At 34.3% G+C, this 72,089-nt stretch overlaps 2 protein-coding genes across 5 annotated transcripts; one reads left to right on the top strand and one right to left on the bottom strand.

The window, feature by feature from the left end:
* The first annotated feature begins 30,480 nt into the window (after positions 1–30,480).
* On the top strand, positions 30,481–39,287 carry LOC145000500 (uncharacterized). 2 transcript variants are annotated; one of them, XM_078959731.1, is made up of 23 exons: positions 30,481–30,611; positions 30,695–30,930; positions 34,530–34,747; positions 34,875–34,980; positions 35,069–35,170; positions 35,345–35,404; positions 35,508–35,586; positions 35,698–35,845; positions 35,944–36,067; positions 36,159–36,339; positions 36,427–36,604; positions 36,714–36,816; positions 36,915–37,010; positions 37,082–37,134; positions 37,213–37,336; positions 37,427–37,489; positions 37,551–37,772; positions 37,846–37,919; positions 38,056–38,149; positions 38,236–38,372; positions 38,696–38,776; positions 38,853–38,958; positions 39,067–39,287. In XM_078959731.1, exons 2-23 carry the CDS (start codon positions 30,748–30,750, stop codon positions 39,145–39,147), a joined length of 2,613 nt encoding a protein of 870 aa, XP_078815857.1. In that variant the 5' UTR covers positions 30,481–30,611; positions 30,695–30,747; the 3' UTR covers positions 39,148–39,287. The 2 variants fall into 2 exon arrangements, with proteins under 2 accessions (XP_078815857.1, XP_078815858.1); XM_078959732.1 differs by lacking the exons at positions 30,481–30,611; positions 30,695–30,930 and adding an exon at positions 31,442–31,582.
* Positions 39,288–39,941: 654 nt separating this feature from the next.
* LOC145000029 (heterogeneous nuclear ribonucleoprotein 1-like) lies at positions 39,942–43,101 on the bottom strand. 3 transcript variants are annotated; one of them, XR_013661091.1, is made up of 3 exons: positions 42,643–43,101; positions 40,726–42,021; positions 39,942–40,315 (listed from the first exon to the last, which is right to left on the bottom strand). XR_013661091.1 is itself a non-coding variant. In XM_078959175.1 (2 exons), exons 1-2 carry the CDS (start codon positions 42,862–42,864, stop codon positions 40,855–40,857), a joined length of 1,389 nt encoding a protein of 462 aa, XP_078815301.1. In that variant the 5' UTR covers positions 42,865–43,101; the 3' UTR covers positions 40,541–40,854. The 3 variants fall into 3 exon arrangements, 1 of the variants encoding a protein (XP_078815301.1); XR_013661092.1 differs by having other exon boundaries at positions 40,746–42,021; XM_078959175.1 differs by lacking the exon at positions 39,942–40,315 and having other exon boundaries at positions 40,541–42,021.
* Between the last annotated feature and the right edge of the window lie 28,988 nt (positions 43,102–72,089).

Genomic DNA, 72,089 nt, shown 5'->3' with positions numbered 1-72,089 from the left:
TATATATATATATATATATATATATATGTTTTGGCGCACTTATTTTTACGATTTACGGACGATTCGGTTGATTTTTTTTCCTATTTTATTATATTACAATAATCATGAAACACATAATATGCATATAATTGTTCTTTATTACGTCAAATATGTTACAATTGTTGACCCTAACTATTACATCATCATATTAATGTTTAGCCTAGAAACACGACGTTACAATGTATGCATGTTTATATGTGTTTTTTGTTATTACGTATACATGAGTGGAACAAGTTAAGAAGTTTCTTTAGATTAACTTGATATAATCCATCAGAGTTAAGTGTAGAGGATTCATAACGGATCATTGTAATCTGCAATGGATTTAACAAAAGAGAAGTTGGTAAATGATCCATGAGGGATCAAAGTGAATGGGACTTAGTCTAGATAGTTGTACTTTGGTAAGTTAGAAATATTTTGTTCCCTTATATGATAGGTGAAACTATCATAGGTGATTAGACCGGTTAGGACTAAGTGAGCATAAAAGGGTAAGGCATGAGAAGATGAGAATAGAAAGGTGGAGGGAGAGAAGAGATGAGACAAGGACAAAGTAAGAGTAACAAGATGGAATGTTGTTGGAGAAAGAGAAATTATGAAATGAAATGAGAAAACAGCACACGAGGGAAGAGGGAACTGTATGAGATGAGATGAGATGAGTATGAAAAGAGATGGGATACATGATATGAGGAGTGATGATAAAAGAATATAGTGTGAAAAGAAGAGATTGGAATGCTAAAGTATTAAAAGAAAGATAAAAGAAAAATGAGTATGATTGCATGAATATAAAGTACGATATAACTCATCTGACCTGTGATCTAATGTTATAGACTCTTTCATGTGTTGCAGATTCAGGTGGTAGCCGTTGTACGTGAGGAGATAAGAGCATAAAGACTTGGACTAGATGTAGACTATTATTTTTGTATTTCTTTGTTGCTTTAAATTGGAGATGAAATTTATTATAAACCCGATTATAGTGTATGATGTAAGATTTTTTTTTATGAGCGTAGTTATGCACCACTTTAAATTAGAGTTGGGATTTATTATAAACCCGATTATATGCATATGAGTGAGAATCAATAATAACACTATTATGAGTTTTATGAGCGTAGTTATGTTCCACTTTAACAGAACGTTCGGAACATAGCTCACTGTTCATCTTCTTTGTCTAAACTAAATAGTGATCAATAATGTAAAATATATTAGAAAAAATGATTGTTTTTAAGACAATTTCCTCTAATAAATGAAGGTTTTTTCTTACACTTGTCAATCTCTCATGAGTTTTGACACTTTTAATTTTGTGGTATTTTTGAAGTAAATATTATTCACTTGTCAATTTCTAGTTTTTTTCAATTTTTAAAATTAAAGTCATATATTTAAATATGTAAAGTATTAAATATAATATATATGAAATCAAATTTATATATATATATATATATATATATATATATATATATATATATATATATATATATATATTAAAGAAATGAAAGTTAGGAATAATAAACTTTCTAATTGTTTGGCAAGATTGATCCCTAAGGTTATGTTTGTTTGCCCCTCTTTTTTTGTCAATTTTTTTTATCACTTTTGGTTCTCCAACTTATGTTGGTTTTAAAAAACTACTTACAACATTGACCATTCACCTTTATGCTTTTGTTCACAAAAAACTCATTCACTTTCGTTTGAATTTTTCATAACCCTCTCATTTTATTACATATTATTAGTATTTAGTCTTTTGGCATAAATGGTCCCTCATTATTATTATTATTATTGTTAGACAAAATTACACGATTGGTCCCTGTGGTTTACCAGATTTTACACATTGAAGACAACGATGGAAACCGAAATCACTCTTTTACTCCTAATCCGATTTTTTTATTAATTTATATTTCTCTTTTTGGTTTTAAATTAATGTTTTATTTATTAGAAAATATTCACCCAATACCATAAAGCCACCCACCAGCTGCCATCACCACCACCGCCACCACTATCAAAATTACATAAATGGTTCATATGGTTTACCCGTCGTCACAAATTCAGTCTTTGCTACCTTAAAAGACCAAATTACTCTCACATTAACTGACAAAAAACAACGATCTATATTTTCTGGATTGGTTTTCCGGTCACTGCCATACATGACAATAAATGTGAGATCATTTCTTTATTTTCCACATTTATTGCAAAAAATAATGATTTAGATTTCTTTATTTATGTAATTAGATGACATTGTTTATCTTCCTTTACTATATTATATCAATGCAATTCAACATACTTCTTTACTTTACAAAACAATATCTTCCGACCTCAGCAACGTTGGGGAATCTTTTCTAGTTGCAATGAATATGTTTCTTTCTTTCTTATTTTAAAGTTTTATATTAAAAAATATTTACTGCATACATTTTAATTGAATAAAATTATTTACGGTCTCAATTCCTATATCATAATAATACTATTTAATTTGATAAGACTTTAAAAATAATTACTTATCAAAAAGTCCTTCTTATCTTGAACTACTTTTTTGCTTTTTATTTTTTATTTTCGTATTGTTTATCTTTACAGAAGTCATTGAATTAAGATAATCGTTTATCACATGACCATAATTTTCTATCACATGAACATAATTTTCCTTATTTAATATTATATATTCAAACATAATATTTTTGTCTAAAAAGAAAATTTCACTATTTCTTAATATATCCTATGTTATGTATTTATTTGTATAGGATTTTTTTATTTATTTTTAAATCGAATAGCAACAAGATCTCATTCAACCTTTTCTTCTATAGAAATATAGCTCTAAAAAATTTTAAAAGCAAAAATAATTCTAAAAAGAGGAAACAATTTTTTCCTTCATGATCATACTAATACAAATAGACAAATAACCCAAATCATACTAGTACAAATAGATAAATATCCAATCACACAAAAATAAATCACTCAACAACATTTTTTTTTGCATCTTTTAGACAACAATGCATAACCATGTGGTATGCCAATTTCTATGGATAACTTCGACTTTAATTCTTATGGAAAATTTGAAAAAAAATATCAGTTTGTAAAAATCTTTATTCAAATAGAATATCAAAAAAAATTGATTCTAGAATAAATATCATAGTAGAAAATAACTCTAAACAATTAGAAATTTTAAATAATCTTTTTAATAACAACCTAGTAAAAGAAGTTGTCGAAAATGCAGTTATGGCAGATATAATCAAACATTTTAATCTTAGATTAAAAAAAATACAAAACCAAATGAAACAATTTATGGGATGACAATATATATTGTTGATTTCAAAGAATCACTTAACCAATTAAATGAAAAGTTGAAAAACTTATAAAAAAATATTGATCAAATAATTAACCAAGGCTTAGTTACTACAATCCAGACTAACCAATGCTTAGTTATTACAAATCATTTAGAAGCCATGCAAAAATAATTAATGAAAGAGCTTCAAAAATATTCTTGCAACAAAGAAATTATTGAAATGATCATTAAATTCAATACAAAAAAAAATACAATTTTAGATCCTAGGAACTGAAGATATAAAGTCATTTACTGGTAAATACTCATATCCTAATTATAATCAAATACCATAAAAACCATAACATTTTCATGCGTAATTGGGAAAATTCTAATTATTGTTTTTTTTTTTTGGCTCTGACCATAAATGGGGCGTACAGTTATGACTCGATCTCCTTTAATATATTTCATTGTCAACTCCGTTATTTTTTTATCCTAAAATCGTATTTAAAGTTAAAATTTAGTCACTATAGTTTACAAAAAATTACACATGTGCAAAACTCAATTTTATGTTTTTTTAACTTCTTTATTTTCATTTATTTTTTGTTTTTTAGTCAAAACTAAACTTGGTTTTATATTTCTTTTTTATTTTTTAAATATTTTTTGTATTTTCAATTTTTTTCACATTTTTATGTTTTTTTATATTTTTATATTTTTCATATGTGTGTATATACTTTATTTATTTTCGTTTTTTAATACTATTTTATTTTCATAAGTTTTACATTTTTTGTTTTTTTCATATTTATTTTTAAATTATATTTTAATTTTTTAATTTTTTCGTTTTATTTTTCAATAATTTGATAATTTTTTCTTGACATTTTGCAAAAGTATAAAATGTATCCACATATTAGAGTATATTATAATTTTGGTGTTTCCATTTTCTATTTTTCTATAATTTTCGTAACTTATGGCTTTGTAATTACTTTTAATTTTATTCAAGTAAATAAAAAAGTTTTATCTATACTTATAATTTCCGCCAAACTTCTTTTATATATATATATATATATATATATATATATATATATATATATATATATATATATATATATATATATATATATATATATATTTTGTTCTTTAGTGCTATCATACTTATGTTATAAAAAAATAAAAATAAAATCCAGACTTGTTTATTGAGAGTTAATGTTTCAATGTATGCTATTTACTATTTAAAATTATTAAAATAGGAAGAAAAAAGATAAAAAAGTTATAATATAACTCACAAATATGAAAAAATATATATATTAAAAAAATTAAAAAAAAAAAAAAAAAAAAAAAAAAAAAAAAAAAAGAAGAAGAAGGTTCAAGAATACCAAAAGAATGAAAACACAAAAATTATAATATACTCTAATAAATTAATACAATTTATTCTTTTAGAAAATGGTTAATAAAAAGTTATCAAATACATAAAAAAATAAAGCGAAGAATGAAGAAACTAAAAATACGACAAATTAAAAAATAATACGAAATAAAACTAAAAAAATTCGAAAGGTAGTAAAATATAATAATATAAAATAGTATATAAAAAACAAAACTAAATAAAATGTGTGTGTGTGTGTGTGTATATATATATATATATATATATATATATATATATATATATATATAATACGAAAAATATTAAAAAAAAAAAGACTAAAAAGAAAAAATATAAAGCCAAATTTAGTTTTGATAAAAAAATGAAAATAAATAAGTTGCAAAACATAAAACTGAGTTTTGAATATGTGGTGTAATTTTTTGCAAATTACAAGGACCAAATTTGTTCACTTAATTTTATGACTGATTTTGCAAAAACGATGACGAAGTTAACCATAAAACCTGTTAAACCAGCTAGAGTGATAACTTTACGTCCCATTTGTGGGCAAATCAAACTAAATAAAAATAATATAACTTTTCCCATTTACGTGTGAAAAGGTTATGATGTTTATGGTATTTTTCCCCTAATTATAATGTCAGGAATGAAGAAAAAGGATCATCAAAAAATCCTACTTCTATATCATGAACCAAAGACAATTTTATGTCAACATGATAGATTGCTTGTCCAAAGTAGAAATTTATTTTATGATAACCATGAAGTGGCAAATTAACAATCAATGAATCAAATGTCTCGATTCTTAATCAAACCCTTAGGTTACCAGATCTTAATAAAACTAAAGGAAAAGATATTGTAAACTTAGAAATCTCCTTATCTGAAGAACTTAAACAACACTTCCATTTTGATGAAAAAATTAATGTTATAGAAGAATCCTCTGACAAAGAGACTTCCATATATATTTCAGAAGAAGTAAAATCTCTTTCTTCTAATATAGAACCTAACTTCAGAATGAATAGAAGTGAACCCCAATTTGATCATCATCATCATCCAGGAGAATCCTTTTTTCAAGGAAAAGATGAAAAAGACCTAAAATTGAACAAGGTCATAGGCATACTTCTATAACGGATCTTCCTACTAGAAATCCAAACCAGTTCGGAACAAATGTTCTCAATATTTACAATACTGAAACATACAAAAAAGAAGTCATCAATAGACGAACTTCCAAAATAAGTCTAATTATACAGACTAAAGATGAAAAATATGCAACAAAAGACTATCATTTTGTTGTTTGACCACAATACTTTAAAAAGAGTCCAAAGTTTATAAAAAATACAAACGGAATTAGTCATGATCCAATGTCGGTATTCCAAGGCATGAGTGATGTCATATATATGATGTTCCTTGATATAGATCTTATAGAAGACAAAGGAAATGAACAAAAAAGAGAGATCAAAAAAGCCAAATCAAGACTTACGAATTTCACTATATATGATATTTGCTTTCTTGATCATGACACTTTTGACTACGAAGCAAATCTTTACAAAATAAATGATTCAACTCTATACCCTGAGTGAATCAAATAATATATATTAAATTTTTATATTGTACGATAATAGTATCATGATAGATTTTTAAAAGAATCCACAAATGCAACAATTTATAGTCTTGCCTTTGCTAAAAGAATCAATATTGATGAAATATAAAGAATTTGTAATCTATCAAACACAAAAAAAGTCAAATGCTTGTATAAAAACTGGTTTTGCCACCTAACAAAAGAAAACCCTCAAATTATGGATGCAAAATTGTCCATAAAACAAAAAATTATTCAAAGAAATCTTTTAAATATTCAAAAAAGAACAATAAAAGATTTTCAAAAAATGAAAAGAACTATAGATGTTGGGTTGGCAGTGAAGAAGAACGCCATTCCAATGAGTGTCATAATAGAAAAAATTTCTCATAAAACGTAAAACTCCTTGAAATAGTGTCATCCATGGATCTTCAACCAATAGAAAAACAATTTCAAGACGAACAAATCGTCTACACATTGATTGAAGAACCTCTAAATGAGTCATCATCTTCTTTATCTAAAGAACCAGACAGTGATTCAAACTGAATCAACAGTCATGAACTCTAAAAACATGATACTAACAATCACAAATCCTAATTCAACCTATGCTAAAGTCACTTTTAGATTTGCCAAACATAAAATATTGATTTATATAATTATATTGATACAGGAGTCAGTATTTGTAACGCTAGTAAATACGTTATCCTAGAAGAACACTGGATTAACACCCCAAAATCAATAAAGGTTGCCAAAACACTTGGAACTGTAATTTATATATATTAATTTTATGTTCCCTTAGTAACAGTAAAGTTTCTAAGGGTTTGACATAATTGATCCTTCTTTTTTTTACTTATTTTGACACTTGTGGTCATTTTTTAGGAACCTTTTAATATTCAAAGTTTGGCCACAAAGCTTTATGGAATTGACAACTTTGGTCCCTTTTCAAAAACCTTGCTAATTCCAACCCTTTATAGTAAACTTGCCTTGTTTCTGTCAACTTTCTCTCTTCTTTTTTAACCTATTTTGACACTTAGGTCATTGGAATCAAAAAAAATCATTTTTTAGGAACCTTTTAATATTCAAAGTTTGGCCACAAAACTTTAAGAAATTGACAACTTTGGTCCCTTTTCTAAAAACTTGGTAATTCCAACCCCTTTAATTCTTTAGCCATTTTGACACTTTTGATTTTGACACTTTTGGTCATTGGAATCAAAAATTTTACAATTTTTAGAAACCTTTTAATATTCAAATTTTGGCTACAAAACTTTAAGGAATGGAAAACTTTGGTCTCTTTTCTAAAAACTTGCTAATTCAAACTCATTTAATTCTTTAGTCATTTTGATACTTTTGGTCCTTATAGTCAAAATTTTATATTTTTTCATAAAAACACAAAAAACGGCACGGAGCGAAGCTCAGGTTTTTCTACTAGTTATCAATAAAAAAAATGTGTTGGCTTATAGATAAGACTTGTAGGAGAAATCTTCCATATCCCTTATATATACCAATAAGAATGTGGGATAGATTTCGTCCTAGGAAATTACTTTTGTCTTTTGTACAGAGCCTTTGTACAAAATCTCAAAATGGTTGCTTTCACAACAATGGTGTTCAAACCATTGTGGATAAAATCACAAATGCTTATAGAAATGGAAAACATGGATTTTTAGAATCAACAAAAAGTAATTCAAAAATTCAAAAACCATAACCCATCAACATCTCTCAAAGGAAAATTGAGGAATATTCTCTTTTTAAAATGTGGGATAACGGAGAGCATAAATTTATTCTTAATCGAGAAAAATTCTCAAAAATTGAAAGTTTACTTAGAAAATCCTATAGACCTAATAAAGTCTAAAAAATGTATGAAAGCAAATATCAAATTAATCGACCCGATCATTGTCATCACAATTAAACCTATGAGATATTGTCCTCAAGATGTCGAAGAATTTGGTAAAATAATTAAATAACTACTTGAAATAAAATTCATCATTCCAGGTAAATATCTTCATAGATCTCCTACCTTCCTTCTAAAAAATGAAGCATAAATAAGAAGAGGAAAGAAAAAAGAATGGCAGTTATCTATAAAGTTATTAACAAAACAACTACATGTGACGACCATAATCTCCCTAATGAAGATGGATTTCTTGCTCTTATTTGAGGAAAAACAATATTAAGTTCTTTTGATTGTAAACTTGGCTTTTGTCAAGCTTTACTTGATAGTAAATCATAGCTCTTAACAGCTTTCACATGCCCTCAAGCACATTATCAATGGACTGTTGTACCTTTCGGTTTAAAACATGCTTCAGCTATATTTCAAAGATATATGCAAAATGTAATCAAATCTTTCGAAAAAAATTGTTATGTCTATGTAGATGAGATCCTCATATATTGCAACAACGAAAATGAACATATGTTACACGTAGCAGCTGTTCTAAAAAATGTGATCTTCTTGGAGTTGTTCTATCCAAAAAGAAATCACAAATTTTTAAAAGGAAGATAAACTTCCTTGGGTTAGAAATAGAATAAGGAATTCATCGTCTTCACAATCATATTTTAGAAAATATTCATAAATTTCCTAATAAAATTGTAGATAAAAAAAGATACAAAGATTTTTTGGAATCATAATATATGCCTCAGACTACATCCCCAAACTTGCAAAAATTAGAAACCGCTTATACTGCAAACTTTAGAAAGATGTCCATTGGTCATGATCTGAAAATGATTTTAGCTATATCACAAAAAAATTAATAATAAAAAAAATTAAAAAAAAACCCTAAAAGAGTTTCCACCTCTGTGTCATCCTAATACTGATAATAAATTTATTATCGAAACTAATAATTCAGATAATTATTGGGGAGGAATCCTTAAAGCAATAAATTTGGAGGATCAATCCAAATAATTAATTCGCAGATACACCTCAGGGTCATCAATGATGCTAAAAGAAATTATCATTCTAATGAAAATGAATATATTATTGTTAAAAGAGTAATTGAAAAGTTTTCAATTTATCTAACACTTGTAAAGTTTGCAGTAAGAACAAATAACAAAAACTTTCCTTATTTTTTAAGAAATGATATTTTTGGAGATAACAAGCAAGGTCGACTAGTTCAATAGCAAATGTGGATCTCTAGATATAGCTTCAAAGTAAAGCACATTAAAGGAGAAAATAATATCTTTGGAGACTTCTTAATTCAAGAATTCCAGTAGAAAAAACTAATTAGGTTTGATCTTCTTTTCAAACAAGAATTAAAGCTATTTAGTAGTATACTTTGGTGGTCTAACGACCAAGAGGTTTTAACCTCAATCCAGAGTTTGGACTACATGTACATATTCTTTCTCAAATGGATAGAGAACATGAGCTTATGCTCAAAAAAACTCTTCTTGAGAAAGAATTGAAATCCATCAAGAACCAACTAAAAATTATAAGACTATTTATGTCTGAACATCAAAAGAAACTTTCTTCTCTTTCCTCTTCTATGAGTCAAGAAGAAAATGTAAGTGTTCAAAAGAACACTGAACAACAAGATGTTAATGTTTCATCTACTTTAACAAGAAAAGAAACATCTCGTCTTGAGCAAACAGCTCCAGGTAAAGATTCAATAAATCCGTTGAAGGTTGTGGATCTGCCAAAAATCCAGACAGGAGTACAAACTCCAATAACGTCGATCACACCCTTAAACCTCAATCTACGACTTAAAAGGGGAATTTAATTCCCAAGAACCGAAGGATCATCTTTAGAATCTATATCATCTGATAAGGGAATTTGAGTCCCAAAGGATTTATTACAGATTCCTAACAGAAGTTCAAAATCATACTACGTTGTATTTAATGGACCCAATATTAGTATATTTGAACATTGAAATATCACCAAGAAAGCAATAGAAGGAGTAAAAAATATTAAACACAAAAGGTTTAATAACTTTCTTGAAGCCAAGATAGTTGCAGATCAATACACAAGATCTGAAAGTTTTTCATAACTACAGCTGATCACTGCAACGGAAACCTTAAAGTCTAACACTTTCAAGTTAGCCTTAAATTCAACCAATAGTTCCAAAACCGTTATTGGAAGCCTTCTAAGAAGAAATTCTGAGAATACTGAACAAGTCACACCTAATATCCCAGAATACATCACGATAAATAACTTCGAGTATTCTTACAGATAAGCTTGAACTACAACAAAAGAAAAACTCTCCACTACCGACATGAAGAATTTAAGTCGCCATAATATCTACAAAAATGCCAATTTTTTACAAGTGTATGAAGCATTTCAATCAGGACTGGTAAAAACAAGGGTTGGAAACCCAAGAAATCCCGAATCAAGTTTGTGATGGACTAGGATCCCCTTATTGGGCCTAATGGACCAATAAGTTTTCAATTTGACTACTTTGGTACTAAAACCCCTAATTTGATTCCAAATCGACCACATTCATAAAACTTTAGCATTTTGGGCCATGTAGGCCTAAAATAATCCATTTTTATCTCTAATAAGTCTTGTTGGGCCATAAATGGTTCCATTTGCCCTAGTGGGTCGTGAACCTTCTTAAGGGCCCAATGGGCTGAAAATTGCTTGGAGCTTCACAAAATTTCGAACAAAGGTCAAGGTTGGGCCCAAATCATTTCATTCTTATTACTCTAGCCCAAATCTTGGCCCAACTCACATTTATACAAAAAAAAAGGAAAAGAGATGAATTATCCTAACTTTGCCACCTCAATGTTGCATGGTAGTCATTTATGCACAATAACCACCATACAACAAGGTAAGTTCATATATCTAGGCAAGAAAATCATTTCTCCCTATCCCCTCTTTAATCTCACGGCCATAAGGCCTTTCCACCCTCACTCTTCATTTCCAAATCCAACATTTCCTCTCAAGACTCAAAGAAATCCTCCCAAAATTCTCTTCCAAATTTCATGAGTTGTATGTGTGCGATCAAGAACACTTCATCAAAGTTCCTCAATTTTGGTAAGTCTTTGCTTAAATCTATGGTTTTACTCCAAGATTACATCAATCTCTCCTTAAACCCATCTCATTTCGTGATCCATGCTCTTAAACTTCATAGATTTCGAAAACCCCCTCAAGGAGTTGCTAAGACCGAATTCTTCTCTTTAATCTTCATCAAAACCAAAATCCAAACCCCAATGTGTGTTCATACCCCCTTTTTTTGTTTTTACTTGCTTTTGGGGGAGAATACAAGTTGATTTGTGTAGATCTATGTGTATATGCATGACTATGTGTGTTTTCTATGAATTATTTGGTGATTATGTGTTGATTTCTTCATTAATCTAAAAATATATTAAGAACTTGGAGTTTATCACTTGGATCTTCATAAGAACCTTTAGAAAATTATGTTTTATCACATATAATACATTTAAACTAGTAGATCTGATATTTTTACACTTTAAATAGCAAAAATGAGTGTTGTGTTGTAAGATATATAAATTAATGGAAGTAATTTTCAAAACTGTTTTACATGGATAAAGTTCAGATTTATACCTTTAAAATGACTACTCTCAGGTTTTCATACGATTTTTCTACAATTTTTGGCGAATTTTACAAAACTGCCTATCAAATTTGAAATACTTTCGGACCATCCTGTGAATGTGAGCAATTTCACACTTGTTAGAAGCCATTAAAAATTATGAGAAAAATTGTGAACAAATTAGACAAAATTTCCAAAATTACAGAATTTCCGGATCTAAATTTCGACTTACGATGATTTTTCTACAAATTTTCCAAAAACTAGGTCGGAAAGGCCCAAAACCAGAAAAATGTGTATTTCCACAAAAATCAAGCCAAAAATGATATTTTGACAAAAATGGGTTTAAAATGTTATTTTTACCACAAACTAGTCATCAACACAAGTTTTGAACAAAATGGAGACTAAAGTGTTATTCTTGCAAAAATTGGGCCTTAATTTCTAAATTTTTGGCTTATTGGGCCAAAAACGTCATTTTTACAAAAAGTGGGCTTTATATCAATTTTGTAAATAATCAAGCTAAAATAAACAAAACAATAACAAACGGGTTAAAAACGATATTCATATCCTTATTGAGCCTGAAAATAATATACATGTTTAGTGTGTCTTAGTGTCCTTTTACATATATATTGGGCTTAGGATAGACATTCATATTCCTTTTAAGCCTGGAAATAATAGACACGTATAGTGGGCCTTAGTGGTCCACTTACATGTTTATTGGGCCTAGGAATGAGTTTTATATGTGTTCTTCTTTCTTTTGATATTTTAGTGAATACTTGAACCGAAACCAACGATAAACTAACAAACGGATTAATTTGATCATCTTCTAGGTTATTGGGCCTGAGTGGCCCATCTTTATGTGTGAGAGGTCCTGTATACTATTTATATGTTTATTGGGCCTCATTGATCTATTAACATGTGCGACGGACCTTGGATACTATTTGTGTGTTATTTGGGCCTGTAAATACTTTACATGTGAAATGGGCCTTACTTGTCCTTTCATATACATTCCGAGCCCATGTTATATAATCTCATTCCAATTGGGTCTTGAAATGATTTACATGTTTAGCGATGCCTTAGTGGTTCACTTACATGGATCATTGGGCCTAGAAGGAGTTTATACCTTTTTCTTCGCGTAAATTCGATTAAGGATCTAGTGAGTTTTGTCGATTGGCACCTATTAAGTGTATGATCGTAGCCTGTAGTTATAACCAGAGTCTCTTGGAGGGAGAATGGGGATTTGTGTATAGATCTATACAGGGATGACACCCCTCATTTGAGTGGTTCACTACAGTTAGACTAACTCAGTCTAGGGTGACAAAAACCTTATAATCAAAGTCAAAACCGGCATCCAACGACGCCAAGACAGGTGAAATTATCATTATTTAGTATGGTTATGACGGCTCGCTTAGAGGAATTAACGTTATGAAGTTTACGGAAGACCATTTTCTTTACAGGCAAGATTGGGTTGTCTGGGAGCCTTCTCTTTACATGCTCTTACATTCTCTCTACATTCTCTTTACCTTTTAGTCAAATAAACGATAACATACATGCATTAATGCAAGATCTAACACAAACACACTAAACAGTTTTCAGAAAATATCAGATTTTCTGGTGGTTTTCCAAGTTATACAAATCATTTTCACAAACATGCTTATGAACTCACCAACATTTTTATGTTGACCATTTTCAAAATAACTTGTATTCTCAGGAAACCGTTAAAGTATGATGAACGAAACAAACTAATGGATATTGTGTTATATTTTGTTTCAACATACTCTTACTATTTTGGCATGTAATATTCAAATACAATACTCGATGTAAACAATGAATGTTGTTATATTACATGTGTGATGATGATGATGATGTTATGTTTCAATTATATTCATTGTAATGATATTTCAAGATGAAGTCACGCACAAGCCCCTGGACGTTTCCGCCGTCTAGTTCGGGGGTGTGACAGATTGGTATCAGAGCATTGTTTATAGTGAACTAGCATATTTAATCATACAGGATATGCAACTATAAATACAATGGGACTAAACAACTCTGAACATAATAATTAAAATACATACCTTTTTGTGCATTTTAGAATAATAACACTACAAGAACAGTAAAAGTTTTTGGAGGATTTGAACATCGCTATTAAACTCGGGCAGTTATGTAGTCGTATTGGGGGCGAATAATGAAGACATGAAAACCCAGAACTAGGTCCTAGACACCAAATGAACATGTAAAGCTCCTAAATTTCTTTCCATGCATGGCCTTTTTGGGCTTATAAGGCCAATATAACACCTTAGAGCTTGCATGGGGGCTCTAATGGCATAAAGTTTGCACCTTTATGCTATAACAACCCTTAATGATTCCAGATCTGAAGGGATCCTTGCTTGGGACATCCAAATCTCGAGGGTCAAGCTTCTTGTACCCAATAAAGTGAAATAAGAAGATCTAAGAAACTACTAGACAAGTAAGTTAGAGGCTTGATTACCAAAAAATGAAGAGGATGGGATGTTGCTTCTGGATCTATAATCTTGTCTTGGAGTCCACTAGCTTCTTCTTCTTCTATAAGCTTCAAATCACACACAGTTCACTTAAAAATGGCTCACAAACTCACACAATGCTCTAAGGTTTCGTGGATTAGGTTTTGGGACTTGGAGGCTGGAAATGAGGCCATAAGGTAGGGATTAAGGTGCTTAAATAGGGTGCAAAAACACAACATTAGGGTTTCACTCTGGCAGACCTACTCGTCGAGTTGACGGCTCTCAACTCACAGAGTAGATTGCTTAAAACCTCACGGTTAGTTTCGTTCCTACGCGACAAGTTTGGGGCTCCCAACTCGTCAAGTAGCTCTACAAAAATGAATAACTTATAAATAAATGCGTAACAGGAAGCAGGCTTTACATAATCATACATACCACATACACATAAACATATATAAACGCATTTCTATATGTTTGTGTGTGTACGAGTGTATATACATGTATGTAAGTGATTTTATGTATATGTATATGTATATGTATATATATATATATATATATATATATATATATATTATGTATGTAGATATGCATGTATGTGCATATGTATGTGTGGATAATTTAAAGTGGTGGAGAAGATGAAGGTTATAGGTCTTACAGATTCTTGAAGTTCCTCTGCCCTAAACAGTAAATTAAACCATGTTGCGGTGGTGGTTGTGTGGTGTGGGAGAGGTGAAGATGGTGGTGCGATTAGGAGTGGTCAACATTACAGGTGGGCTAACAGATTCCAAGGATTAAGGAAGGAAAGATACAGGAAAAGTAAAAGTGGCAATAAAACATCAATAAAAATGGCAAGAAAAAGTATTTCATATTATCCATGAAATTAATGACTCCTATCTGATCCTCGAGAATTATGCTCCTCGTCCCATACATAAAGACGTATGGAAGCGTTTGTGTGATGTAAGCTATCTAATATATTATTGTTTATTTTTATTTCTTATTTTATATACATACATATATATATATATATATATATATATATATATATATATATATATATATATATTCTTTTTACAATATTGGGACACAGTGGAAGAAAAAAATTCCCTTATTAGGAAAAGGAACTGTTGCACTACTAATGATTATAGGGTGACAGTTATGTATACTTGTGGCAACATCGGAGTAGGCAAGACTCATAAGCGTATGGTAAGTAATCATAGTTATAAATTTTAGTAATATTTTCCTCATGGCAATAATTACATCAATTATATTGTTGTTTATGTAGAAAAAGATGATGGGTAAATACCTAGAGTGGGTCGATGTGTTTATGAAGACACATCTTGCAGCAATGTCGAAGGCAAAGTATTTTGATGGAGATGGTGAGGTATTGCAATATATCGCTAGTAAGGCGCAACAAGCGTATCTAAGTTATCTTTTATCATTTCCATAGACATGTTTGGTTTTCTACTGTCACACCCCCAAACCAAGGATGGCGGAAACGTCCGGGGGTGGAGGACTTCATGTAGAGTATCACAACAATGAGTATAATAGTGCTCAAAGTAAATACAACCAACACAAATATAGTTGAAAACGTTACATCAAAGCACATGTTTACATGATTCACATCAATTACATTATGATACAAAATGAATTGTTTGACGATTTGTCGTCCCATCCTCAAAACGTTGTTGATTTCCTGTTTTCACTGAATTCCTGAGAATACAAGTAGTTTTGAAAAGTGTCAACACAAAGGTTGGTGAGTTCATAAGAGATTTCGTTAGAAAAGTAAATCGTTTTCCTTGTAAAAGCGTTAGAATATGTATCCAGAAAATCCGATATTTTCTTTAAAATTTGTGTAATGTAGTCTTATGACTGAAGACCAAAATGTATAACTAACCTTTCTTATTAATAGAAAATGTTATGTACTTAAATGGACATGGACGCGTTTGAATTAAATGAAATTTTTGTATGTTCTCATGTTTGTTAATACTTTATATATATGTAGTCCTAAATTAGATGACCGAATAATAACAAGTGTTGACCATACTTAAAGGTATAAATGTGGTTTCAAATGATGTGTAGTCGTAACTACCAAAACCAAAAGTGTACAGTAATATCTGTACTCATAGAGATAAAAAGTGATTTTAAATCGACATAAAACTCATTTAGGTTTTAAAAATAAAATCCCGTAAACTTATGGATTGTTATATCCCTATGTGAGTCGCTATAATCATACTATGACTATGTGAACCTGCCACGACGTTCTCAGGCGTCGCGAAAACTGAAATGACATTTGTCACCCGTAGACCTGCAGGTCCCACTGTAGCTAGCAGCAAGGTGTGGGGTGTCAAACCCAATATAGATCTATATACAAGTATCACGTTCTCCCTCAAGGAGATTCTGATTATAACTACCAGGAATTATATCCCGCACTCAGACGTACGGGGAGAGAGAGAGAGAGAGAGAGAGAGAGAGTCTCACAATATAGGTTAACAAGTTTACGTGAAATGTGTGTGAATATAAATCTTTTATGTATGAATGTACCCTTTCTGTACGAGTGTGTTGAGTGATGTATCATAAACTATACCTATTATAGTTTATCTAAAATGTATGTAATATGTATGAACTCTTTTATGGAAATGTATTAGTGTTATGAATTTATCAAACTATACTTTTTATAGTTTAATATACGTGTTCTAAAATGAATGATTAATATTTATTATGAATTATTTAGTTTCAGTTCATGATGACAAACTAACAAGGAAACACATTCAATAATTAGAACTTATGATTATACACTTTGCTCAACATAATACAAAGTGTTATGATATTTACATGCTGTTGGCTAACTTTAGCCATTTTGCCCTGTTTTGGAAAAATCATAGAAAAATCATACGAACTCGAAAACTAGATCCGTAAATTCTGAGAGTTCACCAAATGTGTCTAGTTTACTCATAATTTTTATCACGATTTTTAACGACCTCCAACTTAGGGGAATAAGTCCAAAATCACACACTGGTCCGGATTGTTGTTTGAAATGATAGTCAGTTTTGTAAAAATCACCATAAATTGTAGACAAATCGTATGGAGATGTGCAAGTAGTCATTTTAAAGCTAAGAACTTGAACTATTTGCACCTTGTACAGTTTTGAAAACAAAAATGTTTAAGATGCCCAAAGCAGTCCGTGAATGGAGTTGAACTTTTCTGATGAAGGCTGTTAGAAAATTTTAGTTATGTTCTTGGTGTTTTAACTTGTATTCCCCCCTTAAAAACTTGAGAAAACATGAAAATGTAGGGGTATGAACTCACCTTGAGTGATTTCAGTGGATGGATGATGGAGAGAAGAGGTGTTCAACTCAAGAACACTTGGGAAGATTGCTTGAAGATTTGAAGATCTAACACAAATATGATGGAGTTTGTGTAAGATATCTTTGATTTGTGTGGAAATAAGTGAGATAATCACAAGGAGAATGGAATATTCTTACCAAATGTGGGAAAAAACTTGATAATCAGCTTTGAATCTCGAGTTTGGTGGAGAAAGAGTTTGAGAGAAAAGTGGTGTTTGATACTTAGTGAAATGAGGCAAATGAGAGAAATGAGGAGAGAGGATGTTTGTTCCAGCTCTAAAAACGTGGGAATGGGTGGAAATAGAGTGCAAGGGGCATTGATGTGACTTAGGTAAGGTGGGGAGGTGTGGTTAGTCAAAGAGTGGGTGTGGGGTGGTTGCTTGTGACATTGGATAAGGCAAAGTCAACACTCCACCTTTAATAATTCACCCATTTGATTTTTATTATTTAAATAATGATTTTCATCAAAATATGTTTAAATTATGAATATTTAGAGTTTATTATGTTAAAATATAATTTCTGGAGAAAATCCCGGTTTAAAATCACGAAAAACGGGCTTAAAATGTTAAAAATATCAAAAGGGGGCTAAAAGTGACAAATTTCCGAAATCTGGCCGAGGTTCGGCCTTCTGATGCTGAAACCGAGAGGAGAGAGGGCAGAAACCGAGAGGGGAGAAGAGGGAGAGAAGGAACCGAGAGGGGAGGATAGAGACCGAGAGAAGAGAAGAGAAGAGAGGAGAGAAGCGAGAACAGAGACCGAGAGGCGGGTAGAGACAGAGAGGCGGAGAAGAGACAGAGAGGTGGAGAAGAAGCGACAGAGAGTGAGAAGCGACAGAGAGTGAGAAGCGACTGAGAGGAGGCGACAGAGACCGAGACTCGGTCTCAACTACAGGGGCTCGGTTCGGTCCTGGGGCCTTTTCGGTTCCTAGTCTCGGCCTTAAGGAGCTTCGGCTCCTTAAGAAGGGTTTCGGTTCCTAAGGTCCCGTTTTCTCGTTTTTACCCCGTTTTAAGCTGTTTTTGACCCGGTTAAGGGTCGGAATGACCCAAATGATTCCAAAAAGTTACGGGAAACTTTTGAGAGAGATTTGGGAGAGATTTCTCACACTTGGAGAGATTTGGGAGCGATTTGACATTCTTGGAGAGATTTCTCATACACAGAGATATTTGCGAGAGTTTTCACATACTTGGAGAGATTTGGGAGAGATTTGACATTCTTGGAGAGATTTCTCATACAGAGAGATATTTGAGAGAGATTTCACATACTTTGAGAGATTTGGGAGAGATTTGACATTCTTGGAGAGATTTCTCATACAGAGAGATATTTGAGAGAGATTTCAAATACTTAGAGGGACTTGGGAGAGATTTGACATTCTTGGAGAGATTTCTAATACAGAGAGATATTTGAGAGAGATTTCACATACTTGGAGAGATTTGGGAGAGATTTGACATAGAGAGAGATAGAGTGAAAACGATTGAGAGAGGTTCCATGTGTGACAATTGTGAGTGTCCGGCATCACAATGCATGGTTCATAAACCCTGTTAAGCCTTGTTTATGGATCTTACACACTCCCGATGAGTATGCAACATTGTTTTATCGGTTTGGCTCACCACGTACCACAGTTTTAGGTTAAGGAGATCTAGGTGTTCGCGCTTTTTGCTTTATGATTTTTCATTAGAATAGAGAGTTATGTAGAAGTTTCATAATGTAAATTATAGTACCCACGGGCAAGTTGAGTCAAACAGTTTGACTTGTTGACTTCGGTTGACTTTGTCTTGACCGAAATTTGATGGTTGTCACATCATCCCCCCGTTAGAGGGAATTTCGTCCCGAAATTTGAATTTAGGCAAGGAGTAGGCATGAATAATCAAGCCGAGAAGTGAGGATACTTCCTAATCGACTGACTCACGCACTCCCATGTGACTCTAGGTCCTTGGTTAGTATTTTAGCGAACTTTCATTAATGGGAAGTGGAGTTGTTTCATCCGCTTGACCTCGGCCATGGTCACCATGGTTCTTCCAAGAAGGTGAGGCTCTTGTGGAACTCGATCTCTTCGAGGGGAATTGCAAGAGTCTCATCGGATAGATTCTTCTTGTAAATTTGGGACGTGTTGGGTAGGGTGTACTTTACCAAGCTCGCGGGAGTAGATTGAAGTAGCGAGTTACAGGGCTGATTCTGACAAGAATTTCGGAAGACACAATTATTTAGGGTATTGGCTTTCCACGCTTTCCGAAGCGTACTAAGCCTTCCCAGAGTGAGTTTTTCTAGAGGAATTTGGTCGGTTATACTGGAGTTCTAAAGGTTTCTTCTTCTTGCTTCTCTTCCTGTCAAGGGTTGCTCCCTTTAGGGTCAAAGTTGGGAGGGGGGGTCCGTATTTTTCGAGAAGTTCCAAAGGAACTAAGACGGTAGGTCAGCGAGACCCAGAATTTTGGCGTATTTCTGCTAACGCCTTTGGTGCTGACTGTTTCTTAATGGTTTTGATCAATTGAAAGGGTCCTTATGAATTTCCACCTTGATAACGATGTGTCTTGCGAATTGAACTCCTCAATTCCAAAACTCGTATCTAGAGAACTTCGGGTAATACTTCTCTGATCGTATTGCTTCCGTGGTTTGTTGTAGCTGCTTTCCTTGGTTTCCTTCTTACTACGAGGGTAGATAAGTAAGTCATTTGTAATGACGATGATGAACTGATCCTAGCAAGAATGGTATATCCTATTTATTACGTTCATGAATCCAACGAGTGGGTTTGGTCCTATCCGAGGGTTATCACTACGAACTTTCAGCGTCTGCATCGAAATTGGAGGATTGTTCTCGGACATCCTTCTTCAATACTCGTGACTGGTGATATTCTGATCTCAGGTCCAAATCCTGAAGGCTACTTCGTTCCTTGAGGTTGGTCGGCCTATTCTTCAATGCGAGGCAGATAGTAAAGGTTTCTATTGGAGATGTTGTCGGGGCCTCTGAAATCGATGGAATTATGAGCAATTTGCTTTTCTATTTGACGAATAAGACCAGAGTTTTCCAGGGTAAGAAGCTTGATTCTTCAATTTCATTGTTGAGTTGTTCGACAGGTTTGACCTGACAGCTCTTGAAGCTCGGTAGGATGTATGTGGGTTTGGTTTACGCGACTAGGCCTTTTTGAATGGTAGGACATTTACTCGTCCTTCTGGGCAACCTTAGCCCTAAGCTCATGGTAGGACTCGTACCATATCTGTCCCAAGCTTCTATGCTTAAATCTTGTCTGCTACATGCGCGACATTCCCGAAGGTCTCCTGTATATACATGTGATAAGGCTTCGGGAAGTATAACACTCCTCTGGTGCGTGTTTTGGAGTTCCACAGCGAGAGATGACCCAAAGGTCCGTGCTGGATGTTTATGAGAGACGATAGTTTCGATATTCGGGGGGTTAGGAGAAGGGCCCTTTTGTAGTCGTTAAATCGGGAAAACGAGGACTATATCAATCAAAATTGGATAACGACAACAATATCTTTTTAGATAACATGAGATAAGTTGTATTCGAAGGAAGAGATCACTAGAGTGATAAAGTGTCCTGTATTTCTTTTCTGTGTGTTCCGTTTTGTTAAATGTTATGATTATTGCAGATGATTCATACCACAGTGTCTAGCACTGGTAGTGGGTGTGTTTTCGATAGCCAGTAATGATACTTAATATCATGATTCCTGACAGGTCTCCTCATGATCGAGCGGTATATGATCGTCGTATGTAAATTGATATCGTGCAATCGTCGAGTGGGTGACCCCACTCAACCCCTAATACTAGACATGGAATCGGAGTCAGGATGGAATTATCTTTTTCAAGACTTTAGTATTTTGATTTTAAATTAACCCCAATGTATGGACAAGGTCATCACAACTTACAGGTAATGCTCCTAAGGTCACATATGAATGTCTTTGGTTTGATTTGTATGAGAGAGAAAATATTTTAGCTACTTTTTAGAAGGAAGGTTACTTTAGTAAGCGTACCAAATTCATTACAAACATATAGTACTTAAACGTATTGTCGTTGGGAACATTACGAAAGTCCTAACATGGTTCCCTTGCTGCTCCTGTTGGTGTGTTCATCACATTCCTCCTGTTCCTTCGTCATTCTTCTCAGTTGGACATTCTCTCTTGAAGTGTCCCGTTTCACCGCATAGGTAGCATACTGGGCCTACCTTGGTGCAGGTGATTGAAGGGAGGTGATGAGCCGAGGCCCTACAGAAACGAACGGTAGGCCCTATCCTGTTGCAGTTTTTACAGTGCATCTCCCGGCAAGCCCCATGGTGATGAAAGCCACATTTGTTGCACTTTGGGAGTGATCCCTCATATGGTCTGGCAGACATTTTGGGTGGCAGACCGCGTGGCTAGTGTCGAGGCATGTGTCATGACTGCTGTTGTAATGGTAGGGGCGGCCCTAGGTTGTTGTCTTTTAGTGTATCCTTGAGATTGGTGGCGCTCTTTCATGTTCCAAAACTTTCTCTTCTTGTTTGTAGGTTCGTGGCCTGACGTATTTTCGTTGGTAGGTACCCATTGGTGTCCCTGATTGTTACCACAATTTGTATTGTTAGTACCGCTTCCACCCCTGCTGACGTTGTTAGTATTGAAATGCACCATGACGGCTGCCACGGCTGCCGTGACTGCAGCTTGAAAAGTAGCAACGTCTATCTGAAGTGTTGGCACCTTGCTAGTTGGTTTCTTGCCTCTTGGTGAAGACATAGCTCTGTTTCATGACAAAAAATGACTTCGTTAGTGGAAATGATTGTCTTAAGTGCATCCTTACAATTTATATTTACGCATATAAATTTTTGCACATTACTGTACTATTCTTAGTGTTTCTGCTAACGCTCCCGAGATGGAGTTATGGCAGTAGGTAGGAGTAGGTTTCATACGGACGTTAAGCTTTACTCCTCTTAGAATCATGTCTGTCCGGACACACTTGGCTGAGGAATTTTGATGGGATCCGGTGCATTAGTGCTGGAACGCTTGCACTCCATACGTCTATGAAGAAGACACTTCTCAACAAATGTTTAAAGGTGAGACGATAATGAGTTTTTTTTTTTAGAATGGCTATATGTCGCGAGTTTTCTAACTAAGTTTATGTCATATCGATTTGTATCAAAGTTTGGTTGTTTAGGGTGTTCTGAAAACAATTTATAACGAGATTCTTTGTATAATAAACTCATGTAATTTAGTAGTTCTGTATCCAAGTGAAACCTTATACTTGACCCAAGCTAGGTCCTTATCACGACCTATTGATGTATGCTTAGTTATATAATTAAGGCTAGATAGTCCTTCGAGTCTGTTAGGTACATCCTAAGCCCATCTTGTTAATATGACTTTAGTAATCATGGTTTCAGTGAAAATTTTGACCTCGATGCAGGTCTACTTCACATTTGTGCATGGGTGGGTTTTGATAGTAGATAGATTTCTCGATTAGTATGACCATTTAGTTTGTAGTGTCGTGATTTTACTTACAATAGAGTAGCACTAACGCATACTTATGAAGCTAATTTACCAGGTCTGGTGAGCGGCATGAACTCTACTTACGATGATCCATCCCTTGTGATGCCTGAGGCAAGGTCGATGTAGTTTTGTAGCTTTGCCAATCAACGCTTGGCTACAATCATCCTTTCTTTGAATGTTGTGTGTCCTACCTTTTTACTCTCTTTCCTCTTCACGAGTGGCGATAAGGTCCTGAAAAGAGAGTTGGTCTCGGGAATAGTAGTATAATTCTGAGTCACTGGTACATGAGATGGTGGGGTTTATAGTAGCGCGCAGTTTTCTGAACTCAGATTGTAGTCTTCCTGTTTTGATCCCTGATGATCGCGATCCGCCGGGTCTTTGCCGGGAGGGCTCTGTCCGTCAATCCCCTGTGGTTGAGGTCAATGCACCCTCGTTGGTCTCCACATGGTGGTTGTTGTCATTGTTGTCGACGTTCAACCCTCGATCACGATTGTCCAAAGGGGTACAGGTTCGATATAGTCGAAATGGTTCGCGGAACCCTTGCTATGCATGGAGGATTGATTACCTCCGGTCCCGCTTATGATTCTTCTCATAACCATTCACCATTCCTCGAGTTCGGATTAGGAAAGTAAGGGTCGTCCGGCAAGTAGGATTTTGCTATGTTGTATTTGCGAGAATTGGAGTGGAGGAGATAAGTACTATGCGTCTAACCCTATTCTCAATTACTTATAGGGGTAATCCTTATTAGTTACTTCTATAATGACATAGTGCATACTAATTACATATAACAAGATACGATAGACCTTTGAATAAGTGATCCCACTCTAGGTCCACATCCAAACAAGGAAAAGGAAGTAAAGTAATGACCACAAATTCTAAGTCTATAATTTCTAAGTTATATATAACCTTAAAGTATCCACTTAGGGACTAAAAACCTATTAATAAGGATCTATTTAGTTTTCATATAAGTTATGATATTACAAAATACTCCTATAGTATTTTAAACTCATGTTCTGTTCTAATGTTCTCATTGTGGTAGTGTTGGTAAGTTTTTAGACTTGTTGCCATATCACAACTATTCTTGGGCATGTGCTAATCACTCCTCGGACCAGCATAGTTGATCAGGCTATGCCACTCCCAAGACTGACCATACATCCCCGAGCTTACCTGTGATATTCCACAATCATTACTTTTGTTTTGTTCTAGAGCGGTGTTGACCTTAATATGTATGTATGCATGTATACCTTTAATAAGAAACTATTTATTTCTAAAAATATAGTTGTTTTGAAACTTTAAATCAGAGACTTAGTCCCAATGCATTTATAGTTTGTATATCTTATGTGGTTTGATATATTGAGTTCACTATAAACAATGCTCTGATACCAATCTGTCACACCCCCAAACCAAGGATGGCGGAAACGTCCGGGGGTGGAGGACTTTATGTAGAGTATCACAACAATGAGTATAATAGTGCTCAAAGTAAATACAACCAACACAAATATAATTGAAAACGTTACATCAAAGCACATGTTTACATGATTCACATCAATTACATTATGATACAAAATGAATTGTTTGACGATTTGTCGTCCCATCCTCAAAACGTTGTTGATTTCCTGTTTTCACTGAATTCCTGAGAATACAAGTAGTTTTGAAAAGTGTCAACACAAAGGTTGGTGAGTTTATAAGAGATTTCGTTAGAAAAGTAAATCGTTTTCCTTGTAAAAGCGTTAGAATATGTATCCAGAAAATCCGATATTTTCTTTAAAATTTGTGTAATGTAGTCTTATGACTGAAGACCAAAATGTATAACTAACCTTTCTTATTAATAGAAAATGTTATGTACTTAAATGGACATGGACGCGTTTGAATTAAATGAAATTTCTGTATGTTCTCATGTTTGTTAATACTTTATATATATGTAGTCCTAAATTAGAGGACCGAATAATAACAAGTGTTGACCATACTTAAAGGTATAAATGTGGTTTCAAATGATGTGTAGTCGTAACTACCAAAACCAAAAGTGTACAGTAATATCTGTACTCATAGAGATAAAAAGTGATTTTAAATCGACATAAAACTCATTTAGGTTTTAAAAATAAAATCCCGTAAACTTATGGATTGTTATATCCCTATGTGAGTCGCTATAATCATACTATGACTATGTGAACCTGCCACGACGTTCTCAGGCGTTGCGAAAACTGAAATGACATTTGTCACCCGTAGACCTGCAGGTCCCACTGTAGCTAGCAGCAAGGTGTGGGGTGTCAAACCCAATATAGATCTATATACAAGTATCACGTTCTCCCTCAATGAGATTCTGATTATAACTACCAGGAGTTATATCCCGCACTCGGACGTACGGGGAGAGAGAGAGAGAGAGAGAGAGAGAGAGAGAGAGAGAGAGAGAGTCTCACAATATAGGTTAACAAGTTTACGTGAAATGTGTGTGAATATAAATCTTTTCTGTATGAATGTACCCTTTTTGTACGAGTGTGTTGAGTGATGTATCATAAACTATACCTATTATAGTTTATCTAAAATGTATGTAATATGTATGAACTCTTTTATGGAAATGTATTAGTGTTATGAATTTATCAAACTATACTTTTTATAGTTTAATATACGTGTTCTAGAATGAATGATTAATATTTATTATGAATTACTTAGTTTCAGTTCATGATGACAAACTAACAAGGAAACACATTCAATAATTAGAACTTATGATTATACACTTTGCTCAACATAATACAAAGTGTTATGATATTTACATGTTGTTGGCTAACTTTAGCCATTCTGCCCTGTTTTGGAAAAATCATAGAAAAATCATACGAAGTCAAAAACTAGATCCGTAAATTCTGAGAGTTCACAAAATGTGTCTAGTTTACTCATAATTTTTACCACGATTTTTAACGACCTCCAACTTGGGTGAATAAGTCCAAAATCACAGATTGGTCCGGATGGTTGTTTGAAATGATAGTCAGTTTTTTAAAAATCACCATAAATTGTAGACAAATCGTATGGAGATGTGCAAGTAGTCATTTTAAATCTAAGAACTTGAACTATTTGCACCTTGTACAGTTTTGAAAACAAAAATGTTTAAGATGCCCAAAGTAGTCCGTGAATGGAGTTGAACTTTTCTGATGAAGGTTGTTAGAAAATTTTAGTTATGTTCTTGGTGTTTTAACTTGTATTCCCCCCTTAAAAACTTGAGAAAACATGAAAATGTAGGGGTATGAACTCACCTTGAGTGATTTCAGTGGATGGATGATGGAGAGAAGGGGTGTTCAACTCAAGAACACTTAGGAAGATTGCTTGAAGATTTGAAGATCTAACACAAATATGATGGAGTTTGTGTAAGATATCTTTGATTTGTGTGGAAATAAGTGAGATAATCACAAGGAGAATGGACTATGCTTACCAAATGTGGAAGAACACTTGATAATCAGCCTTGAATCTCGAGTTTGGTGGAGAAAGAGTTTGAGAGAAAAGTGGTGTTTGATACTTAGTGAAATGAGGCAAATGAGAGAAATGAGGAGAGAGGATGTTTGTTCCAGCTCTAAAAACGTGGGAATGGGTGGAAAATGAGTGCAAGGGGCATTGATGTGACTTAGGTAAGGTGGGGAGGTGTGGTTAGTCAAAGAGTGGGTGTGGGGTGGTTGCGTGTGACATTGGATAAGGCAAAGTCAACACTCCACCTTTAATAATTCACCCATTTGATTTTTATTATTTAAATAATGATTTTCATCAAAATATGTTTAAATTATGAATATTTAGAGTTTATTATGTTAAAATATAATTTCTGGAGAAAATCCCGCTTTAAAATCACGAAAAACGGGCTTAAAATGTTAAAAATATCAAAAAGGGGCTAAAAGTGACAAATTTCCGAAATCTGGCCGAGGTTCGGCCTTCTGATGCTGAAACCGAGAGGAGAGAGGGCAGAAACCGAGAGGGGAGAAGAGTGAGAGAAGGAACCGAGAGGGGAGGATAGAGACCGAGAGAAGAGAAGAGAAGAGAGGAGAGAAGCGAGAACAGAGACCGAGAGGCGGGTAGAGACAGAGAGGCGGAGTAGAGACAGAGAGGTGGAGAGGAAGCGACAGAGAGTGAGAAGCGACTGAGAGGAGGCGACAGAGACCGAGACTCAGTCTCAGCTACAGGGGCTCGGTTCGGTCCTGGGGCCTTTTCGGTTCCTAGTCTCGGCCTTAAGGAGCTTCGGCTCCTTAAGAAGGGTTTCGGTTCCTAAGGTTCCGTTTTCTCGTTTTTACCCCGTTTTAAGCCATTTTTGACCCGGTTAAGGGTCGGAATGACCCAAATGATTCCAAAAAGTTACGGGAAACTTTTGAGAGAGATTTCTCACACTTGGAGAGATTTGGGAGAGATTTGACATTCTTGGAGAGATTTCTCATACACAGAGATATTTGCGAGAGTTTTCACATACTTGGAGAGATTTGGGAGAGATTTGACATTCTTGGAGAGATTTCTCATACAGAGAGATATTTGAGAGAGATTTCACATACTTGGAGAGATTTGTGAGAGATTTAACATTCTTGGAGAGATTTCTCATACAGAGAGATATTTGAGAGAGATTTCACATACTTGGAGGGATTTGGGAGAGATTTGACATTCTTGGAGAGATTTCTAATACAGAGAGATATTTGAGAGAGATTTCACATACTTGGAGAGATTTGGGAGAGATTTGACATAGAGAGAGATAAAGTGAAAACAATTGAGAGAGGTTCCATGTGTGACAATTGTGAATGTCTGGCATCGCAATGCATGGTTCGTAAACCATGTTAAGCCTTGTTTAAGGATCTTACACACTCCCGATGAGTATGCAACATTGTTTTATCGGTTTGGCTCGCCACATACCACAGTTTTAGGTTAAGGAGATCTAGGTGTTCGCACTTTTTGCTTTATGATTTTTCATTAGAATAGAGAGTTATGTAGAAGTTTCTTAATGTAAATTCTAGTACCCACGGGCAAATTGAGTCAAACGGTTTGACTTGTTGACTTCGATTGACTTTGTCTTGACCGAAATTTGACGGTTGTCACATCTATACAATTAAAATGGTGTTGTTTTGATAAATTTTAGGAGGCATATTGAAGAGGCCTCGTCGCGAAGTATAGAGATGACCTGACTCAACAAAGAACTAAGGATCCTGCTTTATGGGCCACCACACAGTTACAGAGACATGGAAAGAGAGGAAAAGGCCGCATCTATGGGTTAGAATCATCTAATCTTCATTTTGTTGTAAGTGGGATATATTCTTTTGGTTCTACTTGGTCCTCGTCTGAAGAATCACAACAAGAGGTATACTTATTCAATAAACGCATGATGTTTTATAGAGAAAAGTAAAAAATATGTCGCTGGCATTATGGATAGTACATGTAAAGTATGATGCTATTATGAATAGTAAAAGCAAGATACATTGCTAATATGAATGAAAATAAAGTATGTTGTTATTAAGGGTGGTCGAATTAAACTGCATTACTATTGTGAATGAAAACTATAGTATGTTGTTATTATGGATATTAAAAGGTAAAGTACATTGCTATTATGGATTGTTGATATAAAATACCATGCTATAATGGATAAAAAGTAAAATATGATGTTATATTTTCTTATAATGAATTAAAATTAAAGTGCATTGTTCTTACTGTTTTTTTAAAGTGAAGTAGGCTTACTAAGTTTTAATGTTCTTACCATTTTTTAAGTGTTAAGGTTAGAGAGAGAAAATGGAAAACATGCAAATCGAAATGCAGCTAAATTGGATTTGTAATGGAAAGAAAGAGAAGTTGAAATGAGTGCATGATTTCAAATGGGACAACGTGAAATGGATGTGTGAGAAGCTCAAGTAAAAAAGCAAATTGCGGTATTTTGAGAAAGTTGAACAACCCACCCGGTAATCCGCCAAATTGTTCCTAGTTTTATGAATGTTAAACATTTGAAATGTATTAGAAAACTTATTTTTGTGGTCATTTATGAACAACCCATCCGGTAATCCGCTAGATAGTTCCTAGCTTTTTGTGAATGTTAATGACATTTTATTTTGGCCGGTTGAATTATGAATTCAATGGGTTTTTTCTGTATTTGTAATGTATTATTAGTTTTACTATATTTTATTTACGCAAAAAAAACAGGTTATTTTTGAATTTTTTCTATTTTTTTAAATCATTTTAGTGATGGATTTGCGATAGATAAATCTGTCATAAAAAATTGGAAAATTCATAGGGAATCTGTAGGTAATATTTCTTATAGGGAATCTGTATGTAATATTTTTTGTAGCCAATTCGTAGCTAAAATCTCTTAGGTAATATGTAGGTAAAAACATTGTAGGTAATATGTAGTAAAACATAAAACAGGTTTCGTAGCTAAGCCATAGATAGATATAGTTGTAGGAAAACCGTAGGAAAATTAACTACAGAAAATTTTGTAGGCAATCCGTCACAACCAACTACTCATTAGATATATTCCTAAAAAGCTTTTTCCTTAAGCAATCCGTAGGAAACTCGTTTTACCTATAGCTTAGTAGTGAGAAGGCTATAAGAAGGCCACATCACATTCGCAATCAAGTAAATTTAGGTTGTCGGATAAAAGTCTCGTTTAAAATTTAGAATTACATGTATTGGACAATAATTGTGTTGTACTTGTATATTTGTTTAATATTCAAGGTTGTAAAGTTATATATTCTCAACCTCTCCACTACAATTGGGTGTGAAGAGTTTTCATTCTCTACCTAGAGTTTTATATATATATATATATATATATATATATATATATATATATATATATATATATATATATATATATATATATATATATATATATATATATATATATAAAATAGTCATGAGTTTTTGATAAATAATTTTGAATTTTCTGGATTTTTCTTAAAACAATAAATTTAAGAGCCATCTTATATCGTGGCGAATCTCTTAATTGGCTTTCAGTTGGTCATTGTCTTTGTTTCCTTGATTTGTCTCTACCATTGGTATAAATTCCAAAACTTAAGATTAGTTGGTGTCATTTCTTTTTCCAAATTGTATTTATAAACTGTCCAAAAATATATAAAATTACTTTTTTATTTTAAATCGCATTTAGAAAATATAAATTTGATATCAAAATGATTCGATCATAATCGATATATAGGTCTTTTTTCGATTAGTTTAAATCTAGTTGTTTGTGTTAATTCAAATTTTGGATGTTTTTCTTCTTTAATCTTTTTCCTTTTTTATGGACGTTGCATGTTGATGAAAGTAAATCAATCCAATGCTTGAACTTTATGACAATAGTAGATTAATCATCTTCATGTTTGGCCTCGTAACCATGCTAATTTTACCCAACGTCAATACTTAACTTTATAAAGTTGTTTATATGTGTGTGGGGCGAGTTGCAAGTTGATGCTTGACTTCTATTGGTCTTTGACGTATTACGTATTATAAATATTATCTCTACGTATACTTGTAACTTTATCCATTTAGTAGATCTAGAGCTTCATATATAATGTCCTACCCAACATCTTCTGTCCATTCCCTGGACCTTTTATGTACTACCCAGTGACCTCTCAGTATTGTTGGCTTAGAGGAAAAACAATAGCTGTTTTTTCTTAACCAACTTCACTCTCTTCTCTGAATCTGCAGGTTTAATGTGTTATCTGTTTTATAGATTTTAAATCTTCATATCCATGGATTATTCATCATTTGAACTTGTTTTTGCATTGCAGGGAGAGAGAGAGACACACACACAGAGAGAGAGAGAGAGAGAGAGAGAGAGAGGATGTGTAAGAGGAGAGTGGCGGTGGTAGGTGCCGGCATAAGTGGGCTGGTGTCGGCATATGTAGCATCAACAGCGGGGGTTGAGGTGGTGTTATATGAGAAGGAGGAGTATCTCGGAGGTCATGCCAAAACTGTCACCATGGATGGTGTTGATGTAGACCTGGGTTTTATGGTCTTCAATCGGGTAACTATAGACTATTCCTTCTCCCTTATTCATACATTCATTTATGTTCAAATGATGGTTACCTTCATTCATGTTGCATAACTTTACCTACCCGTTGAATGTTCTTTAAAAACGTTCAAATGCTCTTGAGGATTGTGTAAGTTATTTATCAATTGTCATCATGCAATTATATCTTAATTTAATTAGAAAAATATATGATTTACTACTTAAACAAACAAATGTTTAATCGGTTATTATAATTAGTCGGGTGTTTTAATTTGAACAGTAAATAAACGTAGAAAGAAGAGGGTGTAATGTGGTATAGAATATTATAATTTTGTAGTACATACATGAAAAAACAAATTGTTAAAAAAATATTAAACCAAAAATGCGACGTGTCTATATTTGGAATGCAAAATCCAACAGCTCATTTAGACAATTTCCACCACAAAAAAGATGAGGAAATGTGTTTACCTTTTTTAAAGTCGTGGCACAACAACCAATCATAGGAATCAAAAGTTGTAATTTCGCTTTTTTACTAGTAAGGTGGACGGTATTACAGCGGGAAATGGAAGAGTGAACCTTCTCACAGTAACATTATCCATTGGGTGAGGGAAATACGCGGGAAAAAGGTGGAGGGAGGGTGCCGCACACTCTCTCTCCATGTTATTTGGTAGGTTTTTTTTTATCTTTTTTATAAAATTACATATATATTAAAAAATAAAAAATATATATATATATATCAAAATTTATGGTTTTTAATTCCCTACAAAATAAGTATAATATATGTATGAAATATATTTTTTTGAAAAGTAAAAAAAATAGTAATGGGAGCTTCTCACCTATTTCTTGGGTTTTAGGTGAGAAAAATGAAAGTGAAGAAAAAGGTGGTGTGGCCTACAAAAAATGAGGGAAACATCATTATCATACCATGAGTTTAATATTTTGAAGTTTTATATAGAGATATATTCTTTAATGAATGGTTTTATTTTTGGCTAATTGTCATTTTCTTAAAGCTTTTATCACATGTCATTATATGAGATTTTATATATATTTAAATTTTACATGTTATTATGTGGTATTTTTATTTTATTTTTATTAATCAATAATCAATTCTAATAATTAATGGTTCTACTATTATATATGTAAAATATTCATCATGATTCTAAAATGCGCCACGGCGCACCTCAAGGCGAGTAATGGCGCGAGGCGTGGTGTAGCTGTTACGAAAACTTTTTAAAGTGTGACGCCCAAATAACGTGTCAAGAAACATCATATCACGTTATGGCGCGGGTTTTTTTTAAGGCGTGGGTTTTTTTGTTTTTTTTTTCTTTTGTTTTTTTATCAGACCTAAAATAAATTAGTTTTGTTAATTTTGTTTCTATTAGATATTAATATAACACTTTTAAAAACTTCATATATTTGATAAAATTCAATAATTATATTATTTATATTTTTTTAATGTATATAATATAGTTATGCCTTGAAAAACGTCATGGCTCGTTAAGGCTTGCCATGGCTTAACTTTTACCTTGCCGTCAGTCACGTCTTACGTTATTTAGAACATTGATATTCATTCTATTTAAACGTTTATTAATTTACAAATATATTTGAATTCAAATGGATGCTCTAATGATACAATTAATGTCGTGTATTTGATGATATATTTGAATTCAAAACATATCTATAATTTTTTGGACTTTTAATTTGAATTCTAGCAAAATTATTATTTATTTAAATCTTATAAATACATATGTGTATATAATACATCTCTATCTCTATCTTAATAAATGAAAAAGAACACCATTTTCAAAGAATTATTTAAAAATTTTGATTCAGAACAACTATTTAGAATATATCAATAATATTTTTATTAGTATAGATTCAATAACTATTTATTCATCATTTCATTTGAATTTATTTCGAAAGTTAATTTAAAAAATATTTAATGTTTACACCTTAATTTTCAACATCATTATTTAAAATAAGTCAATGGTTTTTTATTAGTATGGATTGAATTACTTACTTATTCATTATATCATTCGTATTTATTTAAAATCATTTTTTTTAATATTAAATATTTATATATTAATATTAAACTTTTATTTTTAATAAACTCGTATAGTACACGGGTCTCATACCTAATGATAGAAAGTTAGAAAAGTCACAAAAACACTTACATATAATGTTAGGTGTATGTTAATACTTTACTTGTACAGTTAAATTAAATTAAATTAAAAGAAAAAAAATCCAGATCGGTTAATGTCATAAACTATTACTATTAATATAAATGGGATAATGATGGTACTATACTTATCGATTTGTACACATTTGAGTACTAAATTTTTGTACACATTCAATCCTTATAACCGGTCGTTTCAGGTAAACCGGAGAAAATGACTTAATATGGTTATATATTTCTCACTTTGCACACATTTAGTTCTTAATGTTTTTGTGCACATTTAGTCTTTAATATATTTTTTTATTGCAATAACCTAGCTCATCACTATCTCTCTACATTTTTAAGAATTAGTCTACAAACCACCACCACAACCATGATACAAACCATTAAACCCCGTGTTCATAATCTTCAATCCAATCACCATATTAACTTCATCGGACTACCAACCTTCACCAGCCCTTCACCATCTCTAAATCATCAAACCTAACATCATCAACCACTATATACTACCGTTATCTTCAACCCATGTTCTGATTTAGATGCCCTCACCAGCATCAAGATCAACATTAATGTGTCGTCTTCTTTCTAAATTATTGATTTGATGGTTCCAATTCTTGAGTTCTGATTGAGGTATCAAATTCTTCCCCCCGCCCTTGATGCTTCTATAATAGATGGAATTGGTCTGATGAGACGATGAGAAATCAATAACGATGGTGTTCTTATAGTTTTAATCTGAGAGGGGATTATTTGGTGTTGTTTTAGATAACAGACGATGGGTGTATTTTCTCGTTGGTTGGATGATCTTGGCTAGGTCAGAACAACGAAAATGGTGAAGATGGTGATGAGGGACCAAGTAATAGTTTGTGATGGTTGGGATGGAGATGAAAGGGGTGATGTTGGATCTCCTTGAATAGAGGTAAAGATGGTTGTGAGACACAATCACCTTGTCTAAGATCATGGTGTCATCGTGAAAAACAAGGGATAGGGAGGCAAACATGATCAAACTAAAAAGATTTGAACTTTTTTACATTTTGATAGATTTTAGGGTTTTCAGCTCTCACTTCATCGGAGGAGATTAAGTGGGCCAGAGCAATGGATTGAGGATATGAAGTGGCGATAGTGATGAGAGGGATAGCACTCGGAAGTGAGACAGAATAGAGATGGGGAGGTGTGGGGTTGGTGGGACCTTCTTTTAATTTAATTATCTAAAATTATCAAAAGTAAACATAAAATTGAAAAAATACAAATATAAGGATATAATCGTCTTTTTAATTTAATAGGAACTAAAGACCAAAACGATTTGAAATTCAAATATTGATGCAAGTTGAAAAGATTTTGGACTTCATTCACAAATTTTTGCAAACCACGTCACCATTTTTGCAATTTAGTCTAATTGTTAAGGTGACTTGATATAAATTATCAATTGATGAATATTCAGGTTACATATCCCAACATGATTGAGTTCTTTGAGACGCTTGGAGTAGATATTGAGATTTCTGATATGTCGTTCTCCGTAAGCTTAGATGAAGGCAATGGTTGTGAATGGGGCAGTCGAAACGGTTTATCAGGTTTATTTGCACAAAAAAGGAATGTACTAAATCCTTACTTCTGGAAGATGATTAGAGAAATTACCAAGTTTAAAGATGATGTATTAAGGTAAATTTTACAAATTGACTATACTACATGAATTCATGTTTTGAAACGAAACATATAGGCTTCAAATAATATAACTAAAGCAAATTTGCTAGTAGTTCAAAACTAATTAATATCATAACTGATATAGGTATCTTGAAGAGCTTGAAAACAACCAAGACCTTAGTCGCAATGAAACATTGGGGGACTTTCTCAAGTCACATGGTTACTCTGAGTTGTTTCAGAATGCTTATCTTGTGAGAAAACTTCAACAAGTAGCTTTTTAATAGTTGAACTAATAAAAACGATTTAAGTGGGAATATACGATATAAAATTTTGTAACAGGTTCCAGTTTGCTCCTCCATATGGTCTTGCCCTGCCGAAGGAGTTAAGAGTTTCTCTGCTTTTTCCGTTCTCTCATTTTGCCGCAATCATCATCTACTTCAGGTAGACAAACCTTTTCGTAATTATTCCTAGTCAATATATATATATATATATATATATATATATATATATATATATATATATATATATATATATATATATATATATATATATATATATATATATATATATATATATATATACACACACACACACTAATTTTCAATATTTTATCAGCTTTTTGGTCGCCCCCAGTGGTTTACTATCAGATGGAGGTCACAAACCTACGTGAAAAAGGTGATTCCTTAACTGTTTTCATGGTAGAATGATTATGCTAGCTATCAGCTTCACCACAATTAAGAGATGGATCATTTTAACTATATGATTAAATGAATAAAAGGTCAGAGAAGAACTGGAGAAGAGAGGTTGCCAAATAAGAATGGGTTGCATTGTCCAATCTATCACAAAAGTCGATAATTGTAAGTGATTTCTCTTTACATACTTGAGTTTTGTGATCTTGAAGATTATTTTTAGTATAGAAAGTAGTTGTTTCAAAGCTTCTCATGTTGAATGTTTTGGAGTACGAACAGGTTGTTTAGTTGTATGCAAAGATGGATCGCGAGAAACGTATTCTGAATGCATAATGGCTACGCATGCGCCAGAAACTCTAAAGATGTTAGGAGAAGAAGCTACACACGAAGAAAGACGAATTCTTGGTGCTTTTAATTATGTGTACAGGTAACTTCTTAAATATATATATATACTTTAGTTCTTTAATTAATTACTTTATGATTTCAGATTCGGATTAAAACTTTACAAGTCTTTTTTGTTGGCAGTGATATTTTTCTACATCGTGACAAAAGTCTAATGCCCCAGAACCCATCTGCATGGAGCTCATGGAACTTTCTTGGAACCGTGGACAATAAAGTTTGCTTAACGTATTGGCTAAACGTGCTTCAGGTTTGTATGATCAATGCTATATTGATCGCATTTATGTAAGTGCAAAAATATCATATTTTTCAACAATATAATTTACATGATCATAATGCAGAACATTGATGATAAGGGGCCACCTTTTCTGGTTACCCTAAATCCACCCCGAACACCAAAACATATGATGCTCAAGTGGACAACTGGTCATCCAGTCCCATCAGTTGCTGCATCGAAGGCTTCACTTGAGTTAAATCAAATTCAAGGGAAGAGAGGAATTTGGTTTTGTGGTGCATACCAAGGTAGTTTTATTCTTGTTGTAGTATATGATATGTTAGATTATCTGTTTTTCATTTATATATGCTGTTGGTTTTAATTTATTTCTATAGGTTATGGGTTCCATGAGGATGGGTTAAAGGCTGGTATGCTTGCTGCAAATGGCATGCTTAGTAAGAGCTGTGAAATTCTCAAGGACCCTAAACATATGGTACCATCTCTAATGGAAACTGGTGCAAGGTTTTTTGTTGCTAGGTTCCTTAAAGATTATATCGCTATGGGAAGTTTAATGTGAGGAACATTAATAAACATCGTCCCTTAATTTAAACTCTTGAGGGTTACTTTCAAACATAACACAACTTATACATAATAATAATAATAGTTACTCCATTTTTTATAGTTTATTAGAAGAAGGAGGTACAATGTTCACCTTTGAAGGAACCAGAAAGAAGAGTAATTTTAAAGTTTATCTCAAAGTTCACAATCCCCAATTCTATTGGAAGGTTAATGCATCTTAACTCTTCTAGAAATTGTACTTTTGTCTTACGGATATATCGATCGGAATGATTTAATTAATATATATGAAGAAATCTCCATGCAGATTGCTACAAAAGCCGATTTAGGTCTTGCTGATGCTTACATAAATGGAGATTTCTCCTTTGTTGATAAAAAGGAAGGCCTTTTAAATATGTTTATGGTAAACTTAATGGTTTTCGGTTTAGTTAATTTCCTATTGTGCTTTCTCACTGAAGTTTTCCTGTTTCATAGATTTTCATTGTTAACAGAGATTTAGAAAGTTGTGCCCAAAAGTCCAGAAAAAGGTAGTTACAGCGCTATTAACACATCTTCATATGTAGTTCTTTAATTATACTCATGGCATGAAGTATGTGCGACTCTAGGGGCTGGTGGACACCAATGATTTTAACAGCTGGAGTGGCATCAGCCAAGTATTTCTATCATCATATTTCAAGGCAAAATTCTCTTACTCAAGCACGTCGAAATATATCTCGCCACTATGATTTGGTATTTGAAATATTTTTTTTAATTTATATGTTGTAAAGATTCATTATGCACCTCACTAACGTTACAACCATTTATTCTTATATTATATAGAGCAATGAGTTATTTGCATTGTTCTTGGATGACACGATGACATACTCATGTGCAATATTTAAGGTAAGAATTTGAATTCTGTTTTTGTCTTACTCAAGTCTAACGCGCACTTACAAATATATAGAATGAAGATGAAGACTTGAAAACAGCACAGATGAGAAAGATCTCTTCATTGATTGAAAAGGCAAGAGTTGATAAGGAACATAAAGTTCTTGAGATAGGATGTGGTTGGGGAACTTTAGCTATTGAATTAGTGAAAAGAACTGGATGTAAATACACTGGCATCACCCTCTCTGAGGAGCAACTAAAATATGCAGAAACTAAAGTGAAGGAAGCTGGCCTACAGGTATATATTATTATTTAGTTGTGATAGATCAAACTCATCATTTGATTTATCGACTTCTTAAATGCACTTTCAGGACAAAATCAGATTTCTACTATGTGACTATAGGCAATTGCCTCATACCTACAAATACGATAGAATAATATCTTGGTGAGTTCTCATATATCTTCTCTAGTCAATATGCTTAACATAAATTTTAGTTTAAATGTGTTAGCCATTATTCAATAACATAATTTTAAGGATTTAGTATTTAAAATCTTTTTCCTATATATGTGACTATCTGTAGTGAAATGCTAGAAGCTGTTGGGCATGAATACATGGAAGAGTTTTTTAGTTGTTGTGAATCAGTATTGGCAAACGATGGACTTTTTGTCTTGCAAGCAAGTTTTCTTCTTCTTCTTCTTCTTCTTCTTCTTTTAAACTTTAAAAAGACGAATAGTAACTGATATATAGTTTTGATCATCAGTTCATATCAATCCCAGACAGGAGGTATGATGAGTACAGACGAAGCTCGGACTTTATAAAAGAATACATATTTCCTGGAGGTTGCTTGCCTTCACTTAGCAGAGTAACATCTGCGATGGTTGCATCATCCGGCCTCTGGTAAGACTTATTTAATAAGGGAAAATAGTAGAAAATAGCAATGTACTTTACTTTTTTTTAACAAAATAAATAGCCACATATTTGCCTTTTCTTCATACATAATAGCAATGTATTTGCAGTTTCATACTTATGACAAATAAAGTACAAAACCCATATTGGTAGCAATATATAGTTATGTTGAAATTGTAGGTAATAAATAAAGAATAGTGCTCAAATTAGTAGGGAGAGAAAAGTACATTGCTATTCCCTACAGTTTGTCCTATTTTTTAACAACTTTTCATTGTCATATGAGGAGCTCATCAAAATGCTTAATATTGTTACAGTGTAGAGCAAGTGGAAAACATTGGGATACATTACTACCAAACGCTAAGATATTGGAGGAAAAACTTCATGGAAAAGCAAAGGTAAATAATTGTTATGTTTTTTATGCATTTTGATGATTGTGGGCGTGGTATTTATTATTATTAATGTTGTTCATAGCAAAATACTTGCTCTGGGGTTCAACCAAAAATTCATTCGTACATGGGAATACTATTTTGATTATTGTGCTGCTGGTTTTAAGACCCACACACTTGGAGATCACCAGGTATTTAGTATTCTTTTTCTTAAAACATGTAATCAATTTATAATCATAAGATAATAGAAGAAAGTGTACCTTGCTAAGTCTCATCACTTTTTTGTTCATTTATTTAAGGTTGTGTTTTCAAGGCCCGGAAACACTGTTGCACTAGGAGATCCTTACAAGGGTATCGCCTCGGCTTATTCTTTAAATTAAATGTCACTTGCTCCTTAAACATCATTTTATCAGCATTTAGTTTTTTTTGTACTCAATTGAATTCCCTATTGGTTTCATCTTCCAAATAAAACACAATACATTATTTTTTTTCCAAAGAGAAAAACAATACATTATTGCTATGTTGATTTGTGCTTGTGTTTTCTTCTTATGTAAACATGATAGATTGTAAGGCAGAATGCATCAAATAGGATCCATACAAAACCAGTCGATTAAATGCTTAGATTTTATGATCATTCCTTCAACCAATTTTAAACTTGATAGATTGTAAGGCAGAAATGCATCAAATATGATCCATACAAAACCAGTCCATTAAATGCTTAGATTTTATGATCATTCCTTCAACCAATTTTAGAAATCAACTCAGGTTTGTTTTGTTAACTAAGAGAATTAACATGGTAATGAAATGAATCGTATTTACATAATCATGTTTGGTTGGTGGCTTATAGCAGGTTGCTTATAGTTTGTAACACTTTGTTAAACGTGAAGGAACATTTGATTTTAGAACGTTTTGTTCAAACAATGCTTTCTGTTCAAAACGAAAGTTTTTGTCAAACACTAGATGTTAGAAGCTCCCAAACAACCCGTGTCGAACACATCCATAATGACTTTACTAACCAACAAGCTTTTGACATAAAAATTTAGATTTAGATTAATCAAAATAATGAAAATTAAACAACAAATACATATATAAACATGTTATTGCGCATAACCACAAAATGGAATGAAAAAAAAAAAACCAGCTCCACAAGCTAAAAAAAATGAGTAAGATCGAGTTCCTTCAAGACCATTTGATTATGTCAAGCAAAACAAACATGGTTTCTTTTTCTATTCCAATTCCATTCCTTTTCCAAACCAAACACACAACCTAATGTCTAGTATACCAGATAAGTCTCGACCTCTATGTCAAATTGGCAGAATTTCCATCTACAAATGGAATGGATAGAGAGTATAACCATAGCCACTTAAAATTGACATATGACATACCACAACACAGTCAAATCAAGCTCCTCCATCTGTCCATAAAGCCAATGAAGAAAACAACTGCATCCATGTAATGAGTAATGAATGAGCAACCAGACAGACCTTCAGCATAAGAGTAGTTTCAAGCTCCATCTTAATAGTGCAAGTCAGCAACGCATCTCTCCTCCTGTACAACACAAGGCCACAGGGGACAAATGATTATGCCATTGTCAAATTCTTTTTCATCTACCACTACCACTACCACTATCACTATCTACAACAGCTACTCACTCAACTACAGCAACAGCATTACTCCTCTTAGCTTCTAACACTATTATTTATACTAACTACATTACATATCATAATTACACTGCTAAATGCCTCCGGAATTGCCACATCACAACTGAACAGATAGAGAATCATATCAGTTAATATATGAAAATTATATCACCATAACAAAATCTAATACACACTATAATATAAAGTATATAACCAAGCCAAACACAAGAAAAAGAAGAAGCAAATGATGATTAACCAACTCTACTCCTCAAAAATACTGCTTATTTAGAAGAAAGAAAAAAAAAAAAAGCAACCAACCAAAACAGATAATAGATTACTTCAAGCTACCGAGAATCAATCATCAAGCAAGCCAACCCAACCAAACCAGTCATCCTATTGTTGGCATCCGCAACATGATATTAATTGTCCGATCAAAAATCACTCTTGCTAACCCTGCCTCACCGGACCACCGCCATAACCACCATACCCACCACCACCACCACCTTGCCCGCCATTCCCCTGAACACCATAGTTCCCGGCGGAAGCTTGTGAAGGATCACCTCTCCACCCTGAATTCCCATATCCATTAGCATCCCCATAACCACCACTTCCCATGTAGCCACCACCACCGCCAGAGGACTGAATATCTCCACCGGCACCACCAGAATTGGCAGCCGGAGCACCACCGATACGGCCGCCAACAGCACCATATCCAGCAGGATTCCCATAAGACCCGTCGTTACCACCACCGTATCCACCACCATAACCATACCCTTGACTCCCATACCCAGCACCTCCACTCGGAGATTGACCCGTAGGTGGTGGTGCCGCCTGCGAACCACCACCTCCAGCAACAGAACCACCCCATGGGGCAGCCCCGTAAGCTCCGGCACCACCATATCCGGAGGAAGGCTGAGCATTCCATGAACTCCTTGCTGCACCAGATGGAGCGCTTCCATACCCTGCACCTGCAACATTTGGGTTTCCATATGGTGCACCACCATACCCTGGGGTCCCACCACCATAGCTACCATACCCATTGTAACCCATTCCATTACTCGGGCCATATCCATATCCAGGTGTCCCATATGGTGGAAACCCTCCACCACCACCACCACCACCACCACTCTGAGATTGCATGTACCTGTTGGAATCCATTCTACTCTCATAAGAACCTGTATGTCCACCAGATGCACCATAACTTCCACCACCACCACCACCACCCATAGACCGCCCACCACCACCACCACCAGGGTTAGCATCCTTAGGAAGAGCCCTTTTAACTTCTACTTGCTTACCATTCAAATCATGGAAAGTCTTGTGCAAAACTCTATCAACAGCATCTTCAGAATCGAATGAAATAAATCCAAATCCACGAGGCCTGTTAGTCTGCTGATCATACATTACTACTACATCAGTTACCTGTCCATACGCTTCAAAATACTGACGAAATCCTTCTTCACTCAAAGTGGGTGGCAAACCCCCCACAAATATTTTCTTTGTCCTTGTACCTCCCCCACCACCACCACCACCACCAAAACTTCTACCACCACTTGGGTTTCCAGCTTTTGACACCTGCTGTTCCTCTCTTGATAGGGCCCTCTTAGCCTCCACCTTAAAAAAAAAACATATGGCTAATTGTCAAAACAAGATAACAACTGTGCATGATAAATAAAGACTCAGAAAATATTCAAAGCTCATGTGACATCTATATCTTTCTTTTAACTATTCAATAACAATAGCAACTTGACACCTTCCATCCCAAACTGGGATGCGCTAAAAAATGTAAGCCATCAGAAAGCAAAAAGAATCATAATTGAAAAAATGTTCTAAATCACTGAATAACAATCCCCAAGGGTCTTTTTGGCGATATTTCGTTGGTGCAGATTGACTATTATCCCTATGTTTTTGGCCATCCCCTAGGGCATTTTCAAAAAGCAAGTTTCCCCTTTTCAATAATACATCCAAAATCGAGGTTATAAAAACCAAAAAGCGAGGACACACATCATGTAACGGTTTTAATTCTCATTAGAGTAAGATCCTTTGCGTTAGTCCTACATATAAGTCTGAGCTGGTGTCATTAATTACCACTAAACCAGTAGTGGTAGACACTATTTTACAAGACTAGGGTTAGAAAATATAAAGGTATAAACCTAAATCGGAAAGGAATAAGTAGCGGAAGTAAATGAAATGAAGATTTATAACAAGAAAAGGAGATCTAGGTAGGAGAAATACCGTTCGGCCATCAATGGTGTGTTTTTCTTGAAGAACAGTGTCGAGTACGGAAGGATCTGAAAAGACGACGAAACCAAAACCGCGTGGCCTGCCGGAGATCTTGTCTCTCATTACGACCGTTTGCAGAATCTCTCCATAATTACCAAAATACTCTTTCAGCTTCTCCTCCGAAGTTTCCCATGAAATCCCACCGATGAACAGCTTCCCCTGATCTGAATCCATAGATTAATGTTTATATATATGTATGTATGTGTGTGTCTCTGAAGCTGGGATAGTAAGGTTTTTATGTATATATTCCCCTTGTGTCTCTCTCAGAAACAAACGAGAGAGGGGTGATTGAGGAGGGTTTGTGGCGGAGGCGATGATGGGTCAACCTGGATGAGAGAATAACAAGTGATTGGGAGTAGACGGTATTCTTAACCAACGGATGAGATTTAATCTCTTCGTCCTTGTAGGTTTTTTTTTCCTTTTCTAGATTTTAGAGTCTACAGATATTTTCACGTCCGGAGATACGCGCACCTATGTAAGATTTTGAGCATATTTTGTTCTTTATATTAAAACTTACTATTTTTGTAACCATCAGAGTGAAATTATAAATTAAACATGATTGCTCTCATTAGGAAAAGATTTTGTGACACATAAAACCTTTGTGTATACCATCAAATCACTCAAACATACCAATTACAATTGGTTATCTCTCAGAGGTTGGGATATGTTTTTACCTATAAACTAGATCAGCTATATGATCCTTAAAAAAACGATGTCACTTATGCGTCACATCATCTCCCCTATATATTCATTAATTTTTGAAATGGTTATCACTATATATTTTTTACTTTTTTTTTAATATTTAGATTAAAATTAAAAAAAAAACATAATTAAATATTTCAAATTACGTAAAAACACATTACATAACTTAAATTACTAAAAAAAATAAAAACATAAAATTTCAAACCTAAATTACTAAAAAAACATAAAGAAAAATTTAAACCTAAATAACTAAAAAAACCCATATAAATTAAACATAAAAATTAAAACGTTAAAAACCTAATTTTCATACTAATCCCGAACTTATTGTTGGATTTTCAGAAACTCGGCTAGATTTTCCGCGTCGATATCCGGTTGCGGTTTCGTGTTTAAAATTTGAATATCGGTAAGTGCTTGTTTCCGGCGCCGAACTTCCTCCGTTTCTTCATTTTTTTTTTTGTAAGAAACTTAGAGTTTTGTCAATTCTCTCCGCAAGCACGTCTTCGTTACTCGTTTTTCTGCTTGAAGATGTCATCTTTTTCCCATTTCCCTCTCCTTCAGAGCCATCGAAGTCGTCATTGAGGTTGACACCAAAACCCACATCCGACTCAGAAGTTCTTGCTCTTTTGTTGGAGCCGATTATCGATTCTAAATACGAAGTCTCCAGGTTAAGGACCTATTTTGAACCCTTACGATAAATTTCTCACGCTTTTTGGTGGCTGAACATTTTACCGCCATTCGTGGCATTGTATTGTTGGTAAGCGGTTGATAAAATATTGAAATCGTTGCTACCACTTTTATGCATATTTTTCAGATTTTCAAATATATCGTTAAACGTGGTGCAAGCCGCTCGTAGTTCACACCATTTTCCATTGATCGCGTCGTACATTCGACCCGTTTGCCTTCCCAAAAGCGAGTGAAAGTGATCTAAAACACGAAGCCAAAAACTGTTTCACGTTTGCGTGTTGCCCATCCTCGAGTCACACAATATAGAAATCTAAGTTTTAGCTAAGTTTCCTCCTCATCTTCAAGCTAAGTCATTCCTCTTTTATTTGTAGCTTTTCCTTTTGTTTTCCATCTCCTATATGGTTGTGTTTCTTCGACCCCGTCATCGTCGTCATTTTTCAAGTTTATAGGTGGGGATTGAGAAAAAGGAACTTGAGATTGTTGTGTTTGGAAATGTTGAGATGGTCGTGTTTGGAATTGTTGCAGTTAAAATTGTTGAAAACCTTGAATTTTGGGTTAATTGAATTGTTGTGGTCTTTGTTGTTAGAAATAGTTTGGTTGATATAAAATGGTGGTAAATAAAGATTGTTGTTAAATTGAGGATGTTAACATTTGAATGTAACATTGATATTGATCATTTGAAGTGTTTTTGGTTGTTGGGGTGTTTGAAGTGGTTGGGGTATTTTGATTTTGCTCCATACTCTTGAGAAAAAATAAGAGATTAGAAAGATATGTGAATGATTTTGTGGTGTGAAGTGGTGTAAAAATGTTTGGTATTTATATGGTTTTTAGTAAGGTTAAAAAGTTATTATTTTTAACTCCTAACGGGTCAAAATTTGATCGTTTGCTACAAATGGATTTGATTGGTTGTAACAACACCTAATTGGCCTCGATTCACATCATGCTTACGGACATGGAGGGCGGTGTTCACGCATAAAAACTCCCGACCACGTCACCCTTTACGTGTAAAAAAGCCTTCCACACCCTTCGGCCTTATAACACGCCGGATATCACGTGTGAGAAAGAAAAATGTCATAAATAAATTATAAACGTAATGATCGACCGGTGATTAAAATTAATTTATTAAATTACAATATCTAGATATTTTGTCAATAAGTTTATAATGATATAATGAATATTTCAAATTAATATGTATACTAGTCTGAATATCTGATAAACGTTTTGTATTTCTAGATACCTGATAAAATTATGATATTTAATTCTTTTCATAATATTTAAAATTTGGCATCTTTGTAAAGACACCCTTCGTATGTATAGCAAGGTTGTGATTATGGATAAAATAAACAATTAACGTTATTTATAAAGTATAATGTTATAACAGGTTCATAATATCTACCATTTATGCAATCATTTGGGGGTAAAATATATACAGCACAAGAAAATCAAATAATTAGCTCTCAATTTTAGCATTGTACTGTGAATGTTCATTGCTATAACACATCACAACATAAATATGTAGATATAGAAAGTTACCTATATTTTTTCTACTATTTAAGGCTCGTCTTGACAAATTGTTTTTAGTTTGCATTGTTCAAACATTGATCCCTAAGAACTTATATAATAAACTGAGGAATTATGAATTTTTGTTTGCATTATCTCATTTACTTTGCATTGTTCAAACATTGATCACTAAGAACTTATAATAATCGCGATCTTTTAGCAAATAATATTTGTCAAATTTTGTTCAACAATGTTGTTAAAAAAATTGTCAAATTTACATGCAGTTCAAAATTTAAGGTACAACTAATTATATACTAAAATTGTTATGTTTTATTGAAATAGTATAATACTAACAAACATAAGGTATTTTACTACTAAAACATTAAATTTATATGGCTATAATTTCTTAATGTGTAGTCGGTGTAGAAAATAAAATCTTAAGTGTTAAAAAACACCTAATTTATATTTTATATTTGGGTACGAAGATTAGAGTTAAGGTGTGAGTTCAAGAATTTAGATTATAGTAAAGATAATTGAACATCAATAGATAAGCAAGAAATTATTTTATTTTATTGTTGAAATTTCATCAATTAAAATCTTAATAGATAAGCAAGAAATTATTTTATTTTATTGTTGAAATCTCATCAATTAAAATCTCGCAATCATCACATTTTTGTACATTCTGAAATGGATTTAAAACACATATTACATTGATCTTTATTATTGTTATTTTTATCACAACAATATGAAGGTGTGTATCCTTGGCGTGACAAACAATTAGTCACTTCTTGTATTCTCTCTTTGATCCAACATCTGCAGATCTGCTACATGTATACAAAAGAGGTTAATATTCATATATTGTAACATGACTTCATATTTGAATTTATTTTTTGTACACCTTAAGCATTAGCTTTCTAAACTTGCGTAAGATAATAAATACCATACTATGAACATCTATTTTGTTATGGTTATGATTTTTAATGTATAAAATGTTTATAGTTCGTATGAACTCAAAAAATTTCTCATATAATTTTGTAATTTCCTCATAAATCTAATCCTTTAGATGAAGTAAGTTGTCTAAGACAATAACCGACTACATAATTTTTTACTAATTACCATGTTATATATCTTAATTTCTTTCGATACATATATAGTGTAAAACTTAAGCAAATACTACTAAAAGCAATTCAATAAATTACATGTGGCCATACAAATCAGAAGAAAAATAAGAAGGTAGCGACGAGTAAACATAGGAAGGTTCTTCATGTCAAATTCTTTCAACCAATAAATATATAATTCATTTACATAAGAACTAAACTTTATAAGAATATTCAATATATATATATATATATATATATATATATATATATATATATATATATATATATATATATATATATATATATATATATATATATATATATTGATTTCAAATTTGGAGATTCTTAATTGTTCATTCAAATTATTCCGCAAATCAATGGATCATATAAATAATTCTCATAATTATTATATAGTTTTATGAGATTTATCATTGGAGACTCTACAAATGAATCGAGACATAACATACGTTCAGATAAGAGTTTAAGCAGGAATTATTTATTGAGAATATCTAATAAGATGACATGTGGCATAGAAAACTATTTTTTAATTAGAATATGTAGATTTGTAAAAGTTTATCAATGAAATGAGAATGGTCTTCTTCTTTTTCATTCGTCTAAAATGATATAAGGTTGAACTCTCAACAAAACTAGAACATAGTTCAATAAGATAGATATTTAATAGAAAGATTTTCTTAAGACCTTACAGAGATGAAGGTTACCATGCAAACTAGTGGTGATTCCAACATTTTCTTTTGTTGGGGGTATTTTTGAATAGTTTCAAAAACATAAAAGGTTTTTTAAATAAAATTTAAAATACTAGAGGTATATATATATATATATATATATATATATATATATATATATATATATATATATATATATGATAATAGGGGCATGTCCACCCACTCTTAAAGCTTTAGATTCGCCTCTGATGCAAACTACATCATCAAGGTCACCATGCAAAAATGCATTGTGCACATCCATATGTTGCAACTCTTATTTCTTGATTGTTGGAAGTGTTTGTACGATCACAAAGTTTATAATTGTGGAAAATGAGCCTATACAGTAAGATATTTGATGATTTCCAAACACCACATGTCTAGCCTAATCTTTCTTTATTGTATTGCTTGTGTTGTATTTCATTTTGTTAACCTATTTGACGCCTAATGTTCATTTCCCTTTCAGTAAAGTTATAATGTCACATGTTCCATTTAACTCAACAGTGGTTACTTCCTTTTACATGGAATACAAACATGAGGGACTTTCATATATTCTTAGTTGCTAGACGTTTATATTATGGTAGTTATTTCTACTAGGAAACACCAATGAGAAGAACAAATTACGAGAAATTACATAAAAAGAAATAGGGTATAAAATAGGAGAGGATACCAATAGAGTGATTTAGTCACCATTCTTTATATGTATTAGAAAGTATCAGGGTCATGTATTGGCATGTTTTTTTGAAGCCCTCTACCAAGCTCTTAATTCTCTAACTTAAGGTTCATGTTGATGCATTAAAGTGACCATCAGCAGTTATGAAAAAGCGAAGACATGTTTGTGGAGTTGCGAAGAGTTCATAGAGAGAAGTGATAGAAAAGAGGTAATTATCTAAGACTTGATTATAGAGTTGGATACCAGAGTTAAGAAAGATGTGATGAGTTCAAGCTTTTGTCTTTTGTGGATATAGCGGTGTCACTATAGTAGTGATCACCTTTCTGACGTTGTGTGCTAAGTCGGTGTTGTCAGTCCAAGCATGGGAGGCATGGACGTCTTAATCAAAGATTACTTTTGCATTATCTTATTTAGGGACGTATACTAATTCTTCATATAAATAGATAAGTCTTGTAATCGTTTAAGTGTGTATCTGATCTTCATATAACTTGTAATCAGTTCAAGTGAAACAGAAACCTCCTTATCTTTATCATTATGTTCTTCATTCGTCTTACTTTGTTGTTCACCTTATAATATCCTGTGTTTGAATACAAACCAAGATATGGTTCAACAACTATCATTTTTATTTACGTATATTTGGTGAAATATATTGTTACATTGTTTCCTTCTTAAGTTATGTAACTTATTATTGTTGAGCTACATATGATCCTAAAGGTTAACCTACATTCCGCATAATAATCTCGCTTTCACTTAAAAGCTCTTCTCTCAACAATTGGTATCAGGGCCATAGTGGTTGCTTTTTAATTTTATTTGAAAACATATAATCGTTTTTAAAGAGAAAATCTCATTTAAAAGGTCTTTTATACCAATTAGCTTATTTTTTTTCAAAACAAGTTGTCACAACTAGGAATTCTAATGCTTTTGTAAACATTAACAATGATAACATTTGTGACTAAAACTTGAAAGTATGCATGATGTTTATTCAATAACACCAAAGTTCCATCAATCACTCTATACAAACACTTCTAATAGTCAACAAAAGATTGGAAACCATAAAAATCTGGGTTTAAATCCATTGAGGACTAGGATTTCCTAATTGGGCCTAATAAACGAATAAGCTTCCAATTTGACTACTTTGGGCTTAGAACCCTTAAATGGGCCCTAATTGGACCCACTTTCATGAAACTTAACATTTTGGGCCATAATGAGCCTAAAATGGATTAGTTTACCTTTAATGGGCCTTGTTGGGCCATAACAAATCTAATTAACCCTAATGGGTCATAAATCCATTCTTTTATACAAAAATTGGGCTGTAAACTACCCTAAAAGCCCAATGGGACGAAAATTTTTCTATGGACTTCACAATTGCGAGCAATACCAAAATGGGCCCAAGATGATTCCTTTCCTCTTTCTTTAGCCCATTTCGGCCCAACATCATTAAACAAAAAAAATATGCAAGGGGGGGTTGACTTTGGAGGTGTCACCTCCATATTATCCCCCATGCAACAAGGTAACTATCTCATATACCCATGCAATGTCACCTCACCTCTCTCTCCCCTCTCTTCTTCTTCTTCTTGGCCGAAAACCAAACACACACACATACATCCTTCCAAATCCTCTCCAAACACTCTCAAAGATCATTCTCTTCTTCTTCCAAGATCTCGAAATTTTGCTAGAGTTCTAAGGATGTTCATCAAGTATTTGTAATCTTTGGTAAGTTATTGTGTAACTCCAATGCTTTTGATTCAAGTATAGTCAAGGAATCTCTCTTTAAACCACTCTCATTCGTGATTTAAGCTTCTAAAGATCATCTTGGATTCAAAACTCTCTTCAAGAAGTGATCAAGGCCGAAACCTCCATCTTTTCTTCACAAAAAGCAAAAAAAAAAAACAAACCCAAGGTGAGTTCATACCCCTTGTTTTTGGTTTTTACTTGTTTTTTGGGGGAGAATACAAGTACTATGTGTTGATCTATATGTGTATGCTTGTTATATATGATTTCTTTGGTTTATGTTGTGAAAATATGATATTATTTGCTAAATCTTGAAATATATGGCTAAAGTGTGAAGGATACATGAACAAATAACATAATAAACAACTTACTTCAAAGATCTAAGTGTTTTTATTCTCAAGAAGTGAAAACAAAGTCGAAATCTTTATAAGTGTCGTTTTTGCCAAAAATAACAAAGATTTGGATAAATTATGATATTTTCTGTTCTCTAAGGATAAAATGGTATTATTCCCATATAAATATGACTTTTATGAAAATAACACTTTTATAGGGGTTAAAAACATAAAATTTAGCTTATTGGGCTTTAATTTGGGCCTCATGGTTTTTGGGCCCAAATTGCAAAAAAAAAAAAATGATCTTTGAGGGCTGAAATTACAAATTTATCAAGTATGAGTTAAGAACATAAATAACAAATTTCAAGGGTTGAAAATGTCTTTATTTCCAAATAGGACTAAAAATGCAAAGTTTTTGGATTTTGGGCTAAAATGGTAAAAACTGCGAAAAATTGGACTACAAGTGTAAATCTTTTTAAATAAAGGGCAGAAACTGTCCAAAACTTTATTTTGGGCTGAAAACACTATTTAAATAAGTGTTTGGGCCGAAAATGTCAAGAAAAATAATCTAAGGACCTAAAATATCATTTTCATTAAAATGGGCTAAATTTGTCATTTTTATTAGAAAAAGGACTGAATTGTTCAAACAATTCTTTTTGGTTCAATTATGTTAATATTAAAATAATTGTGTCAAAAATACAAAATTTTATAACTTATGGATTTAAAAAGAAAAATATATATTTTTATAATCTAAATATTGTTATAAAACAATTGACAAAAATTGTGTCGTTACGATTGAACATTTCATGTAAAATAAACCTTACCACATTAATACTATACAAAACAACTAAACAATATAGTGGTTGGGATTAAGTATTTTCTATTCATGCTTGTTGGGCCTTCGTGACCCATTAACATGATTATTGGGCCCAACATAAATAGTACATGTTTATTGGGCTTCTCGTGACGCAACTACATGCATAAGGGACCCTCAATGGCTTTAAATGCTATTGGGCCTTAGAGGCCATTTGCATTGCTAGTATGGTCCAAATCAATCATATGTTTGATAGACTATCGTATCCGTCGCATACTCGACAACCTAAATTAACATACATGATTAATGGGCCATAGTTGTCCTTTCTCGTTTTGTTGGGCTTTACTCATACTCATGTAAACAATAAACGGATTGTGATCAATGCTATTCAAATTCACAGGGTAATAATTGGGATTAGTGAGAATTATCGGTTGGCACCAATGATTGCCGGTAGTAGCTTGTAGTTATTAACAGAGTCTCTTGGAGGGAGAGTGAGAGTTTGTGTATAGATCTATACGGGGGTGACTCCCCTACACCTAAGCTGTTTGTTGCAGTTAGACTCAGCCAGTCTAGGGTGACAAAATCTTAATTCAAGACCGGCATTCGATAGAATGCCAAGACAGGCGAATTAGTCATTATTATGCATGGTTATAACGACTCACATAGAGATCCATTACCATCTAAGTAATCATGGGAAATCATATTCATACGTTGTGACGATACAATAATACAAAACTATCATACTATTTATACCGGAAAACATCGGGTTTTCAGAGGGAACAACATTATTCACTTTTACTTCCAACAACTATAATACACGAAACTATTATGAAAGGCATTTTACATTTATATGTTTTGAAATCATTCACAAATATACTTATGGATCTTCACACCTTTTTCATAAACAATCTCTGTTACAAAAAATATCGGATTTTCTGGGTTTTACAAATAATACAAAACATTTACACATCAAACCTGCTTATGAACTCACCAACATTATATATGTTGACCGTTTTGAAAATAACTTGTGTTCTTAGGTGACCGTTAGAATGAAGAATTATCAAGCGTATGTCTGAATGTCTTTTGTGTGATGTCATTCGATAAACAAAATATGTTTGGGATTATGTAATGTAAACAATTTACACTATGTGAACAATGACGGTTGTAATTTATTAATGCATGGTGATGTTTATATTATGTCTCATGTATATTCTTTGTTATGATATTTCAATTTAAGTCACACGACCCCCCGGACGTTTCCGCCATCTGGTTCGGGGGTGTGACAGGTTGGTATCAGAGCAATGTTTATAGTAAACTATCATATCTAACCATACATGATATGCAACTATAAACACAATGGGACTAAATAACTCTGAACAAAACAAAATTTATACTTATTTGTGTGTATTAGGATAATAACCTAACAATACTTAATAAAAGCTTCTGGAGGAAATTGAACACTATGATTAAACCTGGGCAGTTATGTAGTTATATTAGGTAGTGTTTGTTTTTTGTCTGCAGATCTGCGTGGCCTCTTCTGTCTGCGCTGCGCAGACCACGCGCAGACATTAGCCTTCACAGACTGTTTGTTTTTTTGAAGACTGAAGACCTAAAAATGTCTGCGCGCCCTCTTCTTGGCGCAGATGTGGACCAGAGTCTTCTAACATCTTCAGACATCTTCTAGCCTAAAAAAACATATATATCTTTATTTTTTAAGGTTTTTTTTTTAATTTATATTTTTTCCAACTTTATTAATGATAAACAATTTGAAAAAAAATTACAAAACTTAAAAAAAAAAAAAAAAAACCCTTCGGCGATACAAACATGATATTTTTGACAAATTTATAAATAAAGATTTATTACAATAATAGTCGTTGAAGTTGTTTATATAAATATGAAAAAAAAAATCATAATATATTCTTATATTTTTTTGCCAAATTTTGTAAGACATTATTTAATACAGTATCGTTAATTTTTCGAGAAAATATTTATGGTACGTTTTTAATGGATTTAATTAAAAAAATCGAAGTTTATTTCCATCCATTTATGTATCAAATTCTTTGATCACTAATTATAATGTTTAGTTATAACTTTGCAACCAAAGTTGTTGGTTTTTATCAAATATATACGTTAATTTATATCAATTTTATTTTTATTTTTTATACAATAATACATAAAAGTTGATATAGATTCGTTAATTATTTATAACACAGTCATAAAAATATTAAAAAATCACTTTGAAATTTAAAAAAAAAAATCAGTTTATTTAGATTTCAGTTTATTTTAGAAGCCCGCAGATGTTAAAAAAACAAACAGTCTTCTTTTTTCAGATTGTAGACGTTTGGTCCACCTCTTCTACTGCAGATGTCTACAAATGTGGTCCGCAGACTGCAGACATTTTGCCTCAGAAAAAACAAACAACACCTTAGTGTCACACCCCAAAACCGAGAACGACGGAAACGTTCTGGGGCGGAGAACGTCATGTAATGTATCACAACAATGTAAAGTAGTAAACAAGAAACAACATCATCCATTGCATTAATAGTATAAGTTTCAAGTACATGTGTGTTCTTTTATAATATACAACAATAAAATGAATAATCAGAAAATAAGACGAGTCTGGATTGCTCCGTCTTCACAAAACCTGGTCGTCGTACCTGTCTATTTGCGACCTGAGAATACAAGTTATTTTGAAAGTAAGTATCAGCCAAAAAGCTGGTGAATTCATAAGTATTAATGTGTTTTTGATTTGTAAGACTTGTAATGAAAGACTTGATATTGTTCTGAAAGAAAGTTCGTATAAGTGTGGAAATGCTTGTAAGTAATCGAAACCGTTTGGTAAACCTTAGAAATCCCTATGATTCCTATTAGTATAGATGAAATCTTCTACCAAGACCTAGTTGTTTTGAAAGTAGTCTTCTACCAATACCCGACTGTTTGACAATTATTATTAATATAAGAAATTGTATCCTTTGGTACTAGGATACTCAAAAATGATTCACCTCATTGGTTATGTGGATGAGTCACAAGATAATGGTAATAATATAACTAACTTACGTATTATCCCTTTATACTAGGATAACTAACTTACGTATTATCCCTTTATACTAGGATAACTAACAGTGTTAACTTTAGACATCCGTAGATGTACATTTACCTCTGTTGCTAACAGCTGGGTGTAGGAATAGTTAATCCCTTAAAGTATACCTGTAATGGTATCAACCGAAGACATCCGTGGATGTGCATTTACCTCTGTAGCTAATAGAGATTCTAGGAATGGTTAATACCGTAGAGTATCCTTTGGTACTAGGATATAAAGTCCAATCTATCTTGTCGATGATGTGTTTGTATCACAAGGTAAAGATAGAAAGGAGAACTATATAACAATATCTAGACATATAATATGTAATAGTAATTTGCCATATAATGTCTATGTAAAAGTATTCATGTATAAGTATTCATGTAAGAGTATTCATGTAAACGTACTCATGTAAGCGTATCTATGTAAGAGTATCCCTATAAATATATCCATGTAAGAGGAATCTCTGTAAGAGTATCCCTTCATATAGCATGTAGTCTAGACTCATGAATGAACTGACTCTGGTGTAATTTCCTTTAATAGGAATAATGTTTTGTATCCCCTAAACTATTCCTATAATAGTTTACTATAAGTCTAGAATGTAATTGATGAGTGTCCAAGTAGATTTATACACCCTTGCTACCCAAGAGCGTCAGAACAGAATTAACTGATGGAACATTTATGACTATATATGTACACATGATATATAACTGATATTTAAACGACCTTCGGATGGGTAACCGATATCCCACCAGACCACATCCAAATCGAGGAAAAGGAAATAGGGTGGATAGCCTTCCTAAGACTTTCAAACATTTCTTATATAACTATACATATACAGGCATGCAATTTATAATATAAAAGCATAAAAGAAGTTTTGTAAAAACGTTTAAAAGTCTAATAAAGAATTTGTGACTTGATGTCAGTTTATAATACGATTGAAAGTATTTTGTTTGATAAGACAGTTTAAGTATACGGAAAACCACTGTTTGAAAACACCTTTGTAACCGAGTTTGAAAGGAAGCTTACAGTGTGTAAGACAGTTTGATAAAGAGCTTTAATCATGTAAAAACATTTAAGAAAGTCATTTGAAGTAATATGTTTAGTAAAACTGCTAAAAATGTAGTAAATCCATTTGTATACTAGTTATAAATCCCATACGATTGATTTATTAACAACAAGTATCCCAAAATATTGATGTTTTTCGTGCCAAAATAATCGTATGTTTGTAGTACCAAAGATGGACACAAATACATACCGTAAGATTTTAGGAAAGTTTAATTTTTACCTATATTTGACTGATGTTATATTTCATTGTCTCGAAATATCGGTTTGTCACAATAAGGGATAAATATAGCGTGATCAACTATATTTATTCAGAATATGACCAACATGTGTTCGGGAGTAGTCATAGGGAGCAATGAATCCAAAATCCTACCCCACTCTCCAATAACTCTAGGGAATTTGTGACAACCCAAATTTATTTCCATTACATAACCCCGTTTTCACTAACGGAATTCGTCGTTATATATAAATTCCCGTAATATTTGGAGTCATCAATAAATAAATATCTATTTATCTGTACTTCTCGACATTATCATTTTAGTATAGGTAAATATAACTTGTAAGTGTTAACCCCGTTAACAAAATAAAGTTATATTACTTTTCAACCACTTCACCCGGGTAAAAAGTTTAAACCCCGTTAAACTTGAGCATCGGGTAGTCGTGTACTGGGTGCAATACCCGAGGCATATTTAAGAAAATTTGATGCCACTTTACACCCTTTTACCACCCCAAACTTACACTCTCTCACTACTTTCCCTCTCTAGACCCGATTCCGACTCCAAAACCGTGAATTCCGGCTTCCAAACGTAAGAGATTCTTCCCTAAATTGTCCTAAACATACTCCATTGTATTTAGAACACAAAAATCATGCGAATTAGTGCAAAACAAGGAGTTTACGGCCTAAGAAGCCCCTTAGGCCGTAAACACCCCAAATCATTACCAAAGTTCTGTTTTTCCTTCCTTTAAGCTTGTATACTAATTAAGGAAATTACCTAGATGAGTTTGGACATTACAACAAAATTTTTTAGAGCCTAAAAGGGAGTTTACGGCCCAAGCTTGTGCTTACCAATTTCCATGTCAAATTGTCCCAAAAACTCATCTAAGGCATACTAGAATTTAGTTATGAGTTTAGGAAGTGCTTAGGACCATTTAACAACTCATTTTGAGGGACAAAATGGATTTTACGGCCCAAGCACAAGCTAGGACCGTAAACTCCCCAAAACATAACCAAATGAAGGTTTTAAACCCCCAAATTGGCCCTAGACATTCACTAGAATTATGGAGGATTGAATTAAGGCCTTAAACATCCATTTGGGAGGAGAACAAGAGTTCACGGCCAAGCCTAGGGGCTTACGGCCGTAAACTCCCAAGGAGTTGCCTTTGGGCCGTAAACTCCAAGGGAGTAAACTCTTGGACTCCCCCATAAACCCTTCTTGGCCTTGTACAATCCCCGAGAACCACTTATAAGCCCTAAGACCCCGAATCAATGCTAGAATGTCTAAATGTTTTCATAAAAGGCATAAAAATGATTAATTCTTTGTAAAACACATATTCCCCATGTTATTAGGGTCTTAAAAGGTGTACAAGTCCTTATTTGGCACCAAACGCTCAACCAACACTTTCACCCGATTCACCCGATTTACCCGATTAACTCGATTTCAGGTGAGTTCATACCCCTTTAATGAACCTTTCAAATGTTTTTATATGTTTTAGGGGGGGGGGGGTTACAAGTCAATTATACATGTTTATGGAAATTAATCACATGTGATTACTATCCGTAGTTCAAATCACATGTGATTTACCACTATGCTTTATAAAAGGATTTTACGTTTTCAAAACTATTTTGAATAAATAAACAACTTTTTAAATGTTCCCTTTGGACAAGGTTTTTCTTAAATAAATTTTCTTATAAAATGTAACCACACTAATATATTTATATAAGTAAGACTTGAAAGACTTAGGACCGATAGCTCGCCTTATTTCCTGTTCTTGTTTGATTGTGGGCTTAAGGTAGTTGTTATCCGTCCGACTGTCATTGATTTCTTAGTTATATATCATGTATATTAGTGTTGGATACGAGCATTTTCATTTCATCCGATGCTTCAACCACTAAATTGGTAAGAACTATACACACTAAGTTAACTATAATAGGTATAGTTAAGGCCATTACTACTCGCTATAACTACTACTCTACACACCATAATACACACTATTACGAGACGATACACTAATAAGAGAACACACTACGAGCTATACTAAAGACTACTACACTATAATACAAGAAAAGGCACTAAACAGAAGATAACACACTAACTCACTACGAGATACTCTATTCACTACATACTATGCCCAGAGTTTTCCGACCGGAAGACGACGCTACATGTATAGATCTATACGGGGCAGATACTATTACATCCCGACTGTTAACTTCTGTCCGAGCTGTGCAGGCCCAAGGATGCCACTACTTCACTACACTGTGTATGACCGGGAAGGTCATGGGGTTCTCTATTGCTCATACTATCGGTAACATACAAGGAATACAATATATCCACACTAAAATACTAAACTAAAGTCTAATTTAACATCCCGAAGTAAATAAGTATCTATCACTAAAGGGAGTTTGCACCTCTATTACTACTACAGGCATATCCTATCTTATTACATTACTTATTGGAGATTCCATAATATACTTTTACGATAAACGGTTTTCAAAGATGAAGATTTCTTGTTTCTTAAAAGTTTTAACTTACAATGTATTTTCTAGAAAATATAGGATTTTCTAGGGTTTTCTACTACTTATGAATGTAAATTGCAGCTTTTCATACTATCGGTTCTAATGCATGTTATACAAAAACCCACACTAAACTCTTATGAACTCACCAGCTTTATGCTGATATTCATTTTCAAAATAACTTGTATCCTCAGGTCAAAGATAGACAGGTACAGGTTCAACATTTTGGAGAAGGTGGAGCATACAAGATCCATCTCTTATTTTTGTATTACTTTTGGTGTTTGTTGAACATTACAAAACACACTTGTAACTAAACTCACTATGTAAATGAAATGGTTGTATGTTTCTTGTTTTTACTATTATGCAATTGTGATGATACTGTACATGACGTCCTCCACCCTGAAACGTATTCCGCCGTTATCGGTTTTGGGGTGTGACAGATTAGTATCAGAGCATTGTTTATAGTGAATCAAGTATATCAACCTATAAAAGATATACGAACTATAAACACTTCGGGACTAAAACAGTCTGACCAAGAATATATGTTGTTAAACATTTAAAAGATTTAACTAAGTATATATATATACACACACCACTATAAAATCAGAAGTCAGTATCGCACTAGAACAGAACAAAAGTATTAAGATTGTTGGATAGCACAATTGGACTTAGAGACATATGGTCACATTTGGGGGGATGTAGCCTGATCAACTACGTTTTCCTGGGAGTGACTAGCATGTGCCTAAGCTTGGTTTTGGTGTTGCAACAAGTCTAAAACTTACCAACACTACCACAATAACGTTAGCATAAGAATACTATAGGAGTATTCTGTACCTCTAAAATATACATGTGTGAGAACCAAAAGGGTCGTTAATAGTGGAGTAATAGTTGCTAAATGGATACCTTCCGATTACATGTGACTAGGGCATTATAGACTTAGAATCTGTGATCTTTGCTTTACTTCCTGTTCCTTGTTTTGTTGTGGATTTAGAGTTAGGGTCACTTATTCGAGTGACTCTCCTGCCCCGGTCACATGTAATTAGTATGCATTATGCAAGTATTGGTCTAACTCGTGACGATCATCTTATAAGTATTTTAGGTTAGTGCGTCTATCAATCTTCTTTTCCCCTTTTCTCGCATAGATATCATGGCTAGCTTCCACCTTCCAGGCGACCTGTACTACCCAAACCAGGGCAATGGAGGATGGCTCGACGAAGAGCCGGATGACAATCACCCAATCCCTCTAGATGACCACCGAGCAGAAGGCTTTTCGGATAACTCTGACTCCGAGCCAGAAGTTAATAACCTACCTCCCGGAGCTCCGAACCCCAACCCCCGTCCGGCATTTCAGGGTCCCACTCCTATGTGGGCCATATCCTTGCACCGATGGAGCGAGGAGCAGGGCCAACCCTTACCTTACAATGGAGATCGAAACAACAAGTATCCCAAAATATTGATGTTTTTCGTGCCAAAATAATCGTATGTTTGTAGTACCAAAGATGGACACATATACATACTGTATAAGAAATGTGTTTGATTTATATATATATATATATATATATATATATATATATATATATATATATATATATACATAACAACCCTTTTCATCTCAAAAGTTATGATGTTATCGTGATATATTTTTCATGTGAAAGTTTCCCTATAATTGTTATAAATCACCTATTATTCCGTTGATAAAAAGCGTATAATGAACTTTATTATATAACACACGACAATAATCGAGTATTTAACTTGTATTCCCCCCTTAAAAGCATATAAAAGTATTTATAAAACATTTAAAAGTGTAGTTTATAGGGGTATGAACTCACTTGATTGATTGAAGAAATCGTGACGAAAACTGAGCAGAACTTCTACTCAAGAAAGCAGATCTCTCGAGATTCTCGTGAAATCTCGGGAGTCTCGGGAGTGTAAAACTTTCTTCCCACCTTGGATATGAAAACCGGGCCTTTGGGATGACTCCGAGGGTTGAAACGTAGAGCTTCAGCGCGCGAAATGAAGGAAATTAGCAAATTTAGCCGGCACCCTCGCACCCTTTATATAGGGGCTGGAGGACCTCGGTACGCGAGGCGTACTCTTGTACGCGACGCGTACGAGACGTCACGGGTGACCGCATCCTCGGTCGAAGCATTGGGGCGACGTGGACGAACCGGAGCCTAGCATCCGAGTACACGGGGCGTACGACGGTACGCTGGGCGTACGAGGGATCGGACCGATGACTCGTTCTTCGGATAAAACCGGGTTTTAATTAAATTTATAGTTTAATTAATTAGAAAACTTCAAAAATTCATATCTTTCTCATACGAACTCCATTTTCGACGTTATTTATATCTACGCGAAGGTGAGACTACGATCTACAACTTTCGTTTAGACTCCCTCGGCTAGTTTTGATTTATTTTTAATATTATATTTTTAATAGGCCGTGACAGGATAAGTCCGTTAAAATTCAATAACTCCTTCATCTAACGTCCGTTTTCGTCAGACTTTTTACTGTTGCGCTAGTATTGTTGAGCCCTTCGATTCTCATTTAGATTGTGTCGGCTAAAAGTCTCTCGATCTCTATTTCGAGTTTTTAGCTGTCTACTGTTATATCTGTAACTTAGAAAAATCACAACTTCCTCATACGAAGTCAGATTTGGACGTTCTTTTTATGTACGTTTACGGTTTGATGATATCTAAAACTTTCATTTAGATATCTAAGGCTAAAAATTATTGTATTGAAACTTCTCGTTTTACGTCTATCAGTGTTGCCGGTTTTGCCGAGAATCTTCGGTTGGTCATAACTTCTTCGTTATAACTCAGATTCTAGGGTTCTTTATATGTACGATGTAACGCCTGTGTTTCTGGGCTTGCCATTTTTAGTAATGTAATAGTCTAGGTTAACCTTTGTAACCCGTTTTGAAATAATAGAAGTGTATTATTTGAATATTATGTGTTTTGTGCTTAATTGCTTAATTATGTGATTTGATTAATTAAGAATAAAAATAAGCGTCAAAATTTAAGCTTAAAATAAACTTGATATCTTTTGATAATGTTGTAGTAGTTAAAACAAGGTTTCCGAAGACATAAAGAATGCCGAAATCCGAGTTATAACGAAGAAGTTATGACCTGTCGAAGTTTCGCGACAGAACCGACAATGCTGAATGACGTAAAAAGTGGAATTTACGTTAGAGCGATATTTAGCCTTAGTGATCTAAATGAGATTCGAAGATCTCGTTGTTAGTATCAAAGCGATAAAAAGTTAGGCGAGAACGGACGTCAAAGGAAGAAGTTATGGATTTATAACGAAATTTTCTGTCCCAGCCTATTAAAAATAAATAATAAAAATAAACTCAAAATTAGCCGATGGAGTCTGAACAAAAGTTGTAGAGCGTAGTCTCACCTTCGTGTGGATATAAAGAACGTCGAAAACGGAGTTTGTATGAAGAAGATATGAATTTTCGAAGTTTATTAAATAATTAATAAATAAATTTAATTATTAAATCCGGCCTTATCCGAAGACGAGTCACCGGACTCATCCGGAGTACGCCCCGCGTACAACAAGAAATGTCGACACTTCGGATGATGCATGCAGTGACGATTTCGGAGGCATGTACGCCCCACGTACAGGCGTACGCCCCGCATACTGGGAGGTTCCAGCCTCCTATAAATAGGATGCGAGGGGTCCTGGCATAATTGCTCATTTCTTCTCCATTTCGTGCCGAAGCTCTGCATCTTTACCCCCGAAGCCCCGGTAATATTCCCGAGTCCCGAAACAAGTCCCGAGATCCCGAAGATCCCGAGAAGTGCGGTTTCCGAGCCGAAGCTCTGCCCGCAAGAAGTTCGATTTTTGTAGAGATCTTCCAGATCTGTTGAGGATTACTAAGTTTGCAAGTCGTAGTACTGTCTGATCATCTTCTGATCAAGTGAGTGTATACTACCTTTCATAAACACGATAATAATACAAGTATGATTTGAGGGTACTAAGTATATTGTTGTTTATATGTGTGAGTGTGTGGTTATTTTCTTCTAACGCATAATTATCAAGTATTTAATATAAAATACGTGTTATGTGTATATTTTGTTGTTATATGCGTGAATGTATATTCACTTTCTTCTATCTCATAGATATGAATTATTCTCTATGAAATACGTGTTATGTGTATGTGTCTCATCTGTTGTTTTGGAATATGTATTGAATGAGAATGCTATGCAGGTTTTAAACTATGTATAAAAATATATATTTTTATCTACTAATATGTTTGGTAGAACATGGGTAGATAGTTGGTGTGTAATAAACATATGAGAGGCCTCGATGTTGTTTTGATCCAGTCATCTAGCGGAATTTATATGACGACCATGGACTTTTCTAGACAGTCCAGTGGAATGCTAGCAGGCTCATAACCTGTAGGTGTTAATGAACTTGGGTGTTCATTCGTTGTATTCCATCCCCTCATAGTTGCCTTATTTGACTTATATTGCTGAGGAACCCCCGAAGCATGTGTTGTCACCCCGATGAAATATTCTTAGACTAGGTCCCTTGTGTTAGTTATTTTAGGGACATAAAGTGAGAATAACGGGAATGAGTAATTGGGTTATTGTTGGTTGATAATAATTAATTTAATTATTTATTATGGGTTGAAAACCCTATATGCTCACTAGGCTCTCAAGCCTGACCCACTCAGTTTTATTTGTATTACAGGAAGTGGCACAAGGGCGTAAGATGGATGAACCATCAAGTTATTTTGTTTACAAGTCTGTATATGTATATATTTGTTGAATGACTTGTAATGTTATCGTTTATGCTTATTGGTCTGTATCGGAACATGACACCCCGAGTTTTGATTATATAATGAAAATACATTTCTTTTACGAAATGCTTTGGTAAACATTGTTTTATCATGTTTTGGTTTTGGGAACAAATTCCGCAACTCTTTCAAATCAAAAGGATTTACTTTGAAATTATTTTACAAGCATAAATGAAAATCGGTCTTTTCTGGCCGAGATTTTGGGGATGTCACAGTTGGTATCAAAGCATTAGTTTAAGCGAAGTAGGAATTTGTAGGATTTCTAGACTTAAACTTAGAATGCTAAGTGAAATTTTGAGATGTGTGTCTGTTATATTTTAGACACGAGCACTAGTTTATTTTAGGAAAGTTTCCTAAAATGCTTTATGTGCTAAATGTTATATGTTGCCATATATGATATTATTTGTTCGGATCTATGGTCTGTTGCCGACCGGATCTAGAAACTTTATGTGTGTAGGATTCTAAGCGTACGTCTACGATATTAGAACTAACATGTAAACGTTTCGGAGTGATAAGGATGATTTGAATATCTATCGTGAATGAGGATCTAATTTCACCTTATTCGGTGTGTAGAAAAAAAATGGTGAGAACAAGAAGTGGAGTTGGAAATGCTGATGAAAACAGGAATGAACCACCAGTGATTGAACAAAGACATGTCGTAGCAGATGCAACTGAGCCAATAACCATGGCTGGTGTGCAAATGATGATTCAAACAATGTTGGATCGTCAGATGGATGAAACTAGACAATTGCTTCAACAAAATCGTGAAGAACTGTCAATTCGTGTGGAAGAGCCTGAATTAAATGAAGGGCACTCGGAAGGTGGAAACTTCAGTGGGTCTGTTGGTCAAGCCAACCCACCGATAGTTAGGCTAGACAACCATGATGGAAGGAATAATGGAATGGGATGCAAGTACAAGGACTTTCTAACTTGTAAACCATCGACCTTCAATGGAAAGGAGGATCCGATTGGAGTTATGGATTGGATCTCAGAAATGGAATTGGCCTTCATGACTTGTGGCTGCAGAGGCAAGTTGTAGACCATCTATGCAGTGCGTCAATTCCGAGGTGGAGCCGTTCGTTGGTGGAATACTCTAGGGAAGACTTTGAGCCCAAATGAGCCACTGCAATTGACATGGGCAGAGTTCTTGGTGCAGTTCAAGCGCAAGTTCTGCTCGGCTCAAAATCTATTGGAGCTAGAGAACAAGTTTCTGACATTGACGAAAGGTAGCATGTCAGTTGATGAATACACCAATAACTTCACCGATACGATGGAGTTTGCCTTGCGTATCGTTCCAGACGAGCTGATAAAGGTGGACCGTTATGCAAACGGACTCCCATGGGAGTACGAGGTGCCAGTACGTCAAGCACATACTCTAGAGGCAGCTATCTGGGCTGCCAAGTCTGTTGAGAACATGATAAAGGGGAGAACCACCAACAAGGTTGAGGTTGGTGAGAAGAGAAAGTTTGAGGGAACATCTGGTTCCGGTAAGAAAAGCAAATTTTTGAAATCTGATTCGAAAAAGTTTGGTGGGGGAAAAGGAGGCGAAGCGAAGTGGTGTGAAAAGTGTAAGAAAAAGCACTTTGGGAAATGTAGCGAGGATGTAACCTGCTACAAGTGTGGGAAGGTTGGACATTTTGCCAATGAATGTCCGAACAACAAAAGGATGTGTTTTGGTTGTAATGAAGAGGGGCACATTTTGAAAGACTATCCAAAGAAGAAGGAGGCAGCTAAGCCCAACATTCCACCAAAGCCAAAGGCGAGAGCATTCCAGATGACACTGGAAGCTGCTAAAGATGAAGCTGATGTCGCTTCAGGTACCTTTCTCGTAAACACATTGCCTGCCCAAATTTTATTTGATTCTGGAGCCAACTACTCCTTTATATCGCATGAATTTGGTAGAAAACTAGCTCTGCCTGTTGATAGACTAGATAATGCTTTATTAGTCGAAGTTGCTAGTGGCAAGTTTGTACCTGTTAGCCATCGTATGAAAAACATCTTAATCGACCTTAATGGGAATAAGTTTCACGAAGAATTATTACCTATCGAACTTAATGGTTTCGACATCGTGTTGGGAATGGATTGGCTTAGTGCCAATGATGCCGAGATATTGTGCAAGAAGAAGATAGTTAAAGTAAACCCGCCTGGAAAGGAATTGTTTATGGTGTATGGGGACAAACGCCTAGTGAATTCTGGAATCATTTCCCTAATGAAAGCCAGAAAGTGTTTGACCAAGGGATGTACATCATATTTAGCATTCGTGATTGATGCTAAGAAGGAAAAGAAGGTGGTGCAGAGTATTCCGGTGGTGTGTGATTATCCGGAAGTATTTCCCGAAGATCTTCCTGGATTACCGCCCGATCGACAAGTGGAATTCCGTATTGACTTGTTACCAGGAACAACGCCAATAGCAAAAGCACCTTATCGATTAGCACCGACGGAGATGAAGGAGTTGATGATGCAACTTCAAGAGTTATTGGACAAAGGTTTCATTAGACCTAGTTCATCACCCTGGGGAGCTCCGGTGTTATTCGTAAAGAAGAAAGATGGAAGTATGAGAATGTGCATCGATTACCGAGAGCTGAATAAGGCAACAATAAAGAATAGATATCCGTTGCCAAGGATTGATGACTTATTCGATCAACTACAAGGTTCGAGCTATTTCTCGAAGATCGACCTAAGGTCAGGATATCATCAGCTAAAAGTAAGATAGCAAGATATCGAGAAGACCACATTCAGAACTAGGTATGGATACTACGAGTTTTTGGTTATGTCGTTTGGACTAACCAATGCTCCGGCAGCATTCATGGATTTAATGAACAGAGTTTGTAATCCGTTCCTTGATAAATCTGTGATAGTGTTCATAGACGACAGTCTGATTTACTCGAAAACCCAGGAGGAACATGGCAGACACTTGTGAGAAGTGTTAGAAGTCTTGAAGAAGGAGAAGCTGTATGCTAAGTTCTCCAAATGTGATTTTTGGATTCGTGAAGTCCAATTCTTGGGTCACGTGGTCATCCAAGAAGGGATAATGGTTGATCCAGCAAAGATTGAAGCTGTAATGAAGTGGGAACAACTGAAAAGTCCCACAGAGATCCGAAGCTTTTTAGGATTAGCCGGATATTACCGAAGGTTTATCCAAGGCTTTTCTTCGACTGCTACTCCATTGACAGCTTTGACCCACAAAGGAGCTACTTATGCTTGGAGTGATAAGCATAAAGAAGCAGTCGAGAAGCTAAAGAAGAAGCTATGCGAGGCACCGATACTTTCTCTACCTGATGGAGTTGAAGACTTCGCTGTTTATAACGATGCGTCTGGTGTTGGATTGGGTTGTGTTTTAACCCAAAGAGAAAAGGTGATAGCATATGCATCTCGACAGCTGAAGGAGCATGAAAAGAACTACCCGACTCATGATTTGGAGTTGGAAGCGGTAGTTTTCGCTCTGAAGATATGGAGGCATTACCTCTATAGCACGAAGTGCAAACTTTTCACTGATCATAAGAGTCTCCAATATCTCTTTAATCAGATGGAACTGAATATGAGGCAACGACGCTGGCTGGAATTACGCAAGGACTACGACTGTGAGATACTTTACCATCCCGGTAAAGCTAATGTAGTTGCTGATGCTCTCAGTCGGAAAGTCAATCTTGAAAGGAAAAGGCCAAGAGCATTGAGAATTAAAGTTGGCTCAACCATTGTGGAAAGTATAAAGAAAGCTCAAGAGGAAGCTTCTGAGAAGAGTGACCGAAAGGAGGAACGTTTGGGCAAAACGTTGGTGTTCGGTGTAAATAGTCACGGACTGAAGGTGTGCCAAGATCGGATTTGGATACCTAAGACAGGAGGAATCAAAGATCTTCTGATGGAAGAAGCTCACAAAACCATGTACTCGATTCATCCCGGTAGCACTAAAATGTATAGGGACCTGAAACCCTACTACTGGTGGCCGACGATGAAGCTTGATGTTGCAAAGTATGTGGCCGAGTGTGTGACTTGTGCGAGAGTCAAAACACAACATCAAAAACCGTATGGGAGTTTAGAACCTTTGCCTGTGCCTATGGGTAAGTGGGAAGACATTGCTATGGATTTTGTCACTAAACTGCCCAGAACAAAGAATGGTCACGACATGATTTGGGTGTTCGTTGATCGATTCACTAAGAGTGCGCATTTCATAGTACCCAAGGAGAAATGGTCTATGGAAAAGCTTGCAAATTCTTACGTAAAGGAAATTGTGAGGATTCACGGTCTTCCGTTAACGATTGTATCGGATTGTTATAGCCGTTTCACCTCAAGGTTTTGGAAAAGTCTACAAGAGGAAATGGGTACGAAGTTATGTTTAAGTACAGCTTACCATCCACAGACTGATGGTCAGAGTGAAAGAATGATACAAACACTTGAAGATATGTTGAGAGCATGTACCTTGGAATTCCTAGGTAATTGGGATGAACATTTACCATGGGTAGAATTTTCCTATAACAATAGTTTTCAATCGAGCATTAAGATGGCACCTTACCAAGATTTGTATGGACAAAAGTGTCGTACGCCGTCTTGTTGGCTTGAGGCTGGGGAAAAGCAGTTTATGGGACCGGAGATGGTTCATCAAACTGCTGAAAAGTTGAAAATAATTAGGGAAAGAATGTTAGTAGCTCAGGATCGTCAAAAGAGCTATGCTGACAAAAAACGAAGACCGATGACTTTTGAAGTTGGGGATTCGGTTTTGCTTAAAGTCTCGCCATGGAAGGGACTTATAGGATTTGGTAAAAGGGGAAAATTAAGTCCATGGTTTATTGGACCGTTTAAAGTTCTTCAGAGGATTGGGAACCAAGCTTACAAGCTCGAACTACCAGAAGAACTGAATGGAATTCATAACACTTTTCATGTGTGTTATTTGCGGAAGTTCACGGGGGAAGTTCCCGACATGATTCCACTTTCAGAGTTGAGAATCGATGAGAACAAAAGGTTGATTGAAGAACCAGAGGCAATTGTTGACCGAAAGACTAAAAAGTTGCGACGCAAGATGGTCGAGTTAGTGCTTGTCCAATGGAAACACATGAATGGGACGAATCTCACCTGGGAGACGGAGAGTGACATGATGGGTCGCTATCTGCATTTGTTTGTTGAGGTGTGATTCCAGGGACAGAATCATCCTAAGGTGGGGAGAATTGTAACGCCTGTGTTTCTGGGCTTGCCATTTTTAGCAATGTAATAGTCTAGGTTAACCTTTGTAACCCGTTTTGAAATAATAGAAGTGTATGATTTGAGTATTATGTGTTTTGTGCTTAATTGCTTAATTATGTTGTTTGATTCATTAAGAATAAAAATAAGCATCAAAATTTAAGTATAAAATAAACTTGATATCTTTAAATAATGTTGTATTAGTTGAAACAAGGTTTCCGAAGATATAAAGAATGCCGAAATTTGAGTTATAACGAAGAAGTTATGACCTGTCGAAGTTTCGCGACAGAACCTGCAACGCTGAATGACGTAAAAAGTGCAATTTACGTTAGAGTGATATTTAGCCTTAGTGATCTAAATGAGATTCGAAGATCTCGTTGTTAGTATCAAAGCGATAGAAAGTTAGGCGAGAACGGACGTCAAACGAAGAAGTTATGAATTTATAATGAAATTTTCTGTCCCGGCATATTAAAAATAAATAATAAAAATAAACTCAAAATTAGCCGATGGAGTCTAAACAAAAGTTGTAGAGCGTAGTCTCACCTTCGCGTGGATATAAAGAACGTCGAAAACAGAGTTCGTATGAAGAAGATATGAATTTTCGAAGTTTATTAAATAATTAATAAATAAATTTAATTATTAAATCCGGCCTTATCCGAAGACGAGTCACCGGACTCATTCGGAATACGCCCCGCGTACAACAAGAAATTTCGACACTTCGGATGACGCATGCAGTGACGATTTCGGAGGCATGTACGCCCCGCGTACAGGCGTACGCCCCGCATACTGGGAGGTTCCAGCCTCCTATAAATAGGATGCGAGGGGTCCTGGCATAATTGCTTATTTCTTCTCCATTTCGTGCCAAAACTCTGCATTTTTACCCCCGAAGCCACCCCGAAGCCCTGGTAATATTCCCGAGTCCCGAAGCAAGTCCCGAGATCCCAAAGATCCCAAGAAGTGCGGTTTCCGAGCCGAAGCTCTGCCCGCGAGAAGTTCGATTTTTGTAGAGATCTTCCAGATCTGTTGAGGATTACTAAGTTTGCAAGTCGTAGTACTGTCCGATCATCTTCTGATCAAGTGAGTGTATACTACCTTTCATAAACACGATAATAATACAAGTATGATTTGAGGGTACTAAGTATATTGTTGTTTATATGTGTGAGTGTGTGGTTATTTTCTTCTAACGCATAATTATCAAGTATTTAATATAAAATACGTGTTATGTGTATATTTTGTTGTTATATGCGTGAATGTATATTCACTTTCTTCTATCTCATAGATATGAATTATTCTCTATGAAATACGTGTTATGTGTATGTGTCTCATCTGTTGTTTTGGAATATGTATTGAATGAGAATGCTATGCAGGTTTTAAACTATGTATAAAAATATATATTTTTATCTACTAATATGTTGGGTAGAACATGGGTAGATAGTTGGTGTGTAATAAACAGATGAAAGGCCTCGATGTTGTTTTGATCCAGTCATCTAGCGGAATTTAGATGACGACCACGAACTTTTCTAGACAGTGTAGTGGAACACTAGCAGGCTCATAACCTGTAGGTGTTAATGAACTTGGGTGTTCATTCGCTGTATTCCATCCCCCTCATGGTTGCCTTATTTGACTTATATTGCTGAGGAACCCCCGAAGCATGTGTTGTCACCCCGATGAAATATTCTTAGACTAGGTCCCTTGTGTTAGTTATTTTAGGGACATAAAGTGAGAATAACGGGAATGGGTAATTGGGTTATTGTTGGTTGATAATAATTAATTTAATTATTTATTATGGGTTGAAAACCCTATATGCTCACTAGGCTCCCAAGCCTGACCCACTCAGTTTTATTTGTATTACAGGAAGTGGCACAAGGGCGTAAGATGGATGAACCATCAAGTTGTTTTGTTTACAAGTCTGTATATGTATATATTTGTTGAATGACTTGTAATGTTATCGTTTATGCTTATTGGTCTGTATCGGAACATGACACCCCAAGTTTTGATTATATAATGAAAATACATTTCTTTTATGAAATGCTTTGGTAAACATTGTTTTATCATGTTTTGTTTTTGGGAACAAATTCAGCAACTCTTTCAAATCAAAAGGATTTACTTTGAAATTATTTTACAAGCATAAATGAAAATCGGTATTTTCTAGCCGAGATTTTGGGGATGTCACATACGAAAACCTTGATACAATTCCTACCACTTTATTTAACCCAAATAAGATTTTAGGAAAGTTTAATTTTTACCTATATTTGGCTGATGTTATATTTCATTGTCTTGAAATATCGGGTTGTCACATCATCCCCCGTTAGAGGGAATTTCGTCCCAAAATTAGAGTTTAAGCAGAATTGATACTACGCTATGGATAGAAGTTTAATTTGATCATTGTGTTCCTAAGTGAATTCAAATCCTCGCATGGCCTTCCAGTGAACCTTTCACTATCGAGGAACGGCTTTGTTTCTTTCGTTTGCCTTACTGGTGTGATAACTCTTCTTGATCGAATGTATGTTGGATGTTTTGTGGACTGTGAAATTAGTACACTTTGTACCTTACAAGTAGTGTCTCCAGATCTTCAGAGCAATTATCATTGCTCCTAACTCAAGATCATGTGTTGTATAGTTAACTTCCTGTGTCTTTAGCTGTCTTGAGGTATAGGCAGTGACCTTTCCTCTTGCATAAGAACACAACCTAGTCGTACTGATTATGAAATCAAAACCTTGTGGTCGATTAGATGTCGTGAAGATCTAAAAGTAAGTATGATTACTCATGAATTTAGGAAAAAGAATGGGTACTTTTGTTCCATCTGTCTCTCTTGTCCCGATCGGCGGAAAGGGCATGTGTTTGGCTTCTAAGTTTATTCGCATGACAGCATGATCACTCGTAGTCTTAAGTAGTCTCCATCCTGAAGTTCATCTTAGAACTCATACCAGGTTCATCAATTACAGTTTCGCGTATACGAGTCGTATATAATTAAGATTGAAAAGGTAGTCGAATAAATGATTCTTCTTTAAGCCCACATCCCAACGAGGAAAAGAAGTTAAAGTGGAATCATCAATTCTAAACCTGTAGAACCTGGATTATATACTACTCCTATGTATACATTCTTCAGCGATAGATCAACCGTATGGGTCTTTGGATTGAACTTGACGTACTGCACGAGTGGTACTTCGGGGCGGTTTGTTGAATTTTTCTTTGGAAAGGATGGGAAACAATAAGTGCTCTATGCATGAGTAATTTGGTGTTCTGGAATGACGGCTTTGCTAGAAAGACAATTTCGGAGGAAGAGATGTACATATGAAGTTGTTTTTGTGAGGATCAAATGGAATCAAGTCGTATGATAATGTCGGAATCATAAGGAAACTTAAAGACATTAGATTTGAACTTAAGACGTTTATAGACAAAACACAACCGTGCAACCATCAACAGAATTACAACACTTTAGACTACTATAAGACTATTGCTGCGAATAAGGTATACTACAAAAGGTAAGTATACGCAGTACGAGCATCCCTATACCGACGGGATCCCACAAAAAAAAAAAAAAATAAGACTCTAGTTGCACTAGTTTTAAACATGTTTTAAAAAGACATACATAATACTGACGATTGGAAGTGAACCTATACTATAGTAGGGTCCTTCGTTGCTTCTTTCCATTCTGAGGTCAAACTCCTCCGGATTCGCCAACGTCCTTCTCTGTTGGATAGTCCCTCTTGAAGTGTCCCATTACACCACATAGATGGCATATTCGAGAGATTTTGACATTTGTGTTTGAAGTAATGTGCTGGGTCCTTGTCTGATAGTAATTTGTAGTATGTTCGTTCTTGTTGCATTTAAAGCACTGTAACGGACGACAACCACCTAGATGATGGAAGCTGCACTTATTGCATTTCGGTAGGTTTCCGACATACTGCCGAGCTGGTGTAGGGACAATTGGGATACTAGAAGTGATGTTAGTAGGAGGTACAAATGTCGTGGCTGCGAAGGTTGCCACATGTTATTGTCTTTTGTTCACCCCTTGTGGTGATTTTCCTTTAGCTTTAGCCCAGAACTTTCGTTTATTATTCTTGGGCTTGGGATTCAGGGTGTTGTGGTAGTTTGTTGCTCGTTGAGGTATTTGATTGTTACTTGGATTGGAATTATTGTTAACAATACCACTATTATCCGCGTTGTTAGCGTTAAGGTGGGTCAGAACAGCTAACACGGCAGCCGAGACTGCAGCTTGAAAGGTAGCTGCATCAATCTGAAGAGTTGGTGTTTGGTTGATGGGTTGATCATTTTTCTTCGGCGATATG

This window comes from Lactuca saligna, chromosome 6 (assembly GCF_052625555.1).
Source record: "Lactuca saligna cultivar CGN05327 chromosome 6, ASM5262555v1, whole genome shotgun sequence".
In the NCBI taxonomy this organism is placed as follows: domain Eukaryota; kingdom Viridiplantae; phylum Streptophyta; class Magnoliopsida; order Asterales; family Asteraceae; genus Lactuca; species Lactuca saligna.
This window is presented reverse-complemented; position numbering and strand designations above follow the sequence as displayed.

Excerpts from the sequence above, each read along its gene's own strand:
- LOC145000500 (XM_078959731.1), top strand. The coding sequence starts at position 30,748 with ATGTGTAAGAGGAGAGTGGCGGTGGTAGGTGCCGGCATAAGTGGGCTG. Across the intron at positions 30,931-34,529 it reads GTTTTATGGTCTTCAATCGG|GTTACATATCCCAACATGAT; the intron begins GTAACTATAGAC and ends ATGAATATTCAG. Across the intron at positions 38,373-38,695 it reads GTTGCATCATCCGGCCTCTG|TGTAGAGCAAGTGGAAAACA; the intron begins GTAAGACTTATT and ends ATATTGTTACAG.
- LOC145000029 (XM_078959175.1), bottom strand. The coding sequence starts at position 42,864 with ATGGATTCAGATCAGGGGAAGCTGTTCATCGGTGGGATTTCATGGGAA. Across the intron at positions 42,022-42,642 it reads ACACCATTGATGGCCGAACG|GTGGAGGCTAAGAGGGCCCT; the intron begins GTATTTCTCCTA and ends TTTTTTTTTAAG.